This window comes from Ictidomys tridecemlineatus, chromosome X, assembly GCF_052094955.1.
Source record: "Ictidomys tridecemlineatus isolate mIctTri1 chromosome X, mIctTri1.hap1, whole genome shotgun sequence".
Lineage (NCBI taxonomy): Eukaryota > Metazoa > Chordata > Mammalia > Rodentia > Sciuridae > Ictidomys > Ictidomys tridecemlineatus.
In genome coordinates, this window is record NC_135493.1 from 87481231 (window position 1) to 87553319 (window position 72089).

General features: G+C 41.6%; 1 long non-coding RNA gene and 1 pseudogene across 1 annotated transcript; one reads left to right on the top strand and one right to left on the bottom strand.

Annotated features, from left to right (window-relative positions):
- The first annotated feature begins 16239 nt into the window (after positions 1 to 16239).
- Positions 16240 to 17614, top strand: LOC101975487 (prothymosin alpha pseudogene; annotated as a pseudogene).
- An 11402-nt stretch (positions 17615 to 29016) lies between these two features.
- On the bottom strand, positions 29017 to 57431 carry LOC144371764 (uncharacterized). Its single transcript, XR_013431867.1, has 2 exons — positions 56796 to 57431; positions 29017 to 29315 (listed from the first exon to the last, which is right to left on the bottom strand). It is a non-coding gene; the product is annotated as an uncharacterized LOC144371764 (long non-coding RNA).
- Between the last annotated feature and the right edge of the window lie 14658 nt (positions 57432 to 72089).

The window sequence follows — 72089 nt, forward strand, 5'->3', positions numbered from 1 at the left end:
AGTGTGATGTGGATATCAAAAAGCAGTGAGAACATATCTGTGTGATCAGAAGTTTGTTACCCATAGCAGGTAATATGGTGGTATTGCTCAGACATGACGTTATGACCACACTGGATACTGAAATACTGAAATCAGCTGGGCATGGTGATGCATGCCTGAAATTCCAGCTACTCAGGAGGCTGAGGCAGGAGGATTACAAATTCAAGGCCAGCCTGGACAACTTTGAGACTCTATTTCAAAATAAAACATGGCTGGTGAGGGGCTGGGGTTGTGGCTCAGTAGTAGAGTGCTTGCCTAGCACAGTGGGGCACTGGGTTCGATTCTCCGCACCACATTAAAATAAAGATATTGTGTCTGCTTACAACTAAAAAATTAATATTTTTTTAAATGGCTGTTGATTTTAAAAAATGGCTGCTGATGAAGCTCAGTCATAGAGTACCCCTGTTTTGAATCTCTGGCAAAAATTATTGAAATTGGGCTGGGGATGTGGCTCAAGCAGTAGCGCACTCACCTGGCATGCATGCAGCCCAGGTTCGATACTCAGCACCACATACAAACAAAGATGTTGTGTCCACCAAAAACTAAAAAATAAATATTAAAAAATTTTTTTTAATTATTGAAATTATTTCATACTGATTGACATGTAGCACCATCCCAGTATCCTCCAAGGGCCTCCTTTGGTATCCCAATGACCCCCTGGACCCTGGGTCTCTCCACCATTCAGAAATAAGAGGGTCAGTTTCAGCCCTGATAGAAAACGTATAGCTTCTACTTCAGTATTCAGCCCATACTGATGGGTAATGTCCGTGCTTTAATAGGTTATTAAGTATGCTGATATGCTAAATACTTGCATCGTCACCCCTCTATTCCATCCTGATGAGACAGAACACACCAGTGGAAGCTGAGAGCAATAATCAGGAAAATCGCTTTACAAAAAGCAGCAATAAAAGCAAACCCTGTATTAAGTGCTTTATATGCATTATATCATTTAAGCCTCATTATGACTCTATGAGGCAGAAATCAATATTGCTTCTTTTTATGCTGGAGAAATTGAATCAAATTGAAGTGAAGTGACTTGCTCAAAGTTTCACAGAGTGGGATTCAGACCCATGATACCCAATCTTCCAGCATAAAAAAAAATCAATAGAGACATGAAATAGATAAATGGCTACCCAGGATCTGGGTGCTAGGGAGCAATGGCTTACAAAGAGGTATAGGATTTCTTTAGAGTTGGAGTGAGGACAGTTTTCTAAAATTGACTGTAATAAGTGTTGCCCAACTCTGTGAATGGACTAAAAGCATTGGATTGTACCCTTTGAATGAGTGAAGTGGATGGTGTGTGGATAATGTATCAATGGGGGGGTCTGGCTGGGGAGTAGGAATGGCAGAGTGAGCTGTGTTCATCTAAGTGGAGGATGCTGCCAGGAAGAAGGAGCATCCTGTCTGGATGGGGGTCCTGAGGGCAAAATTTAGGTGAGTAGGAGGAAATCATAAGGGCAGGCCTGGCTCACCAGCAGGAAGAACGTTCCAGCACGTGAGTTTCTGTGCCGGCAGAGGCAGGGAGCCTGCAGGTGCAGCCCAGTTTACTTGGGAGCTGGGTGGGGAGTGCTTGGCAGGAAGGCTGGGGAGGGGAGTTCCACGGCAAGTGGAGAAGGGAGGAAGGGGTGATCTGAGGGATCTTCTACCTGTGTCTGCTGAGGGCCTGGAGGGAGAAGGACTGCAAAGTGGGAGAGGTGGCCTCTCCAGCCCTTTGCATCTGACACTGGTGCTCTGAGTGGGCCCTGTCTGCCAGGTTGCAGTCCTACCTATTATCCAGGTGGCCAGGAGGAGCCTGTGGGGCTGAAGATGGGAGTTTGGAACCTGTCTCCCTAAGACATGGGGTACTTCTTCAGCAGCAGTTAGAGTCCCAGTTCCCATGCTGGCCCCTTCCCCTGCACACTGTCATAATTCTGAGGTCCAGTCCTGAGAGCAGAATGGGCTCAGTAAGGCGAGGACTTTGGCTCTTGGTGTTATTGCCTCTGATTAAATCTGGGAAATCCTGTTCACTTCGTGGGGCTCTTCTCTGGGTTCTTCTGGAGTGTGCTGTGTTGTTGTGGATGTGGGAGAGGCGAGCAAGAGGGGGAATGTCCTTCAAGAGTCTGGGTGCCTGATCCTATTCAGTGGCATCTCAGGCCATCCCGCCTGGACATTCCTAGTCCCTCCCTGCCTGGGGTATGACCAGTCAGCATCATGTCCCCATATGTGTAGAAGATAGGCACCACTGTGCCGTGACACACTATAGCTGAGTGGTCCTTGTTGATGCCCCTCGATTGGGAGTGGCAGCTGATTCAGAACTGGCATTGAGGGTGGGGAAGGGAAGGTGTGAGCTTCCTGTTATAGCCATTCAGAACCCTGGAAACAGACTCCAACCCCTGTTTGTATGCAAACCCACAGGACATTTTGCCTCATAGTCTGGCCTGTGAGTCACATGTGGCAGAATCACTTATGTTCCTTGTGAGAAATGCACTTGTCCAGGCCCCATCATAAATCAAATAAACCCAAATCTCTGGGAATGTGCATGCATAACAGGTTCTCTAGGTATTCTGAAAGAATGAGGAAGCATGGGAAACACTTCTGTAGGTACCTAAAGCTGAAATGAACTTTAAAGATCTTCTTACTTCTATTCCCTGTCTCCCATTGTTGCTGAGAGAAAACAGAACCCAGAGAAAATAAGTGAATTATCCAAGGTCACATATCCAAGGTCACATAATCCAGAGAATTAATGTTGGTTGTTTTCTGGCTCACATCTACTCTCTTATCAATAGAGTATCTATCCATTTAGCCAAACCTTTGTTTGATCAAAGAGCAAAAGTATCTTGAATAGGGGTCAGGTGTTACACTACATGAGAATTATGGATCTGGAACAGACTGTGCTTATTCTAGCCTCTGAGCTTTTGCTCAAGCTCTTCTCTTGATTGCACTGTTCTCTTCCTTGACTCTCCTCCTCCTCTGACTTTCCCCTTTTCTATCTTCTCACATCTAACTCTACTTCAAGGTTCAGCAACCCAGTCCTCTCTGCCTTCCCGGAGTCCCTGAGCCCACTCATCTAGTTCTCCAGCATAGTTTGCATTGGAACCCAAGGGTTTGTTTTATATTTTCCTAATTAGAAATGACTAGGGCTCTCAGCCTCTTGGTAGCTACCATAATTGCCTTCTCCAAAGGCTAGGCCCTGATTAGGGGCTTAGGAAATCCAGATTGAAATCCAGATGATGAGCAGTGACTGCAGTACAGGCCAGTCAAGCAGCTAGCCACGTGGCTCTAGCAGGACAGCTTTGCTACAATCACATCAACATCACGTGTGACATGTAGCGCCTTTCTTACATCCAGTCTGTGGTCTCCTAGGTTTTCCAAACTGCACCAAGGCCTCTCCCAGCAACCCACTGGATCATTTGTGAGGCCCTAAATGTCCCTCTTCTAGTCGCTGTGGGCATACACAAAACAAGAAAATAATGTAGAAGTTCTGCTCTAGCTTTGCAGCCTGCAGGCACTTTTGTCTTCTGCCAGCCCAGGTGGTGCGCGATTTTATACTCCATGCAGCCTTCATTAGATCAGTCCCTCAGTCTGGTGGGTGCGTCACGGTCTCCCGAAGTTCCCTGCCTCCTTCATAGCCTCCCTCTCAAACCTTCTTCAGCAGTTTCAGCAGTAAGGGGCTCTGAGAACCCAAGTGGGAATTTTCCAGATAATTCATATTTTCCTTACTGTTAAAATAAATCATTTTGCACACTTGAACTCATTGGAGTCCTCTTGCCCTCAGTGAGGCTGGGTGCATGAGGCACTTTTCCTAAGACGTCAAAGGGGGTCCACCGCCTGGGCAATATTTAGCCACTCTCGCCTCTGGAAAGCCCAGTTTGCATAAACTGTAATCTCTCAGGCACTTTCTATTGCGGTAACGCAGGACGTTTTGAGCTCTGTGTGGTTATTTCCCTCCCCTTCTTCAGGGAGCCAGAGTTGCTAGGCTTCTCTTTGACTCCTTGTCTCTATCTCTCTTTGCCTCTCAACACCCCTCCCCCATAGAGTGCCAGGTCCTCATTTGTTCCATTCCTTGGTCACTTAGTGGAGACCTCAGGTGCCCTGCACAGAACCTTTTCCCAAGGCTTCACAGGTTCTATATCCTCGTCATGTTCCTTGATGTAATCTGCTCTTTGTATGCCCAAGGACTCTTCCAGCCATGTCCTGACCACCCCCTGGCCTCTTATACGGTAAGTGCCAGATAACCAGCAGACTTGGGGGCCCACAGACAACACGAAGGAAGGCATCTATTTACAGAACACAGTGCTCACACATATTCAGGAGTTGTAGGCCCCTTAGACATCCAAGACCAACCTAGTGGCCTTTTCCACACTTTGGGGGCAGGGGAGGGATGCAGTTCTGCTCATTATGATTTTGAAGCTGACCTACACTGAACTTAAACTTCAGGGCCCGAACAATGAGTTAGGATATTTGCTAAGTTAAGTTTTAGCATCTACTCTGTGCTGGTCAGGTAACAGGGCATTTCCATACTTGTTGTCTTGTTGGATTCCCGTCTGTGATAGCCTGGGGAGATGATATTCTTAGCCCTATTGGTATATGTGAAAATGTTAAAATACAATAATAACATTAATGACTAACATTCATTAAAACACTCACAATGTACCAGTGTTCTAAGAACTATGTATGTATTAACTCATGTTTCTTGTAACAACCCATGACTTAGTTATTACAATTATTCTAATTTTATATTATTTTAATAGACTTTATGGTGGATTTACCCAGGGGTGCTTTGCCACAGAGATGTATGCCTGGTCCTTTTAATTAATTTACTTATTTTTTATTTTGAGACAGAGTCTCACCAAGTTGCTAAGGGCCTCAATGATTTACTGAGGCTGATCTCACACTTGCCATCCTCTTGCCTCAGCCTTCTGATTTGCTGGTATTACAAGCTTGCACCACTATGCCTGTAAATTATCCTAATTTTAAAGGGCACTAAACTTGAAAGGGTAAAGTTTCTAAGCTGCAAAGCCTGAGTTAAAATGTAAAGGACTAGGTATTGTAAAGTTTCTGAACTGCACACAGAACCTGAAATTCCTGAGGCAGTTAAGACAATGCCCGGTACTGACCATTTAGTTGTTAAATAACCTGGACCCTGTGCAGTTTGGCACATAGGCATTCAGGGCCCAAACCAATCAGTTTGAATGTATCCCCTCCTTAGGACTGACTCCCACCTGACCTGTTCCCGCCAATGAATGTACTAATCATGTTTAAGAATTGTTGTTTGATTTTCCCGCGGTGTATGATGATTTGTTAAAGGGGACCATGACGTATGTAAAGTTCCTGCCCTCTCTAAAAAAGTGTACTTAAGCACTGCTCAACCCATGCTCGGGGCTTTTTGGCCGCTCTCCCTTCTTGAGTGAGCCTGGAGCCCCAGTGCACTGGATTGGATCCTCAATAAATCCCCTTTTGCTGTTGCATGAGCCGGTCTCTTGGTGGTCTGACCCTTACAAACTGAGGCCCAGAAAAGATAAGACATGGCCCAAGGTCACCCAGTCATTGACTTATTAATCAGGTAGTGCCTTATTTTGAAAAGAGGCAGCCCAGGCCCCAGTATTTGTAAATACTATAATATTTGGATATAAAATGTTGAAATGTTAATTCACGCAAAGCCACAATAATCATTAGATGGCAGATACTAGGCTGGACACTAGGATTTCTTTCTTGCTTTCCTTCTTTTAATGAAGTTTAATTGGTACATTATACTTATACATGTTAGTGGAATTAATTGTTACATATTCATTCATGTGCACAACATACCTTGGTCAATTTCATTCCTCAGTAGCCCCCCTTTCCCTTCTTTTCTTTCTCATGCTGGTCCCCTTCCTCTGCCCTCCTGGTCTCCTTACAAATTTTATGAGATCCCTTTTTTTTTTCTCTATAATTTCCACATGGCAGAAAACATAGGACCCTTGAAATTCTGAGTTTGATTTACTTTACTTAACACAAGGCTCTCAAGTTCCATCCATCCTTCTGCAAATAACATAATTTTTAGTATTTCTGACTCTGAATTCTGTGCTCTTTATGTGTTCATTTATTCATAAGCAATGAACATTTGTTAAACACTACTATGTGCCAAGCACTACACTATGTATGCATTGGGCATAAAATTGCTGCTCTAAAACAACTTGATCTCTAGAGAGATGTTGAGAGCCACAGCCGAGTTGGAATGGACCCTGGCATTTTGCCAGAAGTAATGGTTGAGAGGCGAGCCATTAAGATGATGCTGGATTGATTCAATTTTATATAGACCCCTGCTGTCCGCCTTGGGCAACGGCTACTTTGGCGTTCTCACAGGGATTTCCTGGGGAGTTCGCTTTGGTTGGGGAAGTGGAGTTCCTGGTGGTGTGCCGGAGAGGAGCCGCGTGGGTGGCATTAGGGAGAGTTCCGGGGGAGTGTGTGTGGAGTGCTGTTGGAGTTCAGGCAATAAAGTTTCCGGTTTGAACATACAAGTGCTTTGTGGTGGCTCGGTGATTTGTGCCCAGCCAGACTGTGGCAGAGAAGGAAATAGGTCAAAGAACACAAATCAAGCTGTAGCATGGCTTTCATTCTCAGGATACCTATGTTCAAATCCAACATCCATAGAATGGCCATGGTGATACAAGTTCATTCTTTTTAAAATTGTTTTTGTAGCTGTAGATGGAAAGGATGCCTTTATTTTATTTGTTTATTTTTATGTGCTGCTGAGGATCAACCCAGGGCCTCACACATGCTAGGCAAGTGCTCTGCCACTGAGCTTCAGCCCCAGCCCTCAGTTCATTCTTGATGAGACTGTTGTAAGGAGTACTGAATGGATTTATGGGTGCTATGAACCTAAAGTGATGTCCAGAAGTATTAGATGCAGTTACGACAGGTTTCTCTGTTCTATGACAGAGTGCCAATGGCCAAGGGAAGGCCCCCAAAGTAGTGTTTGAGGAACAGCCAGAGGACACCTGGATGGAGGAAGAGATAGGCAGGGTCCAGAGCATGCAGGGCCTTGAATTCCATGCATTAGGCCAAGATATATAGCAGAATGGGCTTGCACCAGGGGCTCTGAAGAGATAGTTGATCAGCACCTACATTTCTGCCACTTTTAAGGAAGACCAAGCTGGATGATCAACCTGTATACAGTCTAGTGCCCCCAGCTTGCAGCAAATGTTTTCTCTCTAGCTCAGGTTCACAAAACTGAGTAGCCACAGGGGGCCATCTGAACTCCTGGTCTGTTTTGAAATAAACTCAACCCTCCCTCAGTTGTCAGCAGCCTTCGGCTCCACCTGGCAACAGCTGCAGGTCTTCATGTCCCCAGGTAACCCCATGGCCTCAGGCAGTGGCCCAGGAGGAATGAGGGTATTGGACTTTTGGAGCTGACTTCTGTAGTTTGGAGAAGAGGTGGGTGGGGAGAGAGGGGGTGAGGGAGGCATGGCACCAGACTGCTGGGTAGTCTGAGACCAAAGGAGTCAGACCCAGGATCTGATGACAGTGTCTTTCAAACAGCTTGAGATGTTTCAGTCTGCCTCCAGGGATTGTTTTGTTCTCTATCTTGTTTTTTCCAAGGTCACCTGCTTTAGTCACAGGACCTGGGGACTCCAGGAAGAAAAGGAACAATCATTCCTCACATTGTTATAACAATCTGATTTAAAAACAACCCTCATATTCACTGGATTCTGAAGAATTCTTGGAAGGTGGGCAGGGCAAGCAATTGTAGGGTCATCATTTCTGATTTTACAGATGAGCAGGTCAAGGCAAAGACCTGGGAAGGCACGTGCCCAGAGTCACACAGCTGGGAAACTAGGACTCTGTATTAGTTTTTATGCTGGATAACAAATCACCACAACATGACTCATTTAAAACAGCACTTACTCATTATCTCATAGTTTCTTTGACCAGAAATCCAGGCCTGGCTTAGCTGAATCCTCTGCATAGGGTCTTCCAAAGTCAAAATCAAGGTGTTAGCCATGACTGGGATCTCATCTGGAGACTAGACTAAGGGACAACGTGCTTCCTGGTTCACGTGGCTGTCGGCAGAGCTCAGTTCCTCACAGTTGTGGGATCCACGGCAGTTTGCCTCTTCAGAGTCAGCAAGGGGAGAGAGAGTGTTCTCTAGCAAAATGGTGTTTTATATGCTATCAGGAAATCACAAAAGTGACCTCTTGTCCCCTTTGTAATATTCTATTGGTTAGAAGTAAGTCACAGGTCCCACCCACATTCAAGGAGAAGGGACATGTACACAGGGGCATGAACGCCAAAAGGTGGAGATTATGTTGCCATTTAAAGTGGGTTTGCCCTAGATTCCAATCCAGCACTGTCTGATTCCAAATGCAGTGATCTTTCCCCTAGATCACCCTATTGCCCCTAGGGAGGTGTGGCATCCATTCCCACTACTCTCAAATGTAAGCACAGCATTCAAAGGTGTATTTGTGGAGCAGAAAGTACAGTAAATCTAAGGAGACTGCTCTGATTTGAAACCTAGGTCCTGGGTCACACAGCCTTGGTTCCTTACCACCTAACTATGGACACACTCTCACTCTCTTAACTGATAGAAAACAATTCACGGGGCTCAGCAGTAGGTGGGACCGGGGTTTGATCCTCAGCACCACATAAAAATAAAGGTATTGTGTTGTGTCCATCTACACCTAAAAAATAAATATTTAAAAAAATTTACCACTTCTTTTTTTTTTTTTTTGCTTTGACAAACAGGACTTTATTTAATCAACATGCACCACTTCTTAAGATGGAATGTTGTTTTCAGACAGTTTCCTCCAACGCCCCCACCCACCCCCCAGCTTGTTATCTCAAAAAAAATGTAAAAGAAAAGAATGCAAGTCTTTCCAGTTTAGAAGAGTTCAGCTCTTATCCTGACACCTATTGACTATCGGGAAGATGTGGCCTTAGAGGAAATGGGTTAAAGAGAGCTCTTTACATTTCCCAGCCAGGGCCAGAAGCTCTCTAGTACAGCTTCTTCAGCTTAGGCTTGCCTGCCCAGAAGCCCTGTAGCTCTTTGTGGAGACCTGTTCTGCACTGACAATGGGGGCGACCTCACTATTCATTCCATTCATTCATTCATTTAGTCAGTTGGTCAGATAACAAGTATTTATTGAGCATTTCTTTGTGTAAGGGACCATCCTAGCTATTAGCCACACTGAGATCAACCTCCCTATAGCAAGAGGATCACAGTGAAGACTCACACAAGAAAACAATCACAAGCTGCAATAATATGTTTTCTTGTTATTTGTAGTTTTTTGTTGTTGTCACAAAATAAATTTGTGATTGACACACAGTGGATGTTGGGAGTAGAATTGTGACCAGCAGAGACAGGGAAGATTTGGAGCCACAGGAATGGGGAGAGGTTGGTTAATGCAGAATTGTTTTAATCGAGGTATACTCTGAGCCTGGGAGACTGTCTGATGGAAAGAGATGTGTTTGCTCAGGATTGCAAATCCAAAGCTTCTAGGACCAGGTAAGTGAATCATACAGGTAGATGCAAGGAACAGCAGAACTTATGCCATACGGGGAATTGTAATAAAGAAAAATAAAACACCATGTGGTCCTAATAAACATGGCCCGAAAGCTGCCAATCTGTGACCCCAGCTTAGACAAAGGAGGTAGTGTTTATTCTAAGATGGAAATAATAATAGCAAATGCTTGGATAGAGATTACTGTGTACCAGGTACTCTTGTAAGCAATTTAAATGTATTAACTCATTTAATGTCCATAACAAGCCTATTAGATAGGCACATTTATTAACACTATTTTATAAATTAATTAACAGAGGCCCAGAGAAGTTAGATAATTTGTCTGTGGTCACACAGCTAATAACCACAACTGGAATTTAAATTTAGGCAGCCTGGGTTCAGAGAACATGATCCAAACTACCATGTTCTCAGCATCTGCTAAAACATGACTATTTGAAAGGTGGTCAGATAGTGGGAAAGTATGTCATGCAGAGGTGGAAGCATGTGCAAAGATGGAGGCCTGAAAAGTCTAAGGGACAGGATTTCTGAAAGTGCAAGTACATGTTTTGAGGTAATGATTAGGGGGATGGGTGGAGAAAGATAAGAAGACAGAAGGTGAGAAATTAGTCCAGAAATAAAGACCAACAATACAACTCATATGCCATGCAAAGAATATGTTCATAGAAGGGACATTTTGAAGCACTTGGTATATGCCAGTCATGTATTGTATTAAGGACAGAGATAGACCTGGGTGCAAGGGCTAGGGGTGTAACTCTGTTGTAGAGCACTTACCTTGCATGCTCAAGGCTGTGGGTTCCATACCCAGCAATGCAAAACTTTAAAAAAAAAAGACCTAGGCACAAAGCGTTTGAGGGTTCAGAGAAGCGGCATCAAACTCCTCAGCATGAGGAGTCTGGAAACAGAAAACTTCCCACAAAGTGATAGGATTGACCTAAGGGTTAAATGATGAGCGGAAGTTGGCTGTGCAAGGAGAATGGAGAGACCATTACAAAAAAGAGGCATCAGGGCAGGCAAAGGCATTTCTCAACTCCTGATAAAAATGGCCTTCCTCCTGGTCTCAAGTTTTCCTGTTCCTTTCTCTCCTTCCTTCCTTCCTTCCCTCCTTCCTTCCTTCCTTCTCTAACTCTCTCTCCCCCCTTCCCTGCCTCCCTCTCTCTCTCTTTTTGAGATGGGGTCTTGCTATGTTGCTCAGTGTCACAGTGGTTCTGAACGCTTAGGCTCAAAAGATAGGTACATGCAGGACTGCACTGTGCTGCTACACTGTGTACAACTAGAGAAATGAAAAGTTGTGCTGCAATTGTGTACAATGAATCAAAATGCATTTTGCTGTCATATAGACCTAATTAAAATAAATTTTAAAATTTTAAAAAGAAAATAAATCAATAAGAATTAGTTATGAGAGGGCTGGGGATGTGGCTCAAGTGGTAGCACACTTGCCTGGCATGTGTGCGGCCCAGGTTCGATCCTCAGCACCACATACAAAAAAACCAAAGATGTTGTGTCCCCCGAAAACTAAAATAAATAAATAAATAAATATTTTAAAATTCTCTCTCTCTAAAAAAAAGAATTAGTTATGAGAAATAAAGAAGAACCTTCTCAAGCTAATATCTGACATTACCCAGATTACGGTCACTGAAACTGGAGTAAAAAGAAATAAAAAGAAAAAAATTTCCTTCTTCCTCAGCCTCCCTGGTAGCTGGACTGCAGGTGCATGCGATCCTGCTCTCTTGCCTGGCTTCACCCTCCCTTTATCCTCTCACCTATTCACATATCACAGCGGAGACTTTGAAAAATGCCAGAGAAGAATCTGACAAGAGTTGCTGCACAGGACTTCTACTTTTTGTAAACCTCACAGAGGCACGGGGGCAGGGAGATAAAATTGGGGGTTAGAATAACTGAGTTAGGCTCAGGCACTTTATCAATGTTAACTTCATTTAACTCCAATTATCACTTCAACATTGCCAACTTTTCTTTCCAATTCCTTTACCCTATTTTATAGATGAGGAAATGGAGGTTCACAGAAGCAATATTATACACTTGAAATACAGTTAGTAGGTGGCATGTTGTGGCATTTAAACCTGGGACTATCTGGACCAAACCTGTGCTCTTGTGTTCTCAGCCTCCAAGAAACTTCTTTGAACTGAGAGTTTACTAACTCTTCATAATGATAGCTAAAAGTCATTTATTGCAATCTTGATCAATAATTCTAAACTGCTTCCCTCAACATGTCACTCTTCTCAGCTACACAGCAAGGCAGTGGTGGAAATGACTATTGTTCACCAATATCCACTTCCTTTCTACTGTAATTCAAGGGTCTTGTACTTCTGTGCTCCCTTGGAGTTAGATGTGGCCTTAGGTCTTGCTGCCATCTCTAATGAAATATGAGTGATAATGATGTGTATCATTTTAGGATGGAAGCATTGAAAAGATAATGCTATTCTCTCTTTTCTTTTCCATATAATTGGACAACATTCCAAATGGTAGTACCACCACTGATCTGGGTTTCTGAGTGAAGATGATATGTTCCAGAGTCATCTACTGGCCAGCAATGGGCATGTAGAATTAAAATACATAGATATGCTGGGCACTGTGTAATCCCACCTGCAATCTCAATGGCTTAGGAGGCAGAAGAAGGAGGATGGCAAGTTCAAAGTCAGCCTCAGAAACTTAGCAAGGCCCTAAACAACTCAATAAGACCCTATCTATAAATAAAATACAAAAAAAGCCTGGGGATGTGGCTCAGTGATAAAGTGCCCCTGAGTTCAATCCCTGATACCAAAATTAAATAAATAAAATAACACATAATATATACGTATATATCTTCATTGTCTCTCTCTATATATACACACGTACACTCACACACTCTCACACACACACACACACACACACACACACACATCCACTAACACACATATTTTCATTAGTTGAAGTCATTGAAATTCTGAGGTTGCTATTATAGTCCGAGCAGTACAGAAGCTAATGCTCTCTATCTCATGGAATTGTTGTGAGGATCAATGAAATAACAGAAGTGGAAGTGCTTTATACATTCTGATTCTGTGTGCCCATGCAATGTATTATTATTTGCCCATATATTCCATGGAATATACTGAGCTACATTCTATGCAATATCCCTATACAAAAAGGATATTTCTAGAAACTTGTATTTTGTTACATCATAGGCAGATATTTACTTGTTCGCATAGCATTCTTGTGTGGGAGACTTCCCTTTTATAGAGAAGGAGGGAACCAACCCTGACAACTGAAGGTGGTTTCTCAGCTGACAATCAGCCACTCTGATCAAACAAGTTGTGAGGTCCAATTTTTTTTCTATCTAGGCTCAATGACTCAGTTAGGTGAACCCAACCCTGCTCCTCCCAGATAGCAACTCTGTATTCTGCCTCTCGCAGTAAAGGAGAGTAAAGCTGCTGATCATAGGGCTGATAGTTTCAATCCAATAACCCCTCCAGAAGTTGAGATGCAAGCATTGGCCTGCAAGGGCTAGTCATGACATTATCATGTGAGGGGGCTTGGATGGTTTATAATCATGGGAAGAAAACCAGCCCTTCCTCTGGCCTAGTAATTTGACCTGGTAAACCCACTCCTGAAAGTTGATCCTAAGGAAAAATGATCAATGGAAAAAAGAAGATATATATATATATATATAATGATAATTCACAAACAGAGATACCTAAAGTCAACAACATGGTTATAGAGAATCAGATGTGACTGCATTACTATTACTGTCCTTGATGGAGTCTGCCTGCAAACGGGATATTCTGTCAAGGTATAGATAGGTAACAGTGGACATGCTTGAAAACGAGGTGTCTGCTGTCCTTGGGAGGACTTGCCTGCAAACGGGATGTTCTGCCAAGTGGGCTAGGAGGGCGCTGAGAAAAATTTTATTATCTGTTCCTAACAAAGAGCAGAGCTCAACATACTCCAGGCTGAGAATAGATTAGCCATGAGAAGCGGATCACTTCTGATTAGAAAGTAAAACTTCTGTATGTTATGTTTAATTAGCTGAAAGACCTGATTTATTGATGTTGGAAAGCTGCCTTCTTTGTTCAGAATACTATAAAAAGATTGCTTGTACACAATAAAGGACTTTTTTTCTGCTGTTGCTTAGCTTGCTCTGCTTCTTCTTTCTTTTCCCATGCTGACCTACAAGTGAATTACTGCAACAATGGTGAAGACTATGTCAATTTAAAGTATTAGGAAAACTATGCAGAAAATGTGAAATTATATATTAGAGGTGAGAACACAGATGTGCTGGAAAGTCAAATCAGTAATCTGAGTTCACTTGATCCATAAGTAATAAAGCTGAAGTTCAAGTTCAAGCAATGCAGCATCAGAATTTGCAGCTGCTCTAGTCTGCTGGGGCTGTCATAAAATACCATAGATTAGGGAGAGCATGCTTAAATAGCAGATACTTATTTTTTCATAGTTCTGGAGGCTCAAAATCCAAGATGAGGGTTTGGGCAGGGTTTAGTTTCTGGTAAGACTCTTCAAAAATGTTTTCATTGGTGCATTATAACTATACATAATAGTAGAATTCATTGGGACATATTCATACATGCACATTACATAATTTGGTCAATTTTGTTCCCCACAACATTCCCTTACCCTCCTCTCCCCCATCTCTTGATCCTCTTCCCCTCAGGAAGACTCTTTTTATATATTTACTTTTTAGTTGTAGTTGGACACAATACCTTTTATTTATTTATTTTTATGTGGTGCTAAAGATCAAATCCAGGGTCTCGCACATGTGAGGTGAGCGCTCTACCACTGAGCCACAACCCCAGCCCTCAGGAAGACTCTTTCTTGTTGGATTGCAGATGGCTACCTTCTTGCTGTGTCCACACATAGTGGGGTGAGTAAGAGATCTGGTGTCTCCTTCTCTTAAAATGACACAAGTTATCAGATTAGGGCTCCACCCTGATCATCTCATTTAACCCTGATCATCTCCTTAAAGGCATCAATACAGAACATGGGGTTTAGTGATTTAATAGGGGGGGCACAATTCATTGTTTTGCCCCTAAGATTCATGTCTTTATAGCATGAACAATGTATTCATTCCATCTCAGCCACAGGAAAACTCTTAACTTATTCAAGTATCCACTCTAAATTCTAAGGTCCAAAGTCTCATCTAAATATCACTTAAGTCAGAGATGGGCTAGACTTGCGATATGATTGATCCTGAGGAAAAATTCCCTCCTACTGGAAACCTGTCAAGGCAGACAAGATCTGCACTTCCAAAATGTAATGGCAGGACAGTAATATGATAGATATTTTCATTTTAAAAGGAAGAAATAGTAGAGAAGGAAAGGGATAAAGGATCCCAAGTGAATCTCAAAACTAGCAAGGTAAATTTCATTATTTCTTAAAGCTCAAGAATAATCCTCTGGGTGGGAGTATAGCTCAGTGGTAAAGCACATCCTTAGCAAACACAAAGCCCTTGGTTAGAAAGAAAGAGGGCTAGGGAGGAGGTAAGGAAGAAAGGGAGGAAGAGAGAGAAAGAGAAAATCCTCCTCTTTGGATTGATACCACTGGGGTGGTGGGTGCTTCTACCCCCATGGTTCTGGTCAGAGGCTGCCTGAACTGTTAAAACTGAGGCGATGACCCCACCCTTTGAAACCAAGGAGGCACACCTATGATCTCTGTGTTGCCTTTGGGGTCATTCTTCCCTATTCTTGAAGAACAGCGCACATTGATAGCCAAATAGCTCTATGGTCTGGTTCTGTGGTGTGTAAAAGGTCTGGCCTTCAGGAACAGGTTCCGTTCTCTTCAGTCTCAGCTGACAGTGTTTCTGCTGGTCTAATACCATCTCTGATCCTGATGTCTGCTAAAGTCATTGATTAAACCCATGAATTGCACTCATGATCTCTATATCAAATGGTCGTTCAGGCACACACTTAGTGTTTTTCTTCAGAACAATCTTTCTCATTTCTTGCAATATGGATAGGTAGAGAATTTTCCAAGTCTCCAAGTTATGGTAACTTTTACCTAACAATGTCTTCTTCAATTCATCTCTGTCCTCTCACAGTTTACAGTAAAGAATAAAGAGAACCCGAGGTATACCTTCAATATCTTGCTTAGAAACCTTCTCTTCTAATTATCCAATTTCATCAATCACAAGTTGTACCTTACACCAAACATTAGAACACAATTCAACTGCAGTGGTGCACACCTATAATCCTAGCTACTCTAGAGGCTGAGGCAGGAAAATTGCCAATGTGAGGCCAGCCTCAGGAACTTATTCAGACCCTGTCTCAAATAAAAAGAAAAAAGACTGGATGTAGCTCAGTGATAGAATGCATCTGGGTTCTGGGTTCAATCCCCAGTGCTTCAAACATAACCAAACAACCTCCCACCATCACAGAATAAACAAACAAGAACAACTAAGTCTAGTTCTTTGCCACTTTATAGGGATTAATTTTCTTCCACTTTCCAATAGCTTATTTCCATCTGGGACGTCACCAGAATCACCTATAATGTCCAGTTTACTAGGATGCACTTCTACTACCCAGTTCCAAAGCTGCTTCCCCATTTTTAGGTATTAGTAACAGCAGCACTCTAGTTCTTGGTATGAAAATCTTTAGAATTCTCTAGAAAAATAGAACCACTAGGAGATACATCTGTATCTGTATCTATGGCTATATCTATACCTGTATCTCTATCATCAGTTTGGTTTATATGATTATGGAGGCTAAGAAGTCTCATGCTCTGACATCTACAAACTGGAGACCCAGAGAATCGGTGCAGTTCTGATTCTTCGGTCCGAATCCAAAGACCTGAGAACCAAGAGAGTCAATGGTGTAAGTTCCAGTCCAAGAAATGGCAGACTCGAGATCCATGAAGAGCAGATGTTTTAGGTTGAATCAAAAGGCAGGAAGGACAGATGTCCCAGCTCAGGAAGGCAGGCAGGAGGAGTGCCCTGTAGCTCACAGAAGGTCAGCCTTTTGGTTGTATTCAAGGTCTTCAAATGATTGGATGAGGCCCACCAACATTAGTGAGGGAAAGATGCTTTCCTAAGTCTATTTATCCAAATGTTAACTCACCACAAATCCCCTCACAGACATACCCAGTATGTTTGACCAAATGTATGAGCACTCTGTGGCCCAGTCAAGTGGACACAAATTAACATCAGGATGGGTTTAGCCACGGGGTATTTTCTCATGCCTGCCTTCCTTGACCTTGATTAAATGACCTTTTGTACGACTTTGTTAATGGTTTTAGTGTTTACTTTTATTTGTCAGGATTCTAAAAATAATTTTTAAATTCCTATTGGGAAATGCCTTCCTTCAATTCAATGTCCACCACTACTGCCACAGAAGACTTTTTCAAGTACAAATAAAATCTATGGACTGGCTGCTCTGAAAAGCCATCTTTGCATTGTTCCTGGGTCCAGCTCCCCACTTGCTGCAACCACCTCCACTGTGGGCCTCCTCCACTGCTGTGGACTTGGGCAGCTTTATTGACAGAGTTCTTGAACTCTAGTCTCCCTTTTAACCCACTGCATCGGATCACAGCATGCCCACCATGTCAGACATGGCAGTAGACAGTAGCTCTGAAATCACTACCAAGGACTTAAAGGAGAAGAAGGAAGTTGTGGAGGAGGCAGAGAATGGAAGAGACGCCCCTGATAATGGGAATGCTAATGAGGAAAATGGGGAACAGGAGGCTGACAATGAGATAGATGAGGAAGAGGAAGAGGGTGGTGAGGAAGAGGAAGAGGATGAGGAAGGTGATGGCAAGGAAGACGATGGAGATGAAGATGAGGAAGCTGAGGCAGCTACGGGCAAATGAGCAGCTGAAGATGATGAGGAAGATGATATTGATACCAAAAAGCAGAAGACCGATGAGAATGACTAGACAGCAAAAAAAGGAAAAGTTAAACTAAAAAAAAAAAAAGGCCACCATGACCTATTCACCCTCCACTTCCCGTCTCAGAATCTAAACGTGGTCACCTTAGAGTAGAGAGGCCCTCCCGCCTGCCCACCCAAGGCAGTGCCACCTGCAGATGACACACGCGATCTTCACCATCCAACCAAAACCACAACGTGAATTTGCAACAGGGGAGGAAAAAAGAACCAAAACTTCCAAGGCCTTGATTTTTTCTTAAAAGCACTTTTAAAAAAGGAAAATTTGTTTGTATTTTTTATTTACATTTTATAATTTTGTACATATTGTTAGGGGTCGGCCATTTTTAATGATCTCAGATGACCAAACCAGCCTTTGGAGCGTTCTCAGTCCTACTTCTGACTTTACTTGTGCTGTGACCATGTTCATTATAATCTCAAAGGAGAAAATAAACCTTGTAAAAAAAAAGCAAAAACAAAAACAAAAAAAAAACCATTCTTATTCTGAGCATTCCAGTAACTTTTTTTGTGTATGTACTTTAGCTGTACTATAAGTAGTTTGTTTGTATGAGATGGTTAAAAAGGCCAAAGATAAAAAGGTTTCTTTTTTTTACCTTTTTTTTGTCTATGAAGTTGCTGTTTATTTTTTTGGCCTGTTTGATGTATGTATAAAACAATGTTGTCCAACAATAAACTGGAATTTTATTTTGCTGTGTTGTTCTAACAAAAAAATAAAAAATAAAAAAATGATAAAATCTGTGCTTTCATGATTAAAATATTTTGATGTTTTCCTACATTCTTGGAAACTTCTCAGCAGGGATACTAGACCTTTTATGATCATATCCCTGTCAACCTCTTTAGCTATCCCTGACCCACTTCTGCTATACTCTAGTCATCACTAAAACTTGCATTTCTCCAAATGGGGTGCATGCCATCTCTGTCTCTTATGATTTTTCTCATGTTTATCTCTCTGCTTGGAATATCCTCTTGATCCTTGTGTACCAGATGATGTCCTGCATTTATTGGAATCATCTTCTCTGTGAAATTCTCCATCTTTCACTCTGGGTTGAGGGGCTGTCACTCTGTGTGACCATAGTTTGTTGAATTTGTATATATCATCACACTTTTCTACATATTTTTTTATTATTTTCTTTTTAGTCATCAACCTTCCCTTTCAGACTGAATGTTTCTTGAGACAAGAAAGATTCATATAAACACAGGGAAAACACCCTATATATTGACTCAAATGAAGAAATGAATTGATTTTTGCAATAATAAATCATATAAAGAAGTTATTGTTGGGCATGGTGGCACACACATATAATCCCAGCAACTCAGGAGGCTGAGGGAGGAGGATCACAAGTTCAAAGTCAGCCTCAACAAAAGTCAGACACTAAGCAACTCAGAGAGACCCTGTCTCTAAATAAAATACAAAATAGGGCTGGGGATGGGGCTCAGTGGTCCAGTGCCCCTGAGTTCAATCCCTGGTTACCCCTACCCTGCCCCCTAAAAGAGAAGGTATTGTCATTATTTTGGGAAAAAATAATGAGAACCACACTTAAAGTGATGACAGTTGGAGAGGTAGAATCAACAGAAGAGTAAGGAGAGAGAGGAGTCAAGGGTGACTGGGTTCTTGACTGAGAACATGGGCGGGGCAATAATGTAAGGGAGTAAGGGAGTGCAGGGTGGGGAACTTACTTGGGGAGATAGACATGTGTGCTTAGTACAGAAGTAGAAGAGACTAGTAAGTTGAGTTAGGAATGTCCAGCTTGCATTTGGGAACACTAACCGGAGCTTGAGTCTGAGCTAAGGAGACCAAAATTAGAGAAGATGGTTACTGTTGGGAGGATGAGAATGGAAAGAAAGTCTGCAGAGAGACAATTATTGGAGAAAGAATCATAAGGAAAACCTGCACTGAGTGGGGGGCCAGAGAGGAAATGGAGTCTTGACAGGTGAAAAAGCAGCTGTCAGCACCAAACAAAGAGAGCCTGACATGTGCTGGCCCATGGAAGCTCACGGAGGGGGTAAGAGTTGTAATGGGGAAGAAATCAGCAACATTATAGAACCAAGGAGGCAGACAGAGATTTCAACCACTTGTATGCCATTGAGACCTGTGAAATAATAGTCTAGGTTGACTGGAAGGAGCAGGAGTTAGTGAACAAGTCATTATGAAGCCAGACATTTAATGCTGAAAGGAAACAAAAGAGAAATATGTCTCAAAGACTGGGAATATTGAGAGAAAGCATGTTAGGATGGTGACTTTCAGAGTTCCTTACAACTTACCAAGTTGAGCAATTTAAATATCACCCATGGTAAATATTATTTTCCAGTCCTCCCAGCTCTACTCATACCATAAAATCCTTACCAATCCTATAAACAATCCATGCCATTCAATATAAACGCGTGTTCTTAATATCTACCTTAGGTGCCTAAGGCAACTGGACAAGTCAACAAAAATTCCAACCCCCACGAAGCAAAGGTTATAAGTTCTAGTTTCAAATCCCACAAGATACATGGTGAACCTCACCCCTTTTTATGAAACGCACCTTTCCAATGTTCCTTGTTCAGCCAATGACACCCTGTCTATCACTCTCTCAACCTTAACCTTCCTTTCCCTTTCTCCAGAGAGCACCCAGAGCTCCATAGTTCATAAATAGTCATCTTTGCAACACTTTCATTGCATAGTGGAAGTAGGAAGAGGAAGGTAAGGAAAGTGGTTAGATTGGGGAAATTCCCCTTTTCTTTGCACTGAGTGAGTAGTTGGCCTTCCCAACACCCTCCTTCCAAGAAGTTCTACCTCTCCTTGGGCCCAGAGCAAGGGAGTAACTCAAATTGGCTATGGGCTGAATTTATGAAACCATGATCCAAATTAAAATTTTCCTTCTCTAAGTGGTTCTTATCACATTTTATGGTCACAGTGACAAAAAGCTAACACTCCTGATTGTATATCACCCTCTAAACTCAGCTTATCCATAGAGAAGGTATGCAGACAATAGTTCCATTGTTTCTTATCATTCTTTTTTTTTCTTGTAGACTCCTCTTCTGAGAGGATATTGTTTCTCATCATTCTTGATATGCATCCCATGTATAAGATCTGAGTACTTACCCAAACTCTTTCTGCTTACCTCAAACGTCAGAATTTCAAAATCCTTGTCCTTCCAGACAGGATTCACCTAGCAGCACCCCATCATTTCTCACAAGTTGGGGAAATTAATTAGCATTGATTGATTACAACCTCAGTGTCAGGCATTTAATCCTAATATGGGTGAAGTTGGCACTTTTAACTCCATTTTACAGTCAGGAGAATTAACGTTCAGCAAGGGTCATTTCCTAGGTAATGTAGCTGATAAGCCAGAAAATATGGAATCTGAATGAAATGAGTTCAAGGTCCATATTCCTTCCACTACCCTTCAACAACTTTGAGGGGATCTGATCATTCAAACAAGCCCATATAGCTATTTATAGTCTATGATTTAGAGATGTGTCTCATATCCAGTCCTCCAATTTCCCATTTCCATGAAGAATTGATCAAATTGGCCAGTGGAAGTTAGGGATGCTTACTAGATAACAGGGAGCAGTGTATCAGAGGGAAAGTGTAATGGGATTTGGCTTTTCTACTCTCTATCTCCTGTTGTGCTTGGCACAGTGGTGCACACCTGTAATCCCAGCGACTCAGGAGGATGACGCAGGAGGATCACAAGTTCAAGGCCAGCCTCAGCAACTTTGTGTGACCCTCTCTCAAAATAAAAATGGGCTGGGAATGTAACTCAGTGGTAAAGTGCCCTAATTCAATCCCCAGTAACATACAAAGAAAGCAAGAAAAGCCCTATCTCCTGTTGTAACACAGGCTCTTGTAGGAGAATGGGAGTCTTGACCTGGTACTAGAATTCTGGAAACACCAATCCTAGTCATCCCAGAAAATCCCAGATGATTGAGCGAGTTAGACATCTTTCTTGGTAGGCCTGAACATGGCCAGAGATGGAAGATTCTTTGCTGGTTTACCAGGTTTGTGAAATCTGTGAGGCAGGCCTCTCCCTCCCCCTCCATAGGAACTGAAAATCCTGGGATTTTCTGAACTTGGCTTTTTAAAATCCACCTACCTATGTTCATGTTAAACTCAAAGGGCTGTTCTGGAAGTAACCTACTTCTGTAAATGGCCTGACTCCTCCTCCTCCTTCTAATTAATTCTCTAACTTGGGCATGTGGGACGGGGAGTACAAGTGATTTTAATTGAATTTTAGCTCAAAATTAGGGTAGTTAAAATTGCCCAAAGCACATTTTAGGTTCCAAATCACCAAGTGCAGGGAAAACCTCTATTTGGTTATATGCTAGATTGGCTTAATTTTGCACATGTGTGATCACAAGATGAGTTTTGAGCAAACTGGCACTGGTAGCTCTTTCCCATCAACTACCTCCACTTCTAGTTTCTCTGCCTGGACCCCCTCTTTCCTTTGTAGCCCTCATCCCTCCCTCAGGGACTTACAGTAACACCAACCCTTTGTTCAGAAAGTGAAACTCTCATGGGATAAGGGGCAGAGACAGGCTGACAGGCGTGATCATTCAATGAAGGAAGGAACTCAGAGATTCCCTTAAACCTCACCACTTAAATGTTTCCCAGCTTCCCCAGATAAATGTCTCATTCATTACTATGCATATTACCAATGCCAAAGTCAATGCTTGGCACCAGAATCACGAGGCACTCACAGCTTTGTAGGTTCAAACAGCAATTCTTTATTCCAGCTCTCACACCACCTCCACACAGGTCCAGGGGCAAACGCGTTCTCCTGTCTGCCTCACAACCACCTACTCCACGAGGCTATCTCCAAATCCCATTTTAATCTCACGAGAACTCAACGGGAACAAGCAGCAGGAACACCCTAATCCCAGCAATAATCTTCAACTTCCAACTTCCCTAAAACCCATTATCTTAAACTGGCAACGCCTTAAACTCAAGGAGCCGGTTACTTCCTCAAACCTGATCAGCTCTAAACCTGGATCCGCCTTGGTCCTTGAGCAAGGTCACCTTATTAAAGCATGCATGCAATGTCCCATCAAATGTCCTCTAAGCAGCATGGGGTACGCTTGGCAAGGAAATTTCGATGCGTCATTCCTACTTGGTAATGGCCCTCAGCAACCAAAGTGCCAATGAAACAGGCAAACTCATTCTTTCATTAACAAATTTTTGTTGAGCACCTCAGCTGAAGGTATACAGGCAAGACAAACAGCCTAGAAACAGCAGAGGGTATTAAAGGAGAACTTGGCTGGAACAAAGAAGAGTTGGTACTTTTGCTCCAGTGGAGCGTAGGATGCACATGTGGGTGTGAACATGGATGAGGCCTGTGAGACAGTTATGGGTCACATCAGGAAGAGCTTTGTTTGTCATTTGGGGGCTCCTGGGACTTTATCTTGAAAGTAGTGGAGAACAATTGAAATACATTAAGCAGGACAGTGACATGATCAGATGTGTTTTAGCAAGTCTACGCGAGTAGTCACAATGTGAACCATGTTCAGCAAAACTAAGGACATCATTAAGATAAGATTCGAATAAAATAAAACAATCATAAGTTCTGCACTCATGCGAAACTTGCCTTCTTTGGATTTCTTTAGGATACTCAGGACTTTTTATCCCCCACTAGAGTTGTATACTGCTGTATCATCCTGTGGGAGTTTTATTTCCCCAAATCTTTACCTGGTGAACTCCTACTTAGCCTTTATGTCTCAGCTTAAATATCACTTTGTTGGGCCAACCTTTCTGGACTCATCTCAGTAAATTGGGTCTTCCATATCACCTTTATCCCCTGTCAGACTATGTTCCCATGGTGGCCTGTAATTTTCTTTCACTACACTCATAACTGGTGTGTGGTGCTTGGAATGGAAGCAGGCCCTTGCACATACTAAGCTTCACCACAGAGCCAAATGCCCAGACCCTCTTATCATTTTTTAAAAAATATTAATTCATTCATTTATAGCTTAGCTGAAACATAACAAGTAATTTTACATATTATTTGTGAGATTGTTTATATATTTTCTGTCTTCCCTTGACCCTTATTTCCACAAGAATAGGCACACTATTTGTTCTGTACTTGTCTGTGTCCTCAACACACAGAATTGACACAGAGCAGACAGTTAATAAATATTCATTCAGTGAATATATGTAGGAATGAATGAGTACACACTTTTCTCAAAAGGCATATAGTCCTCTATTAAAGAGGAAGGGCATTTTGCATCTGGGAGCCTTCGGCAGGATCTAATCTGAAAGACTGAAAAATCCCTTTGAGAACTTGGTGGGGTTCTCAACAGCATTCCTAACCATTTTCATCCTCCAGGTTATAGCTGAGTTAGTAGAGTTCCTGGTTCTTTTTTGGTGAGGGGGGTTACTAGGGATTGAACCCAGAGGCTCTTCACCAGTAAACCACATCCCTGCCCTTTTTTATATTTTATTTAGAGACAGGGTCTTGCTGAGTTGCTGAGAGCCTCCCTCTGTAAGTTACTGAGGCTGGCTTTGAACTTACAAGTGAAAGCAATGTGACCACTACACTCGAGCAACCAAGAGATTTTTATTGCAGCAGTGAGAAAGAGGAGGAAAGTTAGAGAGAGAGAAAGAAGAAAGAGAGAGCAAGAACCAGAGGGTGAAAGGGAGAGAGAGAGAAAGAGAGGGGGGCCTGGCAGGAGAGAGTTCTTATAGCCAAAATCTAATGGGGTCTCTGAGTCTGCAAGCTGCCTTGCTGGCATACAATGATTGGATCATACAGTAGTTGCTAAGGGTGTCATCTTCTGCCTTCAGGCAGATGGGGCAAGGGACTGATGTGAATTTTCCATTGCACCAGGTGTGTGGGGGTTCAGCCTTGAGTGGGGTTGAGTGTTCAGACTTGTTGCAAACAGGTGATAAAGGACCAGACAGAGGGGGGTGATTACCCGGGTTATCCTGCAGCTAACTTTCATTCAGCCCACCCTGCAGACAACTTAGTTCAGCCTGCCCTGCACCTAACAATGATCCTCCTGATTCAGCCTCTCACTCAGGCTGCTGGGATTCCAGGTATGTGCTACTGTACCTGGCTGATTTTCTGGTTCTCTTTTGGCCGCCAGACCTCTCACTGAGGTTTCTCTAGCTTTTCTTTAACCTGAGAATGAAGAAACAAACAAACAAAACTATACACAATAAAATTTCATCTTCTGAGAATTAAAAACATTTGAGGACTACTTCAGGATTGATCTGAAGTTTCAGATTGTCTACAAGTTAGGCAAAGGGTTGGTTTATATGGGATCAATTTAGCCATTCCCAATCTCCTCTTCTTCTTCACATTTAAGTTTCAATATGACAGGGGGGAGTTGGACTTTCATTATGGCTCAAAAGCAGCATTAAACCTCAAGGTTCAAGACAGAAAAGTGGTGATAAGAAATCTGTGCTCCCAAACCTCATGACCCAGTGGATATGTCCCAGATTCTGTCTTCCAGTAAACACTGCTCTTTCCAGATGTCTTGACATAATAGTAGTGAAAGGAAATCAATCTCTCTCTCCTTCTCTCTCTCTCTCTCTCTCTCTCTCTCTCTCTCTCTCTCTCTCTCTCTCTCTCTCTCTCTTAATCTTCTCTCTTTATTTTTTATGTATTTATTTACTTACTTACTTACTTATTTTTTACCAGGATTGAACCCATGGGTGCTTAAACTCTGAGTCACATCCCAAGGCATTTTTAGTTTTTATTCTGAGACAGGGCCTCACTAAGTTGATGAGGCTAGTTTTGAACTTACCATCCTCTTACCTCAGCCTCCCAACCTGCTAGGATCACAAGCTGGCCCCATAGCATCCAACCTATTTTGTGTGTGTGCGCATGAGTATATGTGCATGTGTGCGTGTGTGTGTGTGTGTGTGTGTGTGTGTGTGTGTGTGTGTTACTGGAGATTAAACCCATGTTTTGTGCATACTAGGAAAGTGCTCTGCTACTGAGCTGCATCCCTGGAACACTTCTATGGACAGTAAAAAAAAAAAACAACAACAACAGTCTGCCCACTTATTCCAGGCATCAGAAGTCAAAAGTGAGAAAGAGGCATTCCTAGTCTTATCTGACTGAGTAGGATATTGTCAAGGATTTGTTTAGAGAGAGAAAGTGAGTATTCTTTTTTTTCAAAGTTCCATATGCCACCCACTATTGGTCTCAAGGGTTTGGCTTAGGTCCAAGTTCTAGGTATTTTCCTTTTTAACATCAAACTGGACACTGGCTTTGAGAGGAACACAGGGCCTACAGACCTACAGAGCAGAACAGCTGCTGAGTCCTTGAAGGAGCCTTTTTGTGTGTGTGGTATGCAGTGCTGGGAATGGGACCTAGAGCCTTCCACATACTAAACAAGTGCTCTATTACTGACCTATATACCCCACTCCTTCTTTTACTTCTTAATTTTTAAATTATCTTTAAGTTTTAAAAATATTTGTCAATTTTAAATTATTTTTACATTTTTAAAAAGATTTATTTGTTTCTAGTTTTCATTGACACATAATAATTGTACATATGTATGGGTTGCAGGGTAATAATTAGATACATGTGTAAAGATCAAATCAAGGCAATTAGCATTTCTATCTCCTTAAACATTAATCATGCCTTTGTGTTAGGAAGCTTTGAACTCTTCTCTTCTAGTTTTTTGGTGTTTAGTTGTCAATGGACTTTTAAAATTTTGTTTATTTATATGTGGTGCTGAGAATCAAACCCAATGCCTCACACATGCTAGGCAAGCACTGTACCACTGAGCCATAACACCAGCCATCTTCTATTATTTTTGTAATATACTTGCAACCTCTTTCTCCTCTATCCCAAGTATCCACAATATCTTCCCTGTACTGAGTTGAGTTCTTCTGGACCAGGTTCTGTTAATATTCAGCCTTGCCCATTGCCTGGGGAGCTGACACATACTAGAACATGGAGTGGAAATGACGCATCCAAACTCTAGGACTTAGGGGGAAAGTCTAGCTTCCCTGTATCTAAGGCAAGAAGTCAGTTATCCAGTCATTTCCTTTAGTATAAAAATTGAAAATGACATAAATGACTACTAGGACCAGAAAGTGAGTGTCAGAAATATGGTTAATTGTTTACTAATGATTTGATTATCCAGAGATGACCCAAAACTCCAATGGCTACACAAGCTAATGCTGTTCACGAGAAGGTCAAAAGGCTCTTCAGAGAGTATCATGCTTAGCTCTTGGTTGTTTACTTGGCTAAATGTAGGCAAGCTCTTTTGATTGCTCTGTGAGTGATTATGGTTTCTAAGCAATGATGAGAATTAAAATTTCACACTCTCATGCTAAAGTTTTCAAGCTTCCATTTCCAGATCACTGTTTTCATAGATCATCCAGCCCAAGGATCCCAGGAATGCTATTGGAAACTTTTGTAGGGATGGTTTGGATTAAAATTTCTCTATTCTTACATGGAAAACTAAATCCTAGAGACCCAGGATGGAAAGCCAAGCCTAAAGCATATTGTGAAAGACAAGCAAAGACTCCCCCAAGGCATGAGAAAAACCCTGGATGTAGAGTTAGGAGACCAGAGTGCACATGGACAGACAGTCCATTATAGTTGTTTGACTCAGTTTAAATCAATTAACTAATTTTAACTCCAGTTCCCATTCTACAAAACAGCAATACCAATAACTACTAGTTGTAATTAATCAAGTAACATGTGCAAAGGATCCAGTATTCGGCAGCTGATAAGAATGAGTTGTTGAATCTGAATGTGCTCCTTAAAACTGCTGTCCAACTCTTATTTAAGAGTCCTGGAGAGCCTTTCAAGGTCTCTTAATCCATCTTTAAAATTTTTAGGAAAGGGACTTGAGGATGTAGCTCAGGGGTAGAACATTTGCCTTGCATGTACCAGGCCCTGGGTTCAACCCCCAGCAAAAACAAACAGACAAATAAATAATTCAGGGCAATATTTTGAATTTTCTGAATGGAACCATTAATGGCATATTATCCTTTCTCCACCTATCAAAAACCTACTCATAATTGAGAACCCAATTCAAGTATCAACTTTATTGCAAATCTTCTTTAGATCTAATGTGAGGACTTAAGGAAGGCTTCCTGCAGAAAGTGATGCTTGAGCTGAGATATAAAAGCTGAGTGGAAATACCCTGTGGGAAAGGAGGGGAGAGTGTATTGGGAATAGAAGAGACAGTATACAATAAATTTCATGACATTATATTATACAAAGATATCTACATTACCTTGCAATAGGTAGTTTTGTAATTCAGGCTACTAGGACAGTTAAGGCAGGAGAATTGCAAGTTCAAGGCCAGCCTGTGCAAACTTAGGCCCTATCTCAAAAAAATAAAAAAATTAAGGGTTCAGGATATAGCGATTACCCATGGGTTCAACCCCTAGTACAAAAACCAAAACCAAAACAAACAAACCAAAAACAAAAAAAACCCACACCCCCAAAAGCAAACAGGAAATGCAGTTTATTAGGACAACCAGAAGGCCAGTATGATTAGGGCAGAGAAGGACAAAAACTTGACAAATAGGGCAGTAGCAAATGGTATACTGTCATGCAGTTGGTGCCATACACAAAGATCCTCATGAAGGGGGCCAGCCTGCATCTGACTGCTAAACCACATACACATGGAGCTGTGTCCACCCAGAAGTGGTAGTTTTTCTAATTTGTCCACCTTGCTTGAATTTTCAGAAAGAGACCAAAGGCTAACAGCATCCTTTATAAGGCCACACATGTTCCAACTCCCACTTACCATACTGTCCTCATCTGGAACCTTCTCCCATTCTCTTCTTTGTGCTCCAGCCACACAGGCCTTCTGCATCTTCAGGACCTTTGTCCATTTTTACTTGTTATATTGGGTTTCACTATCATGAACCCAGCTCAATGTTTGGCATACCACTGAGGCTTGAGGAGTGTGCTCTAGTGTCCAATCAATGAGGTAAGGCTGATTTGACTTCCTTTAAGTCAAATTGGGTTAGGCCTGCCCTGGTCTTCAGCTAGGGAGGCTGGCACAATGCCCATTTTCAAGTGCTGGGAGCAGTGAACCTTGATATCTCTTCATGGCAGAGAGGGGACACTTTCTCTCTCTGGGGCCTCTAGAATCTATAGGGATTGACAAGGTCACAGGACTTTTTCATATAGGCAATACTGATAGTGTTCTAAAACAGAGTTGAAAGCAGAGAGGAATGTGATTATTTCAGATCTTCCTCTACCTCAAAATCCAGGAGAGCTTTCTCTGAGGCCATATCACAGCTCCAACAAGAGTTAGCCCATCGAAGGGGAATAATAGAAATCCACTGGCTTAGACAAAGGGAAACGAGGGAGGGGAATAGGAAAGACTGTAGAATTCATCAGTCATAACTTTCCTAACTTTGTATTTGTATACATGACCAGGGTAAGTCCACATCATGTACAACCAAAAAAGTGGTATCCTAAAGAGAATAAGTTATACTAAAAGAAGAAGTTATACTCTATGTATGTGTATTAATATGCATACATGCATACTGACATATATTCTATGCATTCATATTCATACATAGAATATATATATATATATATACACACACACATATACACTCTACTGTCATTAGTAACTAAAAAGAACAAAAACAGAAAAGCCCATCAGCCTGAATTTTTGCAAAAAATGATAAATTCTATTGCAACCACTTGTTTCACAGATATTTATTGAACACCTACAAAAAATGAATAAGACAGGAATGATATCAGATTCTGTAAAGCCTATGCTTCAGCGCCACATTTAGAAATCTTCCTGGTGCCATCTTATGGGGGAACTGTGCCTTTTAAATGGGCTAAATTCTCATTGTCAGCTTCTATAGCAACCTCCACGGTCCAAGGAGAGGGACTCTGAGGTCAGCTTTCCATGGGTCCAGATTTCAGTGTAGTCCACCATTCATGAGCTGTGTAACCTTGGGCCAGATACCTTTTCTGATTTTCAATTTTCTCACCTGTAAATAAAAATAACAACACTTACAGATTTGATATGAAGACTGAGAGATAACATATGACATGATGTAGCCCAATCAGTGCCAAGTCAATAAATATTTTCATAAAATATACCCTACTATCTTAGCCACCTTTTTTGCTGCTGTGAACAAAAGACCTGGCAAGAACAATGTTAGGAGGAAATGTGTTTTTGTGGGCTCACAGTTTCAGAGTTCTCACTCCGTTCTTCAGGACTCAAGGTAAGGCAGGGCATCATGGTGGAAGAGTTGCACCAGAAGAGAGAGGGAGGGGAAGAGAAGGGAAAGAGCCCCCTCACCAAGGACAAAATATAAACCCCAAATCCATGCCTCCAATGACCCATCTCTTCCAGCCACACCCAATTTGTCTATAGTTACCACACCTACCAGAGGGTTGATGCACTGATGAGGTTAAGACTCTCATAACCCAATCACTTCACCTCTCAACTTTCTTGCTCTGGTTCACACATGAGCTTTTGAGGGACATCTCACATCTAAACTGTAACACCTACTCTTTTGTTTTATGGGAAAGGAATTTAAAAAATAAAACATGACTAAGAAATAGGCTCATTTTTCAGGAACTGAGAATAGTAATCAGAGGAAATGTCATGGTTATGGAAAATGTTTCCTATCTATCATGGCCCTATTCAGGTTTGCTCTCTTCTTCAGATAGTGACTATTTTATCTTGGTGTTCCCCAGTTGACCCCAGTTCCTAGCATAATGCCTGGGAGTGCTGCAGACACAGGAAAATTGTCTTATTAAATTCCGTACATCCAGGGTTGGGCAGAGTACCTAGAACTCAGCATTCTTATTACATGCATGAACTCATTTCATCCTCACAACAGCCCTCTTACTCGGTGCTATTATCATCCTTGATATTAGATGAAGAGGCTGAGGCACAGAGAATCGCCAAGCTAGTTAAACGGTAGAGTGAGTATCTGAACCCAGGCTGTCTGGATCAGGGCCTGCATCCTGAACACCTGTTGAGTGAATATAGTTACAAGAAAACATAAATTATAATAATGTAAAAGAAGGATTCCATTATGTACTTGTACTTAATATGATAGCCTCCATCTCCAAAATTAAATACAATTCTATTCTTTGTAAATTTAATACAAAATCCCAGTTTGCCCAGCACGTTTGGTTTGAAAGGGGGAAAGGACAAATTAACTCATACTGTGCATTACGGGTTCTTGCTGCTCTGAGCATCTTGTGGTGACTGACCCATTTTGTTGTGCCAGGAACCCCTTTTGTTGTGCCAATAACCATCTCCTAAATTGTGATATATATACTTTTAGGTTTCTCTCATGCTATCTTTTTTATAAACCATGGAGGGCTGGAATATAGTAGATCCCATCCTACCCACCTACAACTCACCCCTGCATTTCCACCCCCAACCCCAATAACAAGGTCATAAAGAAACTTGGTGCCCTCTTCTGGGGAGTGGACACAGTAGCATACTTTGGGAGGACCAGGGAGCCATTTCCAGGAAATAATCATGTCAATTCTGGTGATAAGAATGGGGTTGGGATGGGGGTCTTTTCTGAATATAAGAAACTAGACCTATTTATCCAGGAGAGTCTCCTGAAGGCTTGAGGTGTGAAGAGATGGAATAAAGTTTCTGGTGAACTTTAGAAGGGGGCTCAGCACAGATATTTCCTTCCTTCATGCAGTTACATTTTACATAAAATTTAGAATTGCAGGTTATTAATGACAAGAATTTGCCCTTTGTTATGATTTGGATCTGAAATGTCCTCTAAAAGCTCATGTGTTGAAGGCGTGGTCACCAGTGCAGCAATGTGCAGAGGTGGAGCTCTTGGAAGTGCTTGGATCATGAGAGCTCTGATCAGTGGATTACTCTATTGATAGCTGAATAGACTACTGTGAGGGGGTAGAATCTGCATGCAGGTGGGCATAGTCGGAAAAGGAGGTCACTGGGGACATGGCCTTGGGAACTATAGTTTGTCTCTTTCCCCGTCCTCCTTCTGTCTTTCCTGAACAGCCTTCCTCTGCCATTCTCTTCTGCCTAGATGTTCAATTTCACCTTAGGCCCACAGCAATGGAATTGGCTGAAATGTCTGAAACTATGAGTCAAAATAAATCTCTTCTTTAAGTTGTTTTTGACAGGTGTTTTGGTTACAGTGATGAAAGCTAACACCACTCATTGAGGATTATCTAGATCCGAGACACATTATATACATTACCTCATTTGGATATCATCATAATCCTGGAAAGTAAGGAACATACCCAATTCATAGTTAAGAAAATGGAGATATAAAAAAGTTAAGCAACAGTCTCAAAATGATAGAACCAGGAATTAGAACCCAAATCAACAGTCCCAAAATGGTAATGAGGCTGGGGCCAAAGAACAGTCAGTGTAGATTGGGTCAGGAAGATGGGGGCTGATTCAAAGGAAATAAAATGCTAATACTTCCAGAGCGCTTCCCCCTCCTCCAATCTGTAGCCAAAGTTACCTGCCTCCAGGGAATTGTTCCTCCCAGCAAGGGGTTGTTAATGAGTAGCCCCTAGGTGGTCCCTTCCTGCCTGTACCCCTTAGTGGATACCTTTGGTCCTTGGATCACTCCACCTTTGGGGTCCCATGGCAGGATGCAGAGGAGAATGAGAATAAAGGAAATCTAAAATCTATAAAAGGGCCAGGACACCTCCATTCCCTCAGGCACCAATTTGGACCTTCACCTCTGCAGAGGATGTTCTATCCTTTAAATAAAACTTTTTACTCTTGGCTCAGCATTTCTCAGGTGCTCAATCTTCCACACCAGGGAATGGGATCCGGATGTGATTTTCAACACCAGTATCATCTCTGGTCTCAGTAGAACCAGGAATTAAACCCCAAATCCTGCTCTTTTCTGTGTGATATGTTTTATTTCTGTACTTGCTTTGATCCTGTTTTAGATGCCTGCTACTTAAAGACATGGCTACTTAAAGGGAAATATTCCTGACAGACGCAACCCCTATTCAAAACCACTGAAATGGACAAAAACCATGCTCCAAACCCTACAGACCGACCCCTCATTAGTTGTCCTGACAACCTATTATTTTATCATTTATGTTGAATAGAAAGATGGGATGCTTAAGTGGGTAAAAGGCAGAGGTCAAATGACAAAGGAATGTCAGAGAGTCAGAGAAGGGGTTCAGAGGGAAAGGAGGAATGGTGTGGATACTGAGGACAGAAGAGCCTCTTGGCTGCCCCTCCACAGCTCACAAGGCTGCAACTGTCGCATCAGGCTGAGGCTTGGCTTTGTGGAGTGTGCAGCTTGGATCAAATGTAATCATAACTAACTACATCTAGTACCTACGTTATGCCAGGTACTCTTTTGAGTGCTGTATATTAATTAACTCAGTTAATCCCCATAAAAATCTCATTTTACCTGTTAGAAAATTGAAGCAGAATTAGGCTATGATTTCTACTTTACTGATGAAGAAACTGGAGCACAAAAAAATTGAGTGAATTGCCCAAGGTCAAGCTAACAAATGGTGGAGCTGGAATTTAAACTTAGGATTTTAGCTCCAGAGCTATATTGTCACACATCATCATATATTGTCTCTCCTAATATGTTATCAGTATTTTTTCAGGAAATATTTACTTTAGGTATATATGTGTGTGCACATGCTTCTGTTTGTTCTGAGATGCAATGGAAAATGTATTCATTTTGGTGAGTCACTGATAAAAACATCTAAAAACTGTTACTCTACAAATAGCTTTGCTGAATTGAACACTTTCAACCCTTCCAGAGACAATGCAAAATTTGTTCTTTAACACAATTGTTCCAAATTACATTCCTGCCAGCAGTATAAGACAATTACAGATGTTCTCTCTCACTTTAAATTTAATACAGTCAGACTTTTATTATACTGCCAATCCAGTAGATGTGGAATCATATCGTATGATTTTCAATTGCATTTTTCTGATTTTTATTATATATTTATACGATTTTTGCTATTCAGGGTTTGCCCACTGTAAATCATCTGATCTTATTCCTTACTTGTGTGTGTGTGTGTGTGTGTGTATGTATATATGTAATTTTATATAATAATAATGTGTACAGTACAACCTTCACAACAACTCTCTGAAGAAGCCAGCTATATAGGTGAAGAAGGCTGGGAGAAACCTTGCTGCAAGTCACCCAGCTAATGGTTCGTTGAGCTAGTGTTTGAGTCCAGATCTAGAGGCACCCTAAGCCCCTGGCTATTGTTTTACAATAAATGTTGTAAGGAACGGTGGAAAAGCTCTGTAAACTCAACAAGCCAAAACAACCGTTTACCTATCTGAGATTTTATTAGCAAGACCGAAGCGGCCAGTCGCAGAAGAGAAGGGAGTCGAGCTAGAGAGAGAGAGAGAGAGAGAGAGAGAGAGAGAGAGAGAAGAGAGAGGGGGACAGAGAGAGGAGAGGAAGAGAGAGAGACGAGGGGGGGAGAGAGAGAGGAGAGGGGGAGAGTAAGAGAGTAAAAGAGAGAGCATGAACAGGGTGTTGATATTTATGGACTCAACGCAGGATGAGGAGGAGCAAGGCGAGTGAGCTATTACTTCTTCATGGCCTAGAGTTCACGCCACTTCAGGGATTGAAGGTGCACCATTCAAAGTTTGCTCCATTCACAGGGATTGGAGGTGACCGTTAGCGCCATTCAATGAATCATGGACCTGAGCTCCCGGAAGAAAAGCACTCTGGGCGCCATCTTTACCAACAAATGTGAGGGCCTAAGATCAATTTAGAAAAAAGTGAAAGGAAAAACTAGTTTCAAACATGTAACCATAAGTCATGTGGCTAATTAGGCTTTATACAATTAGCATACAGTATTTCCTTATGTCCTCACAACCATCTGTGAGGTAAAATGCATTCTCTCCATTTTATAGGTAAGGAGACTCACTCCCCAAAGAAGAATTGCCTTAGAAAGTTGAATTTCTGCCAATTAGAGGCAGGCTTACAGCCAAGCTCAGATCTATGGAATTACAGACTCTGCTGCAGGATCCAAGATGGTGGAACAGAGGGGGCAGCATTCTGTGACTTGGGACTCAAGAAGTGAGAATACTGCTTCTCTGCAAGGGATACTCCTGCTCCTGCAGTCCCCATGCCTGTCCAGGGCCCCAGGCCTCAGCTCAGAGTAGGTCTCCCAGCTACTCGCCCAAGCAGGACTACGGGTGCCTGAGCAGGACCATTGGGAGCAGCACAAGCACAGAACTTTCAGCCACCACCCAAGCAGAAATCAAGGATGCTGCTCCCACACAGGACACTAGGCAGCTTCCCACACGCAGGAACTCCAGCTGCCACTCCCGTGTGGACCCCCATCTACCAACATGGGGCTCCACGGTCACCGCCATCTTGGGACTCTGTAGCAACGCAGATAGGCCCCTACACATAGTCACCTGCCTGCACCTGAGAACGTCACGCAGGCTCTGAAGTCAGCCAGCAGCCACACACACTTGTCTCTGAACTCATCGTCCAACACCATCGCCGGGCTCCCCCCACTCGACCCAACACCCCACTACTGAAAGCAGGCACCTTCAACTTGGGCTACCTTCATCACCATCTTCAGTGGGGGCAACTCCAAGTTTAGAACTCCGGCTGGCCAGGTACTCAGTTTCTAACTCCCCCGTCTCCCCAGCAGCCACTAGCCCAGCACAGTGACACCCTGGTTACCTTCACCATCCTAAGGGTGGAGATACAGCTAACAACAGATGACCCCACCTATTGGATGAGAAGGGAAGCAGGAAAGTTACTGATCTCCAACCAAATCAATCCCTGTCTCTGCACTAAGAGTTTTTTTTCTTCTCCCTCTATTCTCCCAACCTCACTTCCCCAACATGTGTGAAACCAAGTACTTTGCATGAATTAGGATTCTGAGGACAGGGACATCTGAATAGTATATTACAGTTGTGTTGTATGTTCTTTTTTGTTTGTTTGTTGTCTCTTTTTTCTTTTTTCCACCAATTTCTACTAATTTAGTCTTTTTATTTTTCTTAATATATATGTGTGTTTGTTTTCCATACTCTACTGTCTTCCCACATACTTCTCTACCCAAAGTTACTTCCTCTCTCTTCTCCTGCTACTAATCTTCCTCTTTAGATTTCTCTTTCACTCTTCCTAAGATATAATAACTCTATATCCTCACCTCCTATTTGCTCAGCAGATCATCCTACTCCTCACCCCCTGGTTCTTTGTCCACCATCAGAAACTGTAAACCCTTTTACAAACCTTCTGAGCATACTGTAGATACTAATTGAATTCACCATTTCTGTACGTTGTAACCAAACTGTAAAAGTCTTAATAGCAAACGTTTGTTTTTAAGGTGTTTATATTGTGATATATTAACATTGTCTTTCACCTCAAAGGAGAGGTATTGAAACCCTACAGGGGACTATAATCCTATAGGGTAAAAACGGTGACACCTCAGATCCACAGTGATAGAAGGGAAGACACATAAGCAATATGAAAAGACAAGGGAAGAAAGTGCCCAAACAAACCAAGATACCACATTATTAGAGTCCATGGCCAGCACAGCAGAAGAAATGACAGAGAAGGAGTTCAGGATGTACATAATAAAATGTTCTGTGAATTAAAGATGATATAAAAGAGCTAATACAGAGAGCAAAAGATCATTTTGACAAAGAGCTACATAAATAAATACAGGAAGCAAAATAGGGAGATAGAGATTCTAAAAAGAAAAAAAGAAATCCTTGAAATTAAAGAAACAATAAACCAAATTAAAAGCTCTGTTGAAAGCATTATAAACAGATTAGATCACTTGGAAGATAAGACCTCAGACAATGAAGACAAAATATTTAATCTTGAAAAGAACATAGACCACACAGTGTAAATGATGTGAAACCATGAGCAGAACATTCAAGAAATATGACAAATTTAAGAGTTATCGGGATAGAGGAAGGCATAGAATTCCAAACCAAAGGAATGAGTAATATATTCAATGAAATAATATTAGAAAATTTTCCAAACATGAAGAATGAATTGGAAAACCAAATTCAAGAGGCTTACAGGACAACAAATGTACAAAATTACAACAGATCCATACCACATCACATTATAATGAAAATGTCTAATATACAGAATAAGGAGAGAATATTAAAAGCCATGAGAGAAAGGAATCAGATTACATACAGGGGGAAACCAATTATATCATGTGCATATTTTTCAACCCAGACTCTGAAATCTAGAACATCCTACAACAACATATATCAAGCTCTGAAAGAAAATGAATGCCAACCAAGAATCTTATATCCAGCGAAATTAAGCTTTATATCTAATGATGAAACAAAAACCTTCCATAATAAACAAAAGTTAAAAGATTTACAACTCAAAAGCCTGCACTACAAAATATTCCATGAAGAGGAATTGAAAAACAATAACGAAAATCAGCAGAGGGAGGTATTAGACTAAAGGAAAAGCTAATCAAAGGAGAAACCAAGTCAAGTTAAATACCAAAAATAAACAAAAATGGCTGGGAATACAAATCATTTTCAATAATAACCCTGAATGTTAATGGCCTAAACTCATCAATCAAAAGACATAGACTGGCAGATTAGATTTTTTTAAAAAGACCCAACAATATGCTAACTCCAAGAGACTCCTCTTACAGGGAAGTACATCCACACATTCAAGGTAAAAGGTTGGGAAAAATCATACCACTCACATGGACTGTGGAAGCAAGCAGGGGTTTCTCTCCTCATATCAAACAAAGTAGACTTCAAATCAAAGATAATCAAAAGGGATAAAGAAGGACATTTCATACTGCTTACAGGAATCATTCATCAACAAGACATAACAATAATAAATTAATATTCCCCAAACAATGGAGCGTCTACACTCATCAAACAAACTCTTCTCAAGTTCAAGAGTCAAATAGACAACACAATAATTCTGGGTGACTTTAACACACCTCTTTCACCACTAGATAGATCTTCCAAACAAAATCTAAAAAAAGAAACTATAGAGCTCAATAGAACAATCAATAACTTAGACTTAATTGACATATATAAAGTATTTCATTCTTCAATGAATGAATACACTTTCTTCTCAGCATCACATGGATCCTTCTCTAAAATACATCATATATTATGCCACAAAGTAACCTTACCAAATATAAAAAGTAGAAATACTACCCTGCATTCTACCAGGTGATATGGAATGAAATTAGAAACCAATGATAAAATAAAAAATAAAAGCTCTTCCAACAACTGGAGACTAAATAATACACTAGTGAATTAACAGTGGGTTGCAAAAGACATCAAGGAGGTGATTAAAAATTCTTAGAGGTGAATGAGAACACAGATACAATGTATCAAAGTCTCTGGGACACTATGATGGCAGTACTAAGAGGAAAGTTCATTGCATGAAGTTTATTCCTTAAAAGAAGAAAAAGTCAACAAATAAATGACTTAATGTTACATCTTAAAGCCCTAGAAAAAGAAGAAAAAATCAGAAACAAAAGCAATAGAAGACAGGAAATAATTACAATCAGAGCTGAAATCAATGAGACTGAAACAAAAGAAACAATTGAAAAAAATTGACAAAACAAAAAGTTGGTTCTTTAAAAAAAATAAATAAAATTGACAAAACTTTAGCCACGCTAATGAAGAGAAGGAGACATAAAAACTCAAATTACTAACATATGTGATGAAAAAGGAAATATCACAATGGACACTACAAAAATACAGAACATAATTAGCAATTAATTTGAAAACTTGTACTCCAATAAAATAGAAAACATCAAAGGCATTGACAAATTTCTAGAGTCATATGATTTGCCTAAATTGAATCACAATGGTATACATAATTGAAATAGATCAATTTCAAGAAATTAAATACAAGATGCCATCAGATCCTACCAAGAAAAGCCCAGGACTGGATGAGTTCTACAAGATGGTTAAAGAAGAACTAATACCAATACTCTTCAATTTATTTCAGGAAATAGAAAAAGAGGGAGCACTTCCAAACTCATTCTATGAGGCCAATATCACCCTGATTTCAAAACCATCAAAGAAAGAAAACTTCAGACCAATGTCTCTAATGAACATAGATGCAAAAATTCTCAATAAAATTCTGGCAAGTTGAAAAGTTTGAGTACAAAAACATATCAAAAAGATGGTGCACCACAATCAAGTGGGGTTCATCCCAGGGATGCAAGATTGGTTCAACATACAGAAATCAATAAATGTAATTCATCACATCAATGGGCTTAAAGATAAGAACCATATGATCATCTCAATAGATGCAGAAAAAGCATTCGACAAAATACAGCACCCCTTCAACACTTCTCATGGTAAACCAGAAAATTCAAAGTTGGAGTTCTCAAATCACCTGCAAATTTAGAAAACAATCCAAAATCCCCGGTAACACCTTGGGCCCATTATGTCAGGATGGCTTGGGATGATACCAAACATCCAGAATAGTTGAAGCTCCCCTGGTGATTCCAGTTTACAGTCAGGATTGAGAACCCCTGGGAAGTCATCTTCTTTAAGCCCCAGCAGCCGTACTCACAGTGATTTCCACATTGGAGTAGCCCTAGAAAATCCTCAGAAAACTCACTCAACCTACTCCCGCTAGAGTGTCCACATTTGAGTCTGGACCCAGGAGTGTGCATTCTTAACAGTCATCTCAGATATTTTCTCTTTGAGTCAGCAGAGGGCACTTTTGGGAAATGTTGCCTTTAGAGGCATGGGAGTGAGAGGGAAGCAGGAGGACTCTGGCCCTTTAAGGTCTGATTGAGGGATGGCCTTTACCACAGCTGTGAGGCACAGCAGGTCCCTTTTCCTTTCTTTCTCCTTCTGGATGGGTGAGGGAGGCCGTCCTGCTCCTTGACTTTGGCCTCTTAAAAAGAGAGTGGGATGGGCATGCTGCCTTGCCCCACCTCCTCTTTCTGCTCATTTTGATGCTGAGAGGTCAAGTTAGGAGACTGACTTTGGCCTAGGAGGTCGTCTTGGGAAGCAATATAGGGCCTGCCTTTCTTTTAATCCTTGTCCCATCCTTGGTCCTGGAGCCTGGATGTGGTTCCTTGAGTGAAACAAAGGGATCAAATCCAACATGGCAGCGGGTGGACAGGCAGCGCTTTCAATACCCCCTCAGTGATGGGGTCGGAAAGACGCATAGATTCTACCAGCAGAGAATCTCCTAGCAAAATTCCACTGAAGAGAGACCAGCCGGGAGCTACTAGGATTTTTGGAAGTGACAGTTTGCCCCAGACGAGTGAGTCCCCACCACAAGATGCAGAGGTCCAGATCCGCCAGCCACGGTCAGCTCGGCCGCCCATCCGCCCGCCCACAGCTAACATGACTGGGTGGCTAGCCTCCGAGACGCAGCTTGGCAGGAAGAGGTCTTTAGTCAAGCCTTCATGAAATAGCGAGCCGGGAGCTGAGGCCAACCGGGAGGGACCAGTCCCACCCCTCCCTTCAGACACTCTGGCAAGGAGCCTGGGGCCTGCCATGGCAGAGGTGACGTCATCGGAGTTCGGCCAACAGAATTCCTTCCCAGCAGAATCCACTTTAGCAGGTATGTGACTCCCACCCCATCCAGATACAAACAGCCAGGAAATCTCAGGGATCTCTTAGGGGGCATGTCTGTAGGGAAGCAGAGGGGATTCCCGACCCCCAACCCCCCATATCACTAGCGGCGACTCCCAAGGTCTTAGCCACCAGTTTAACACAGCACTGGGGCTTAAATTGGACACGCAGTGGGGCTGCAAGTGTAACTAGATCTCTGGAGAATTGCTTCTGGTGAACAGGACCTGGCTGGCTGGCTGACAGGAGGAAGGGGAGGAGGGGCCGGAGAAGCGAAAGGGCTCTGGACTGACAAGACTGAGAGACTCCCAGGAGCCGCCTTAGAGGGATTGCTATCGGCACATAGAGGGCAGAAGCTCCACTCGGAGGGCACAGCTCTGCCTACTGGAAGAGAAGAAAATGGATCTCTAAGACTTCAATTTTTTTTCTTCTTCTCTCTCTGTTCCTTTCTCCCCTTTTCCTTCTTTCTTTCTTTCCCATTTCAAGTTTTATTGTTCTGTTCATTCTCCTCTAATCTATCTCTCTCTCCTTCTTTCTTTTTAAGAGCACCTTCCTTCCCCTACCCCCCAACTTTCATCCCAAGCATTACATCTTCCATTACTTGTAATTGTCTAAATGCAAATAGGTGAGTGTCTCAAGGCTGTCTATAGGGCTCCTAAATACCTAGCTACTACCAACACCCTGATCCAATCGCCTGTTAGTATCCCCCTTCAGTAGAGCATCTTCTAAAGTAGCCAAGACATACTAACCCTCATACCATCATAGCACCTAACTTAAACATAAAGTCCTAAGAACAAACAACAAATCACTATATGCATACAGAACCCGGAAGCCTTTTATGAATTGAATGAATCAGCTTTAAAGTACAATAAAGCCCAACATTTCTAGGCATAATCTCCCACCACAAAGGAGAGACAACAGAGATATACAAAGCCAAAACAAATTTATAGGAGAAAGCAGTTACACAGCAGTCAAACAGAGCTGGAAAGTAACGTGAACAACATGAAAAAACAAGGGAAAAAAGGATTACAAACAATGCAGGACAACTTAAATCTACAGGAGGACCTAGAAGCATCAGAAATATGGACAGGGAAAGAACTCAAGGCATACCTAACTCAGATGGAACGGAATATTAGAGAAGAAATGAGACAGCAAGTCCAAGCAATGAAAGTATATTTTGAAAACGAATTAAACAAGCAAATTCAAACTGCAAAGAACGAGCTTTACCAGGAGATAGAGATTTCAAAAAAAAAAAACAGTAATCCTAGAAATGCAGGAAACCATAAACCAAATTAAAAACTCTAACAAGAATATTACAAATATCAAGTAGAAGTCAGAACATCAGATAATGAAGACAAAGTTTATCAACTTGAAAAGAATATAGTCAACACAGAAAAGATGCTTAAATCTCACGAGAAATCTATCCAAGTGATATGGGATCTCATAAAAAACCAAAATTGAGAGTCATTGGGATAGAAGAAGGCATAGAGATTCAAACCAAAGGAATGGACAACCTATTAAATGAAATAATCCTAGAAAACTTCCCAGAGATGAAAGATGGAATGGATTGCCAAATCCTGGAAGCCTACAGGACCCCAAACATCCAAAACCGCTTATGGACCAACTCCAAGACATATAATTATGAAGATAGCCAACATACAGAACAAGGAGAGAATATTAAAAGCTTTGAGAGAAAGGAGGCAGATTACATTCAGGGGTAAACCAATTAGGTTAACGACTGATTTTTCATCACAGACTTTGAAAGCGAGAAGATCCTGGAACAACGTATTTCAAACGCTGAAAAATAATGGATTCCAACCAAGAATACTGTATCCCACAAAATTAAGCTTCAGATTTGACAATGAAATTAAAATATTTCACGATAAACAAAAGCTAAAAGAATTCGCAGCCAGAAAACCAGCACTGCAAAGCATTTTGAGAAAAATACTACAAGAAGAGGAATTAAAAAATAGCGCCCAAAATTAACAGTGGGAGGTATCTCAGTAAAGGGGGAGAAAAATAACCAAAGAGGAAAAACTAGCCAAACTAAAATAAATAAATAAATAAACATGACTGGAAGTACAAACCATATTTCAATTGTAACCTTAAATGTTAATGGCTTAATTTCGCCAATCAATAGACATAGGCTAGTAACCTGGATTAAAAAAACAAATCCAACAATATTCTGCCTTCAGGAGACTCATATGATAGGAAAAGACATACACAGGCTGAAGGTGAAAGGTTGGGAAAAATCATACCACTCACATGGCCCTCGGAAGCAAGCAGGAGTGGCCATACTCATATCGAATAAAATCAACTTCAAAACTAAGTTAATCAAAAAGGATAAAGAAGGACTCTATATACTGTTAAAAGGAACCATCCACCATCAAGACATAACAATTATCAATTTGTATGCACCAAACAATGGTGCTGCAACATTCATTAAAAAAAAAAATCTCCTCAAGTTCAAGAGTCAAATAGACCACAACACAATAATTATGGGTGACTTCAACACACCACTCTTGCCATTAGAGAGATCCTCTAGACAAAAGCTGAATAAAGAAACTATAGAACTCAATAACACAATCAATAACCTAGACTTAACCAACATATATAGAAACTGGAAATCAATGATAAAAGAAGGAAGGAAAAATCCTGCATCACCTGGAAAATGAATAATATGTTACTGAATGATGAATGGGTTACAGAAGACATAAAGGAGGAAATAAAAAAAATTCATAAATGACAATACAGACACAACATACTGGAATCTATGGGACACAATGAAAGCAGTTTTAAGAGGGAAATTCATTTCCTGGAGTTCATTCCTCAAAAAAAGAAAAAACCAACAAATAAATGAACTCACACTACATCTTAAAATCCTAGAAAAGGAAGAGCAAAACAACAGCAAATGTGGTAGAAGACAAGAAATAATTAAAATCAGAGCAGAAATCAACAAAATTGAAACAAAAAAAAAAACATTGAAAAAATTGATAAAACTAAAAGTTGGTTCTTTGAAAAAATAAATAAGATCGACAGACCCTTAGCCATGCTAATGAAGAGAAGAAGAGAGAGAACTCAAATTACTAACATATGGGATGAAAAAGGTAATATCACAACAGACACTATAGAAATACAGAAGATAATTAGAAAGTATTTTGAAACACCATATTCCAATAAAATAGAAGATAGTGAAGATATCGATAAATTTCTTAAGTCATATGATCTGCCCAGGTTGAGTCAGGAGGATATACACAATTTAAACAGACCAATTACAAAGGAAGAAATAGAAGAGGCCATCAAAAGACTACCAACCAAGAAAAGCCCTGGACCAGATGGGTATACAGCAGAGTTTTACAAAACCTTCAAAGAAGAATTAATACCAATACTTTTCAAGCTATTTCAAGAAATAGAAAAAGAAGCTCTTCCAAATTCATTCTATGAGGCCAACATCACCCTGATCCCGAAACCAGACAAAGACACTTTAAAGAAAGAAAACTACAGACCAATATCTCTAATGAACTTAGATGCAAAAATTCTCAATAAAATCCTGGTGAATTGAATACAAAAGCATATCAAAAAAATTGTACACCATGATCAAGTAGGATTCATCCCTGGGATTCAAGGATGGTTCAATATACGGAAATCAATAAATGTTATTCACCACATCAATAGACTTAAAGATAAGAACCATATGATCATCTCGATAGATGCAGAAAAAGCATTCGACAAAGTACAGCATCCCTTTATGTTCAAAACACTAGAAAAACTAGGGATAACAGGAACTTCCCTCAACATTGTAAAAGCTGTATATGCTAAGCCTCAGGCTAGCATCATTCTAAACGGAGAAAAACTGAAGGCATTCCTTCTAAAATCTGGAACTAGACAGGGATGCCCTCTCTCACCACTTCTATTCAATTTAGTTCTTGAAATACTAGCCAGAGCAATTAGACAGACAAAAGAAATTAAAGGCATAAAAATAGGAAAAGAAGAACTTAAATTATCACTATTTGTGGATATGATAATATATCTAACAGACCCAAAAGGGTCTACAAAGAAACTGCTAGAGTTAATAAATGAATTCAGCAAAGTGGCAGGATATAAAATCAACACGCATAAATCAAAGGCATTCCTGTATATCAGCAACAAAAACTTCTGAAATGGAAATGAGGAAAACCACTCCATTCACAATATCCCCCCAAAAAATAAAATACTTGGGAATCAACCTAACAAAGGAGGTGAAAGATTTATACAATGAAAACTACAGAACCCTAAAGAGAGAGATAGAAGAAGATCTTAGAAGATGGAAAAATGTACCCTGTTCATGGATAGGCAGAACTAACATCATCAAAATGGCGATATTACCCTAAGTTCTCTACACGTTTAATGTGATGCCAATCAAAATCCCAACGGAATTTCTTGTAGAAATAGATAAAGCAATCATGAAATTCATATGGAAAAACAAAAGACCCAGAATAGCAAAAGCAATTCTAAGCAGGAAGTGTGAATCTGGAGGTATAGCGATACCAGATTTCAAACTGTACTACAGAGCAATAGTAACAAAATCAGCACGGTACTGGTACCAAAACAGGAAGGTGAACCAATGGTACAGAATAGAGGACACAGAGACCAATCCACAAAATTACAACTTTCTTATATTTGATAAAGGGGCTAAAAGCATGCATTGGAGGAAGGATAGCATCTTCAACAAATGGTGTTGGGAAAACTGGAAATCCATATGCAACAAAATGAAACTGAATCCCTTCCTCTCGACATGCACAAAAGTTAACTCTAAATGGATCAAGGAGCTTGATATCAAATCAGAGACTCTGCGTCTGATAGAAGAAAAAGTTGGCTCCGATCTACATATTGTGGGGTCGGGCTCCAAATTCCTTAATAGGACACCCATAGCACAAGAGTTAATAACAAGAATCAACAAATGGGACTTACTTAAACTAAAAAGTTTTTTCTCAGCAAAAGAAACAATAAGAGAGGTAAATAGGGAGCCTACATCCTGGAAACAAATTTCTACTCCTCACACTTCAGATAGAGCCTTAATATCCAGAGTATACAAAGAACTCAAAAAATTAGACAATAAGATAACAAATAACCCAATCAACAAATGGGCCAAGGACCTGAACAGACACTTCTCAGAGGAGGACATACAATCAATCAACAAGTACATGAAAAAATGCTCACCATCTCTAGCAGTCAGAGAAATGCAAATCAAAACCACCCTAAGATACCATCTCACTCCAGTAAGATTGGCAGCCATTATGAAGTCAAACAACAACAAGTGCTGGCGAGGATGTGGAGAAAAGGGTACACTTGTACATTGCTGGTGGGACTGCAAATTGGTGCGGCCAATTTGGAAAGCAGTTTGGAGATTCCTGGGAAAGCTGGGAATAGAACCACCATTTGACCCAGCTATCGCCCTTCTCGGACTATTCCCTGAAGACCTTAAAAGAGCATACTATAGGGATACTGCCACATCAATGATCATAGCAGCACAATTCACAATAGCAAGACTGTGAAACCAACCTAGATGCCCTTCAATAGATGAATGGATAAAAAAATGTGGCATTTATACACAATGGAGTATTTCACAGCACTAAAAAATGACAAAATCATGGAATTTGCAGGGAAATGGATGGCATTAGAGCAGATTATGCTAAGTGAAGCTAGCCAATCCTTAAAAAACAAATGCCAAATGTCTTCTTTGATTTAAGGAGAGCAACTAAGAACTGAGCAGGGAGGAAGAGCATGAGGAAAAGATTAACATTAAACAGAGACGAGTGGTGGGAGGGAAAGGGAGAGAGAAGGGAAATTGCATGGAAACGGAAGGAAATCCTCAACGTTATTTGAAATCACATATAAGAGGTTGTGAGGGGAAAGGGGGGGGAACAAGGGAGAGAACTGAACAACAGATGAGGTAGAGAGGGAAGATGGGAGGGGAGGGGAGGGGGATAGTAGGGGATAGGAAAGGCAGCAGAATACAACAGTCACTAATATGGCATTATGTAAAAATGTGAATGTGTAACTGATGTGATTCTGCAATTTATGTTTGGGGTAAAAATGGGAGTTCATAACTCACTTGACTCAAATGTATGAAAGATGATATGTCATGAGCTTTGTAATGTTTTGAACAACCAATAAAAAAAAAGAAACAAAGGGATCAGAGTGACATTCTTCAGGGTTGGGTTAGACCTCTTGGCTGAACAACAAGCCTTTGAAGATGGTCCTCCCCAGCACTCTTAGAATACTTCTTTGGGGACTGGTGCTTTCAGTGGAGCATGGGGTCCAATGGAAAAGGGAGACCATCCCTCTGTCACCCCCCTGCCCACAGAAACCCCTACCTTGCCACTGTTTCAGGAGCTGATAGAAGAAGCACAAGGCAAGCAGCAGAGGCAGCCACAGCTCCAAGGGCATGGGCTACAGTACATGCTGGAGTTGGACCAGTGTTCAGCTGACCCCCATGGACAGCCTAGGAAGATGACACCATCGAGCCACCATGGTGAGGCTGGTGAGGCCTAGAAGGGGTAGTTCTCATGTCCCTATTCCACCCAGAGTTAGGAAAAGGGCAAAAGACTGTAGAGAACAAGAAATCTGTGAGTTTAATGTCAGGCCTCATTGCCTGATGCACATAGGCATGGCTTCATTTCTTATTCTTTCTTTCTTTTCTTTTCTTTTTTTTTTTTTTTTTTGTGTGTGTGTGTGCTTGAGATTGAATCCCAGGGTGTTTTACAGCCAAATCAGTCTGCAGCCCTTTAGGGGGGGTTGGTGTGTACCAGGGATTGAACTCAGGGGCACTCAACCACTGAGCCACATCCCCAGCCCTATTTTGTATTTTATTTAGAGACAGGGTCTCATGAGTTGCTTAGCATCTTGCCATTGCTGGCTTTGAACTTTACATCCTCCTGCTTCAGCCTCCCTAACTGCTGGGTTTACAAGCATGCACCACCATGCCTAGCCCCAGCCCTTTTTATTTATTTTAAAATTAATTAATTAATTAATTTTTTGGTACTGGGGATTGATCCTAGGGGTGTCTAACCACTGACCACATCCCCAGCCCTTTTTCATACTTTATTTAGGGCGGGGTCTCACTGAGTTCCTTAGGGCCTTGCTAAGTTGCTGAAGCTGGCTTTGAACTTGCAGTTCTCCAGCCCCAGGCTCTGGAGCTGCTGCAATGATAGGCATGCACTACCACACCTGGCTTATTTTTAAAATTTTGAGACTAGGTTTCACTAATTTGCTGAGGATCTTGCTAAGTGGCTGGGGCTGGCCTCAAACTTGTGATCCTCCTGCCTCTGCCTCTTGAGTCACTGGGATTCCAGATATGTACCACCCTGCCCTGGTTTTGAAAGGACGGCAAGCTCAGGAAAGCTGGCTCCGAGCCTATTTTCCTTTAGGGCCCCAGCTTCAGAACAGATTAGCTTGGGGCCTTCTGAAAAATCTTTCCATTCCCCACAACAACTGAGTAATGTGTTAGCCACTTTCCTTCATAATAATCTTATTGTTTGTTATCTCTGAAGACTGTAATTGAGCTGCATTTTTGTGGAGGGCTGTTTATGTGGTGGCTTGCTCTTAGAAGGCAAATAGTACAGGATGCTGTGTTGGGGAGACTTATAAGCCCTCAGAAAGGTTGAGAAAAGCTAACACCTGAGGATAGGCGAGCATCTGTGACAGTATTTAATTAATGACAGCCAGTACCACTTGTAGTTGTGGGGCAATTGACCATTTTAGAGAGAAGAGAACTATGGCATGGAGAGAGAAAGCAACTGGCAAATGTCACACAGTGGGTGGCAGAGACGGAATTTGAGCTCAAGTCTGATCCTAAAATCTGTCTATAACTTTTTAAATCTATAAATGCAGTATCCCAAGTGGCCAGGAAATTCTCCTATTTGGGCCATGGTGCTACTTTGAGATTTTGGCATTAAATATGCTTTGAGATTTTCTTTGTCCCCATCATGCTTAATTCTGCTTTGAACATCTGCATTAGACACTCTTCCAGGACAGCAGCAGGTGTGCAGGGTTCTCCAGGGAATGTAGGCAGCCATCAACTTCAAGGAACTCTTGAGAACCTGATGAGATTAATCTGGGGTTTTTCACTAGTCTCCAATGACAATGGACAGGATTCCCACTCTCCTCCCAAGCAAAACAACCAATACTCTCCTAGTTATCTCTTACCATGGGCTTTTTGTGTGTCAGGCATTGCAGAAGATGCTGTACAAAACTATCACCCTTAATCCTTGCCATTACCAGATGAGGTTGGTACTTATTAACATAAACATTTTATAGATGAAGAAACTGAGGCTCAGTGACTTCACCAATGTCACACAGCTAGTAATTGTTACAGTCAGGGGTCAAACCTAGGCTCTCAGGCCCCAGAGCCTGTGCCTTGAATCGCCATGCTGTGCTGAATTCCCAACAGATTTTAACTGAGCACTACGCATTATATCTGGGTTGAGTATATGCAGGCAAATAACTACTTCCCTGATTTCTAGGAGGTCCTGGTAAAATAGTATTGATAGTTTAAAAAAATCACATGATGTTACAAGCACTTAGAAGAGGATAAGCAATTGAGATCCCAGGACTCCAGAGAAGAAATGGCTCAGGGCTGGGGATATAGTGCTGTTAGTAGAGTGCTTGCCTCACATGCACAATGCCCTGGGTTCAATAACCAGCTACACACACACACACAAATGGCTCACTGTTTGGAGCAGGGAAAGGGAAGCAGAGAGAATGTTGGAAGGCCTCATTGAGAAGGTAATATTTAAGCTGGAACTTAGGAAAGGAGAAGTAAGAAGATTACATTGGCAGAGAAGTTCATCCTGATTTAGGAAAGAGAAAATAACTTGGTGTGGGAGGAAATTCATTCAACAAATTTTTTTAATATTTATTTTTTAGTTTAGTTGGACACAATAACTTTATTTCACTTAATTATTTTTATGTGGTGCTGAGGATCGAACCCAGGGTCCCACACTTGTGAGGTGAGTGCTCTACCGCTGAGCCACAACCCCAGCCCCATTCAACAAATATTTATTCAACACCTACTGAGGGTTGAGCACACAAATGTGATTAAGACAGGCAAAGCTACTGTCTTGGAGCATGTGTTCTGGTGGGGAGATAAACGTGCAAACAATTAAGTTACAAATTGTGGCAAATGCTGTCAAATGATGAAATAGGTTATGATTGAGAATAGCAACGAAGTCATCTATTTCCGTGGGGTTATGCGAAGGTATCTTTGAACATGTAACATTTGAGCTGAGGCCTATTAAGAAGGGAGACATGAGAAGAGTGGAGAGACACCTGACTTAGGTTTAAGGAACAACGTGTGCAAAGGCCTAGAGGGAGGAATGTCCTATTTGTGGCTGAGTCTAGAGAGCTCTGCAGGGAATGGCAGGATATGAGGCTGGTGAGAGGTGGGGTCGGAGGCCCTGAGGAGGCGCCAGATTCCTTTCCTATCTGCAGCACAAAGCAGACCAAGTCAAGTTCCCACTGATGACATGAGGCTGAAAAGGAGGATGCCTACAATTAGGCACATATCCCAGGCCGACTAGGAAGCATACTGGTGTCTTAGGGACTCTGGAAAGGATCCAGAAGCAGATGACAGGTTCAGTCACACAGGATGTATGAGTCATTCCTTTCCCTGAAAAGTTCTGAGCCGACCCTTCCTGGCTCTGAGCCTCAGCAACCCCACGCTGCTTCAGGAAACTTGTGAGGTCAAGGTCTGAAAGGAAAGGGCAGTCCCTCACTAGACAGCCTGCCAGAGTTTGGGTTGGGTCCCTTTTCAGGCAGGGTGGAGCAGGTGTATGGGTGGGCCTCTTGGAAAGATTATTGTAAGATGGGAGTGTGGAATAACTTAAGAAAGCAAATACACGCCTGGCTAGCGAGTGCCCCAATCCTGAGGGTGTGTTAAGCATGAGTTAGAATGCAAAGTTTTAAAAGTATTCTGGAACATCAAAATATTAAAGAGTTATGTTAAATCCCCAGCACTATTACAACCCCAGACTTGTGGATTCAGTGGAGGAGGAAGGTTAGATGAATAATATGTAAATTAACATGGAAATACTTACTCAGATGTTTGTAAAGGAGAGAGAAGACCTTTTCCTGAGATGACTGGTTTTGTAGTCTTTGCTCTTGACCTTTACCAGGAGGGGGAGCGCAAGTTGGGAACTCTTCCTACCCTTTGGCCACTGGGTGTCAGCACAACAGTTTGGATTAAATCTCTCAATTGCTAAGGGGCATGTGGTTTTTAATAGACTTTCCAGCAAACAAAATATTGGTGATCAAGGCCTCGTTGAGATGGTATTTAAACAAGTGATGATAAAATGAGTGGGTTGGGGCTGGGGATGTGGCTCAAGCCTTAGGGGTTAACTGAATGACAACCATAGGCTGGTAGGCGGTGCCAGAGGAGGTGGGTCCCTGGGGCATGCCTTTGGGATATCTATTTGGTCCTTGATGAGCAGAGCTCACTCTCCTCTGCTTTCTGGTGTGATGTCTTGAGCCGCCTCATTCTGCCACACTTTCATGGTGATATTCAGCTGTCCTTGAGCTCTGAGGAACACAGCTGGAACACAGCTGGCTCTCTGTAGATCAAGGCCTCTGAAACCGGGAGCCCCCAAATAAACTTTTCCTCCTCTAAAATTGTTCTTGTCGGGTCTTTTAGTGATAGTGGTGAAGCAGCTCACTGCAACACTGGAATGTTGAATGGGGTAAGTTGTGACTGAAGTGATGGATTCTCTTTTCCTTTTGAAATACGGCTTTAGCTCAGCGTTGTTTCTCAGATCTGAAGAGATCTCTACTTTAAACCTTCCTCTGAGAGGAAGGAGACATACATGGTAATAGAGGAAAGAGAGAGAAAGAGAGAGAGAAAGTATAGAAGACAGTAGTGCTAGGGTTTTGGTCAGATAATCATTCCAAACTTGCAGATGCCTCAGTTCTAAAGCAATATTTCCCAGCCAGATTTGCAGCAAATGAATTCATAAAGTAAATCTCCATTTCGTCCCTATTTTAGTGTGGTGAGGATATCACCACTGGCTGTGAAATCACACTTGCAAGCTTAACAATGCTTTTGAAAAGGTCATACTTGAAAGGTCACACTTGTGTTGCAGTAATTCACTTGCAGGTCAGCATGGGAAAAGAAAGAAAAAGAAGAAGCAGAGCAAGCGAAGCAGCAGCAGAAAAAAAAGTCCTTTATTGTGTACAAGCAATCTTTTTATAGTATTCTGAACAAAGAAGGCAGCCTTCCAACATCAATAAATCAGGTCTTTCAGCTAATTAAACATAGCACACAGAAGTTTTACTTTCTAATCAGAAGTGACCCGCTTCTTATGGCTAATCCATTCTCAGCCTGGAGTATGTTGAGCTCTGCTCTTTGTTAGGAACAGATAATAAAATTTTTCTCAGCGCCCTCCTAGCCCACTTGGCAGAACATCCCATTTGCAGGCAAGTCCTCCCAAGGACAGCAGACACCTCGTTTTCAAGCATGTCCACTGTTACCTATCTATACCTTGACAGAATATCCCGTTTGCAGGCAGACTCCATCAAGGACAGTAATAGTAACACAGTCACATCTGATTCTCTACACACTTGTTTTTAGTTCTCTCAAGGACTGTCCTAAAAGAGTGAAAGTGTCTTTGTTCTGTGTGATTCCAAAAGGTGAAGCTTGGACCATGAATGACAGACAGAGAGAAAATGGCTTCAGTTCAATCTAAGGATGTCACCCACAGCCAAGGCTTTCCAACAACGAAATGGACATGCTTAGAAGGGAGCAAGTTCCCCTATGACCACTGGAGAACAGGCTTCGAACACTATAGCACAGGTTCCAGAAACAGTCTTAAACTAGGTAACCCTGGAAAAGCTCTCCTCACTCTGAGATTCTCCACCAAGAATAGCACGAGTGTGAGTTAGGTGTGTCCTTTGGCATTTGGGGGTGAAGGGCAGGCACTGAGAACAGCCCTTTCATGGAATTTCTGTGGTTCTTTATTAACTTTCAGATATGGGTCAGCATCTTTTCCCCTGTGGTTCTGAAGAAGCCAAACTATAAAAACCATGATGTTCCCTCCAGTCAATCACTCCAGAGCTACCAATCTCAAGTTCAAGTGTCTCCTTTCTCTTTAAAAAAAATCCTGGGGAAGGGGTTGGAAAGAGGAAGAAGAGAAATCATTTTAATTATTTTAAGGGACAATGCTCAAGTGTCTTCCATTTGGAGTTGAATTATTTTCTTTGTCCTAGGTTTTGGAGAGGGAAAACCAACCTTGACCTCTTTCACTTCAGGGAGAAAATTGGGGATCTCAACAGGGTGCCAGGTGCATTATGCATAACAGGTCAATGGGGCCTAAAGTGGTAGGTACCTAAGGGTTAGCCAAACATACCACCCACTGTTCTGACATTCTATGTCTCTCTGAATGGATTTCTATCCCATGCCCCCATGCTCTCTACTTTCTAGGAGAAGGCAACAATTGAGGAACTGAAGCAGTTGACATCTTTTCTGATTCTAGAGGCAAAGATGATGAGGGGATTCATCTACCAGGCTGGATTAAGCTTCTGAGAAGTACATCCCATGAAGTTCCCTTTGTGAGTGTCAGGCCCTGGTCTGGGGCTGTGCCTGGTCTGTTACACAGCTAAGAAGGTCTCAAAGGCACAATCACTGCTCACAGAATACCATCTCTGAATCCAACAAGAATGTGAAATCGCCACCAAATGTACTACTAGCCACGAGGCAGTCTCAATCTGATAGTTCAGGTTCTCTTCTGAAGCCTCTTTGGGAACTTCTAGAAATAAGGTCAGAGTGGGGAAGGGAACAGGGCTTAAAAACAGCTTAAAGAACATGGCCTGCCATTGTCCTGGGCTAAGGGCAGCAAAAAATATTAGGGTTTGCCTAATTCGTTTTCACATCATCTGTGATAATAAAGATGGTGAAGATATGCTCACCATCACTCTGCAAACAGAAACTTGGATGTTGAGTATGTAAAATGATACAGCAACTTCAGGGACATCAGTGCATATTCGGTGGAGGGAGGTGAATCTTTTTTCCCCTCCTGGCTACTCCCCTACCCACCCAATTTTGTTCCAGGGCAATAACTAGCTCCCACTTGCTTCACTGTGCCAGGTGGAGACACCTACCAAAAATGGGCCAGGACAATGACAAATGTGGAGGGTGGGCCCTTCTTCTGTCCTCCCCAATTCTCCTCCTTGTCTTTTCCCTGCATCCCCATCCTGGTTTCTACACTTTCTTTTCACCACCCTCAGTCAACCTCAGGACACATTCCTAAGAACTTGAAATGAATATTGGGACCCCATACTACAATTCAGCTACTCTGTCCATCCATCCATCCATCCATCCATCCATCCGTCTGTCTGTCTCTCATTCACACTCACATACATACACACACCACCGGAGGATACTACCTGAGGCCTCAGAGAGGTCCTATATGATGTAGAACCATTGGTTTCAGAACCTTGCAAAGTTCAGCCATCCTCCAAGGAGTATCTTTATTCCAATGCAGGGAGTCAACTTCATGGATGACTGTCTACCCTGTAGAGGAGGAACCCTGGGTAACAAAAACATGATTAGTAGAGTATCTCTATTTCATCCAGACAGGCTCCCTGAGTTAATGAGGTAGTATATAATACTAACCAAATGAATTATTAATGCCCAGGGCATGGGCCCAATTCCTTTGTGTGTCATATTTCTCATACTCATTAGCATGATCTCACTAGAAATGCAACACATGGAAAATTCATAATGCCAACCCTTAACACTTAGGATAATCACTATTATACTTTTAACATTTCATTTCTTTGTATCTTGATTTTTCAGGAGACTATACAAGTCTCCATAAATCAGGCAGCAGAATGCCCCACATTTAGGGAAATCATAGGAGCTAGTGGGAACTGATGATTCCCCCAACATGATCATTTCCTGGTCCAAAAGTTCTTCCATGACAAATATGAGTACGCACACCCCATGCCTTCTCTAACTAATCACCTTTTCTCAAATCCCTACTCCCCAGATGTCTCTATCTCAAGGATGACACGCTGTGCCAGACCCAAATCATTTTGTATTTTTCCTCATACACCAAAGTAGATTTGCTGACATTTTCCACCATGGTTCTTGCATCATCTGTCTCTGTATGACCCAAGTGATATGGAGTCACCAAAATAGTCCTCTCCTCTCCCCTGAGCCCAGACTCCATCATGGTATACCCACATCTCAGTCCTCACCTAGGAAGACATGGAAAGCATCACTGGGCTGGGAGGCTGATGGGATGGATGTAACCCTGAATGTTTTTACCCCAAGCTCCCTCATATACTTCAGTCCTACCAGAAGAATCAAGAGACTCTCTGAGGTGAAGAAAACAAATGGACTTGGAGCCTGCCATTGATTCACTGAGTCATAGATCTAGGCAGCCTCAATCCCTGACTCTCTACACTGTGGCTCTAAGAGACCAAGGAAACAAGGACCTGGAATCAGATTGCAAATAGTAACACTGTATGCAAATGAAACAAGTCATCTTCCTCACTCCTGGGAAGTACTTCTGGGGAAAAGAGGACCAGAGCTAGCATAATAAGTTTGGCTATTAGACTATGGGGGTATCATTTAAGGCCACCCATTTGAATTTCACTTTAGACCTGGGGCTGCTTAGGCCCAGGATTTCAGAATTATAGAGCGACAGAGCAAGGATTAGAAGTCAAGTTTTCAATCTGCCAATCCATTTCTATTTGTATTCCCTTCCAGTCCATTCCCATCAGTATGTGCAGACTAAGAAGGCTATTTTCAGGGAGAAAGCTATATTGTTCTGGAGCATAAAGGAGAACAAAACTAAAGTGGAAAATGGAAATGGGATTCATGAAATATGCCACAGAGTGTCTTGCCAAGAAAAATTTACAGGCAACCATTGCACTGAAAAAATACTTTACCCTTTTCTATAATTCTAGGGCCAGTTACAGCTAGCTCTTACTTATAGTAAAAGCTTTTACTTACAAAAGTCAGGTTATTTTGGGAAGAATGGGAGAAATGATTTTACCTCCTGGATATACTAATCCATGTAATAATGAGTCTTCACATAATAGGGGTCAACCCTACATTCAGCAGAAAGCAATCATTAAAAATACCCTGTGTCTCAACATATGAGGCACTTCCTCAACAGCTTGGCCAAGAAAACCCTCATCTATCCTCAAATAATCCCCCAGCCAGATCACACACTTAGGCTGCCCCTCAGGTTGGGTCAGCCCTGGGAAGAACGGAAAAATGACCTTTCCAAGACAGGTAGTCTGTGGAAATTCTGTGGGTAGAGGGAGGAGGAAAGAAAGGGAGGAACTGCCAGCCTAGAGAGGGCTGCATATCCCATTGTGCCCTTGGTGGAAAGAGAGGGGAGACTAGTGATTAGAAGAAATTCCTGAAGGCTAGGATTCCCCTCTCCTAAGTGGGTTCTTTGAGACGTGTGTGTTATTTTTTTTTAAACTGTCTTACTTCAAAGAAGGATGGAAGGAGAATGAAAGAGCATGATGGTTGGTGACAAAGGCATTTCAGGCTGGTTAGAAATACATGACAATTATGAAGGAATGGGGATGAAGATCTGGGCTAGTTTGGGGAAGCTAAAGATCCCAGGGGTCCTTGTCCATGCTCCAGAATGTTGTCTCAGCATACCTCAGACTGCTCAAGCTGACTGGTACCACCTAGAGCAAACTCCAGGGTTGCCCCAAGGCCTGAAGGACCCCCACATCACAAGTTAGCCAGCAGCTCCATGGAAGGCTACAACAGTGGACATGGTATATAGGTGTGCATGTGTGTTGGGGAGTCCTATTCACCAAACCCCTGCTGAGAAAACAACATGAAAAAGCCCTCCCCCACAAAAAAATCTTTAGCTACACTGATCCCCGCTGAGAAGCCACATCTACAATCTCAATTGTAATGTGAGTGGTTTGGAAGGAGGAGAGCTATTTGAGTATTTAAGAGATTTGAATATTTAACAGAAACCAAAACAACAACAAGAATCAGATCAAGTTCCTGAGGTTCCTTCACTTGACAATCTAGTGCCTCAGGGCGAGTGGTCCTACAAGTTACTGTTCCCAGTAACAGCCCCCGCTGCTCCCACCCACTACCCTCACTCCTACTCGGGGCGGCTTGCTTTGGGGTTCCTCAAGCACTCAGGAGAGCTACTCTCTCCTGTCCTCCGCTGCAACTTGGCTTCCAGCAGATCACTGCCTCCTAAAACAAACAAACCCTGGCGGCAGCGGCGGCAGCAGCTCCAGCACAGCTGCGCTCCATGGCGCAAAAGTTTCCTCCACACTTCTCAACGTGCAGGAAATCTCGCCGGCGCTGGGACAGGACTCTGGAGTGAGGGACAGGCCGAGCCCAAGCGGCGGCAGCAACGCCCCAAGAGCTGAATGGATCTGCGCGTCCGGCTGTGGGAAGTGAAGCTGACGAAAGCCACCCATGCCTCATCTCCGTTGCCACACCGGACGCCTGGCCCTGCAACCTGCCTTGGTGGGGCGGCCGGCGAGGGAGCCAAGAGAGCTGCCAAGCTGCACTGTCTGTGCCTGCAGCCCCTCGCTGTCCCGCAGGGGCAAAAGGGCCTCCAAGAAGAAACCCCCAACAGCCTCCACTTCCTCCAGCCCAAACCGGGGGAGTAACCTCCCCGACGTTTGCTGGAGAGCAAAAGCTGCTCCAGCGCCCCCGGAGTGTGTCTGTGCGCAAGCCTCTAGCTCCAGGCCACCAGTGCTCTCCTCCTTGCTCTGGCCACTCTTAGGGGATGTCTGCGCCTGGGCCGCTGGCACGACTCCTCCGTGCTGCTCACGCCCCTCGGATGGGCTTTCACCCGGACTCGGGGCCAAGTCTCACAGCAGATCGGAGGGCCCATCCCGCGGAGCTGCGCATCCACTTGCCCATTCAAAGTTGGACGCCATTCGGGCAGAGCCGCAGCCTTACCTTAGACACCGTGAGCGGCTCGCAGTGTTCCAGACCCCCCTTAAGGGTGAAGCCCCAGGGCGCGCCCCCTTGCAGCTGCACAGGGACGTACTGGAAGGACCCAGGCCGGTTCTCCATCCTCGGCTCGCCTCAGGCGCCGCCGGGCTCCTTTTCCGCGGGGGCTACTTGGTCTCCGCCCCCAGCAGCTCCGCCACCATCGCCCTCCAGCGCTGCGCCACCCCGCACCGCCCCGCTCCGCCTACTCTCCCGGCTGGAGACGCTCGCTCGCTGCCCGAGCGCAAGGAGGAAATGACACGGAGCTGGAGAAAGGGGGAGAGAGGGGGAAAAAGGAGAAGGGGAAAAAAGAAAGAAAAGAAAAGAAAGAAGGAGAGGCGGAGGGATAGCGCATAATGGACCAGAAAACGGGGCGATGGGGCGGGGCGGTCACTGGGACCTCGCCTATAGGATCGCCGGGGAGGGGGGGCGAGGCGAGGCCTCACATCAATTGTTACATTGTTTCATTCAAGCAGCCCCCTCTTCGGTCCTCCTCTTCACTGCCGGCTCCCCGCCCTCCAGCCCGCCGGGGCAGGGGAGCTGAACGTCCTTAGTGTGGATGGCCCGCGCGACCGAGTGGGCTGGAACTCGGGTTTCCTGATGTGCGTGTTCCTGCCTTTTTCTTCTGAAGGTCCCAAGAACTGAGTCCTGGGAGGGTTAACAAGGCTGCTAATTTGCCTAGAGCGATGGAAAGGAAAGTAAGCAGGCCATGAACACAGTGGGGCTGTGTGTGTAGGCTGCACTGTGTGTACGCGCTAGGTGTGTGGGGACATTAGGAAACACTGCCCTGGAGCATAGTCTAAATAAAGGAGCACTTTGAGGATGCCCCCTGCCCGGGCTCACCCGCACCCTGGCTCAGCGCTGGCGTCTATGGGTGGCACTGTGCTTGTGCATGTCCCAGTCTCTGGAGGTCCTGGCACAGCCTTGCACTCGCCCCACTGAATGTCCAAGCCAGGAATCGGCAAACTTTATGACTAGCAGCATTGTCTCTAAACAAACCTACAGGAAAGAGCATCCATTGATAGGCTGGCCAATTAATAATGTTGTGCCTTTGGGAAGAATCAGCCTTTAGATAGGGTCCCAAATGTATCTGTTCGTGCTAGAGCCTGTTGTGTCTCAGCTGGGCTTCAGATCAGACCAAACAAAACAGCCACAATAACAGCCTCCAGAAGAGAATTTCTTACTGAATCTGATGCTAATTTCTCAACCTTGACCTGGGCAGGTCAATCTCCCCGTGTTCTCTCTATGGCCACACGTGGGTGGTGAGTTTTTAAAGGACCTCACCCTAGCAGGAAAAGTGTTGACAATCAGTTGCGACTCAACGGGACGTTCTCACTCTCTCTTGCTTGTTTAGTGTCTTTCTGGGTTCTTGTGCAGCTTCTTCCTTGTGGCCAGCAAACACACAGTGGCCCCTTCCTTCCACAGCCGGCTTTCTGCTTTATATTTTAATTTTGATTCTTTTGGTGCTGGGAATTTAAACAGCTTGTTGATTCTTAATTGTAGGCTAATTGTATGCTCACTTGTGACACAGCATTTGCTCTGACCTAGCTTGAAACCAAACTTTTTTTTCTTTCTGGGATAAGATCTCTGTGATGCCATTCAGTAGAACTCAGCATGTTTCAGCCCTAACATATTCAAAAGAATTTTTCTTAATCTGAGAGTTGTCTATATCAATTGTTTCTACAATCAAATCAGAAAGTGACAAATTCTCAAGGTCTCTTGTGGGAGAAGCTTTATGAAATGCCAAAGATGACAGAGATCCATTTGATGTTAATTCTGATATTCCAGATCCAGCTTATGTTAATTCTGATATTCCAGTAGAAGACTGACAGTGATTTGCTAGCTATGACAGGGGAAAGAATCCCAAACTTAGAACCCTAAACTGGCAGATGACTGGTTACAAAGATCAGATAAAGTAAACTATTGGCTTGGATGGTTTTCTTTGTGTTCCTGAAAGAGTTCAGCTTTTACATTGGGAAAACTGCAAACTGTCATTTTTTAAAATGCAATTCTTGGCACTCTGTTCAACTAAAGAAACATTTCCAATTTCAGTCATTTTACTAGGATTTAGATTATCACCAATTATATTTTCCAATGAGCTAGTTAAGTGCAAAGGATTATTTAAACTTCCCAAGATGTTTTGTACTGGAATGTTTTGGAAATCAGATAGCGAACTGTTTTGAATAAATAAAGAATTATTAACTGTTGTGCACTCTATCATTAAGGTCTTTAAATCTGGTATTCCTTTGAAAGCAAAATCATCCTTGGAAACATATTCAGATGCATGAGTTCTTAACAAATCACCATCTAGATTCTTGGAAAGGAGACTTTTCAAACCATTTGTGGATGATGATCTGCCTTTTGGCTGACATTTATAAGAATCTCTTGGCATATCATGAATTAGGTCAGCTAATGAAACCTCTTTTGTTAACTTACACGATTCTAGTTTCTTTTCATTTTAAGTCTGTCAAGTTTCTTTTTCCTGTGAAATAAATAGTGTCCTGCCCTGCGGCAACTGCAACCTCTCCTAAGGACCCTTTTGAGATTCTAAAGAAAGTTACCAGCTCTCTTGCTCAAAGGCCACAGCTAAATACATAGAGGCCCTGGGGCTACAGAGCTCAGTGGCAGAATATTCAGTTGCCCCGCAGGCATGAGGTGCTGGTTCCATCCCTGGCACAATAAAAAAGGGGCCCTTCCCCACCAAAAGAAAAACACCACCAACAAAAACCCCACTACATAGTGTTCTGGGCTGGGACTTGGAGAACTAGCTGCAAATCTTGACTTTAGTAAAAGGCAAGGTATATTCGTGTGTGTGTGTGTGTGTGTGTGTGTGTGTGTGTGTGTGGTGAAAAACAGCATGATGTCTACCCTCATACACTTGTTAAGTATACAGTATGGAATATAAGCTATACACACATTGGCATGCAGAGCAGGGCTCTAGAACTTTCCATCTTGCCTGATGGAAACTCTACTCACTGCACAGCACCTCTCTGTGTCCACCTCCCTCAGCTACTGGAACCAGCACTGTAGATTCTGCTTCTGTGATTATAATTACTTTAGATACCTTGTGAAAGTGAGGTCATGTGCTCTTTCTGCACCTGGCTTATTTCACTTAACATCGTCCAGGTTCATCCATGTTGTTGCAGATAACAAGAGTTTCTTTTCTAAAGCTCTGTGCATGTGCGACCTTTTCTTTATCTAATTGTCTTAACGATAGGCACTTAGGGTTTTCCAGCTTTACTGGTGTGTAATCAGCAAATAAAAAATAGACATTTACACTATACATTATGATGATACATATATGTGCACATTGTGAAATGATACTGCAATCAAGCTAATTAAAATCCATCACCTCACATGGTTATGTGTGTGTGTGTGGGGGTGATAACACATAAGATCTATTTTCTTAGCCAATTTCAAGTACATAATATGGCTTATTGACCATAGTCACCATGCTGTACATATATCTTCAGAACTTACTTATTTTATAACTGATAGTTTGTACACTTTAAGGCAGGCATGGTGGCACATGTGGGTAATTCCAGTGACTTGAGAGGCTGAGGCAGGTGGATCACAACTTAATGTTACTCATGGGGAAAAAGGTGGGGATATAGCTTCATTGGTAGAATGTCCCTGAATTTAATCCCCAGTACTGAAAAAATGTATCTTTCACCCATTGCTCCCCATTCCCCTGCAGAGCACCCAGCTCCTAGCAACCATTATATTTTTCCTTTTGGGAACTGGATTATTTTAGTTTCCACATATAAGTAAGATCATATAGGGTTTGTCTATTTGTGCCTGGTGTATTCCACTTAGCATAAAATTCCCTGGATTCATCCATGTTGTCATATAAGTTCTATATGTTTGTCTTTGTGCCAATACCATACTGTTTTGATTACTGTAGCTTTGTAATATGTTTTGAAGTCAGGATGTGTAAGGCCTCTAGTTCAATTTTGGAGTCCTTTATATTTTTAGAATTTTTTTTCTTCTGCCCAAAATGCCATTGTGATTTTAATAGTGATTGCATTAAAACTGCAGAATGCTCTGGGGATACATTGAAATAACACTTATTCTTTTAAAGAGCTTTCACATTTACTGAAAAAATGGCTTTGTTACAAAATGTAACAGTAGCTAGCTGTAGTGGTACTAGCCTCTAATCCCAGCTATTCTGGAAGCTGAGGCAGAACAACAGAGTTCAGAGTTCGAGGCCAGCCCGCATAACATATGCTACATAGTAAGACCCTGTCTTTTACCCAGGGATGCTGAACCACTGAGCCACATCCTCAGCCCTTTTTAATAGTTAGAGACAGGATCTTGCTGAGTTGCTTAGGGCATCACTAAGTTGCTGAGGCTGGCTTTGAACTCACAATTCTCCTGCCTCATCCTCTGAGCTGCTGAGATTACAGGCATGCACCACTGCACCCACCACAAGACTCTGTCTTGAAGAGAAAGAGGGAAAAGAAAAATAGGGAGGGAAGGATGGAGAGAAAAGAAAAGAATAACAGTATTCAATCAGTGAGTTCAATTTGCTCTACTTGTCTATAGCTCAGTGCTATAGCACTTGCCTAGCATACACAAGGCCCTGGGTTCAATCCCCACCACTAAAAAAAATTGCCCTAGATTCTGAGAACACTTGCTTAGAGCTATGCTCAGTTCAAGACATTTTTCATAAGTTAGTGACAAAGTAAGTTTTATTAAGTTTGTTTTCCAAGTGAAGGGACTGACCTAGGAAGCAGTAGAACCAGGGTTACAAAGCTGGGAGGCTAAGTAACATTCTGTGGTAACTTGATTATTCATGTCTCTGTCATACTCTCCTCTTTTGCAGGTGAAGCAGGGAGCTGAGGTCCTCCACTTTGCCTACCTCACATTTCCATCTTTGAGGACTTTTGCTAGAATAACTCTCCTGGTCTCTCTCCCATCCTCTCCCTTCACGTGGCAAATGAGTTGGCAAATTGGTGTAGCTAAGTGGAAGACTACTAGGAGTACATTATGGCTATCTTTCTTTCTTTCTTCTTTTTTTTTTATGGTTGTTGTTGGTGCTGAGGATTGAACCCAGGAGCACTTAACCACTGAGCTACATCCCTAGCCCCCTTCCCTTGTTTAAATTTTATTTAGAGACAGGGCCTTGCTAAATTGCTTAGGGCCTCACTAAGTTGCTGAGGTTGGCTTTGAACTTGTGATCCTCCTGCCCCAATCTCCTGAGCCACTGGGATTACAGGCATGTACCACCACACCTAGCTATGCCTATTTTCTGTTCTCGACACTAAAAGGCTCAGGGGTCACTGTAGTTAAACTGGGCTAACTGGGCTGCATGAAATAACCACACAAGAGACACAAGTACCTTTTTCTTTGGGGTCGCTGTGACGGCTCCTCTGACCTTAAGGGTCACAAGAAGAGAGAGAGCAAGAGCATGCGCTGACCCCTTTTATTGAGGAGAAGCTATTCAAATGAGGCAAGGGGTCAGGTTTCAGGGGGCTGAGTCTATCTTCATGATGTCCACTGTCAGCAGGTTGACTGACACCTGGGTAGGCCACACCCAAGGGCACAGTAAGAGAAGGGGACACACACAAGGCACTTATATGGAAGATTCTATCCTAAACAGGGCAAGGGGTTAGATTACAAAGGAACAGGTGAGCATAGCTTCACCCATGGGGCTGCAGCAAGACACACCCACGCACGAGACACCAACCCTCGGACCCAAGAAGGGTGAGGAAAGCTCTGCCACATTTCAGTGACTGAGCGCCTCAGCACCCAGCCAGGGAGTGTGACTCAGTCATGTGCAAGGTTGGTCTCCCACATATTCCCCCTTTCTTAATATGTAAAAAAAAAATGCAACTGGGAAATTCTATCTTTCAGTCACTGGACTCTTGGTCCAAGGTCATCACGATCTGCTATTGAAACACAAAAAGAATTAGTAGAAAACATATCATCTTCATAACACAATCAACTTGGAAGATCCAGATTATTATTATTACTCTGCCAAACACTCATCAGAAGATTTTTAATCTTTTCCCAATTTTATTGGGAAGCATTGCGTTGGCCATAGAAACACAGACATTTTCATTGGCATGGCATTTAGGCCTCTCCATAAACCACAGAGCAGAGGGCTCCTTCACATTATTTATTACATTGTCTTCTAGAGCATTAATACTTAGTTCTCATCCTTTCATCAGCACTGATCTGACCATGAAGGATTTTGGAAGTAATTTAAGTCAAACATTAAGAAAATCCATATGTTGTAAGTTTTAAGATATAGTCCCAAAGGCTGCAATTGAATAAGAAAGGAATAATATTTAAATTAGTCACTTCAGAGATTATGAGACCAGCAGTTTGCCTAGGTCTGGTTAATTGACATACATCTGTTTGAAAGCCTGAATATTAACCTCAGCATATTATAGCTCTGAAATATTAGCTGGCAATAACTAATGACACAATAAGTTGTATTCTTACAGGCTACAGGGTATTTATCATCTTTTCTCTTAATTCTCACATTTAAGGAGTTTATTAAGTTTGTCAGTAATGTAAATACTCTTGGAAAAATCTATTTTAATAATCTTTCCAACAATTGTCCATATAGGTAAATGTAGTCTTAGTCACTAAAGTCCAGCATAATTGGCTGGCTTAGATTTCTCATCTGCTGTCTTGCATACATTCCTGTCACTGGTGTGCTCAATTAGTTGCTCGGCTACCTCAGTTGGGAGGTGGGGGTAGAGATGCAGAATCAACATAAAGACTCCGGGAGCTAGTGAGAACTGGCTGGTGACAAACCTCAAGTCGACATCCAGTAGCTCAGTTTCTTTTTGGAATGCACACAATTGTTAAAGGGTTCGAATGGGGCATGCCTGTCAATCACACATAAGCAAAATAATATCCATAAGACAATCATCTTCTGCCTAATGTAACCACACTGTGAGGAAACTCTAAATATTGCTGTCATGGTGGAAAGCAATCTGGAAGGGTTTTTGTCCCTAAGGGAAGGTGTTTGCTGAGTCTGGGATTTCACATCCTGAAGCCCCTAAAGCAGAGAGACACAGATAGATGAAGAGGAGAGTAGTGCTAAGACTCAGGGCATGATCCCTCATAGAGAACTTGGTCCTTAGTTGGTGTTACTTACATCTGGTCCTTAGCCGACATCCATACAGATGTGGGAGAATCTGTTATTCCAACACTGTCTTTTTCTCAAAAGATACTTCCAGACAGTCTGTTTACCATAGAATCAATATATAGGTATAACTGACCATTACAGTCAGGACAAGTAATCTAGTTTCATAGGTAGACTTTCCAGTCCACACTGCAAGACACATTAAAAGTGGACCTGGGAAATGGGTCCATACAAGTCTTTTCATAATTTTTACTTACCTGACAAGCTTGTGAAGCTGCATGGCTATAAACTCTGTAGCTGGAAATTGACCTTCCTTTGCCAGATTTTTCAGTCATTATCAATGATGACTGGTTTAAACTCTCCTTTGAAATCTAATATAATTTAATGAAGCATGTTCAGAACATTAATACTCTAAATATTACAATTTAAGAAAAAATTTTAAAAATATTTGTAAAATCTATTGTCTCTCTAGGGTCCTGTATTCCTCCTTTTCTTTATTTAATAAAATTGAGTAAAGACTTGGCATAAGTCATAGTATCATCAGTTTGAGTTATAGATTATAGTACAAGTATTTAAATAAGAATCGATTTACCTTTTATTATTATAATTTTTTAAATTTAGACTAGTTGATCCATCTTAACAATTTAGAAAGAACTCTCAATCTCTTTTTGAGAGAAGGTCTCAAAATATCTCTATATTTTAAAATATTATCTTTTAAATATCTCTTAAGTGTGTCTTAATAGTCTTTTAAAAATATGATTAAGGTTATTTCCCAGTGTAGGAAGCAGTATATAAATCTTACTGTATTTTTATAGATAATAGGTCTAGCCAGAGAACTTATATAATATCAATGAATTTTTAAAGTTTGTAACCTTTATTGCTTAAAAATTAACATATGACTTTAATTTGGAGAATCTCAGTCCTAATAAAATGTTCTCTTAAATCTCATATAATTATCTAACAAAAAATGTAAAAATCAACAGTGTCTCGGTGTCTTAGAATCAATCAAATTTAGTCTCAAAGGACAACTGTCAAAATTGGGATCTAAGTTAGTATTTTAAAAGGTTGGTCTCCCACAGCCTACCTTTCTATTCCCTATCTTCCAATACAGTTATACTTTGAAATATGTATATATGTGTGAGAGAGAAAGTGTACTGGGATTGAATCCAGGGCCGAGCATGCCAGGCAAGTGCTGTACCACTTACCTGTATCCCAGCTCTTCACTGATATTTTTATTCTCTATTTCTCTCCTTCTTGTGTCTATCAATTGGTTCTGAATTTGAGAGTGGAAGAGAGAGACATTATTACTCATCACTACCCCCACATACATCTGCCCAATCCATTTTTACTCAGACTTTGTGTCTTTCTGTCCACTTAATCTGTTCCCTATTATCTCCTGAGTGTCTATGTGGGACTGTTCCTGAATACACTCTGATTGCACCTCTGATTGCCTAGATGCCTCCTTTGTGTGTGCATGTCTGTATGACAGGAAGTGTATGTGGGTGTTAGGCCCAAGACTCCATGAGGTCCTAAGGGGAATTGATCTGAATATGGGTGGGAAGAAGAGGGAAAGAGAATGAAGGCATGTTCCTTGAACTTAGATTTAAGGGTCACTTTTCCATAATTATAATGATTTTTGTCCTTCTCTACCAGAAGCAGGCTCTACCTGGAAAGACTGCTCAGACCCATTTATTTTCCTTTTCTTTTAAGCTGGGGCCAAAGACTTCTGTCCTCCCATCTCTGTGTCAGCAGGGTCAGAAGCAGGAGAGTAGTTGCTATTTCAGAACCCCTTCTGGTTCAATGATTGTTTGCAGATTGTTCACTGAACAGGGAGGTCTCAGTTTTTCATAGGCAAATTATCATATTAGAGAAATTTAACCCTTGTTTTGCAGTTGTTATTTAGTATCCTATGACATACTTCTACAATACTTTGGTCAATTTTACCAAGTTATCTTAATCATATCCTTGGGGGAAAATAGGGTGACTCAGGATTACAGTCTCTATTTTATGGATGAAACCAAAGGTAGACTAGGTTCATTGCTTTGCTAATCATCCTTCCAATGCTTCCTTGGTAATTTGAGTGTTGGTGCATCCAGACTATTCCTAGGCCAGTTGACTCTTCAGGTAAGAGAAAACTCAGATCACTCTTTTGAGGGTTGGGGCTTAAAATCATTATATTTAAGAGGCTGGGATTTAGGTCAGTGGTTAGAGCACTCGTCTAGCTTGTGTGAGGCACTGGGATTGATTCTCAGCACCACATATAAATAAATAAATAAATAATCCATCAACAACTAAAAAAATTTAAAAATAATTATATTTAAGAAGCCCAGTTAATTATAAATGCTATCTTATAATTAATGATTATTAATATTGACATTACTCTGAAAGGTAAGCTGGAAGTAGTATTAAACTGATATATAAATATAAGCCAGGTATGGTGACACATGCTTTTCATCCCAGTGACTCAGGAGCCTGAGGTAGGAGGACTGCAAGTTCAAGGCCAGCCAGAGAAAATTAATGAAATTCTGTCTCAAAATAAAAAAATAAAAAGGACTTGGCATGTAACTCAGTGGTAAAGCACACCTTGGTTTATCTCCCAGTTCCAAAATAAATAAGTAATTATATAACAAATATTGCTAGCCCAGGAAAAGGTCAAAATTCCAAAGGGAATGACTTTCACTTTCACACCATTGTAAATTGGGGACTCTCTATATTCTACTTGGGTAAGACAGAAAATAAGCACTGAACATTGTGACTAGGTAAATTACATAGTGTATTGGAATAAAAGTAATAGGTGTATGGGAAAAAAATAGAGCAGGGCACAGAATGCATAAGTGTTTTTTTGGTGTTTCTTTACAATCTCAAGCAGTTTTCCAGGAGAGACCTAATTGAGAAGGTGGCATTTGAGGAATTATTTGAAGAAGGTACAAAGTCCCTCAGGCTAAGGATCAGTAAGGAAGACAGTAGGGCAGAAGCAGGTGAGCAAGGGGAAGAGTGGTTGGGAAATGAGATCGGAGACGTAAGAAGTTTGTAGATTAAGGATTTCTCCAAGTCTTTGTATAAGGACTTGACATCCCAAATTAGATGGGACCATGTAGCCTTGTAAGCAGAGAAGTGACATGATTTTGAAAGGTTCATTCCTGAAGCTAAATTGGGCCTAGATTTCAGGGCTCACAGGTGGAAAGCAGGGGCACAACAGTGGACCATTCCAGTAATATATCCAGACCACTCTGTTAGTGAAGCAGATCTCCTTAGAAATAATATCAAAACATGATCTTATGTTTTTTATTGATTTTGGTGCTGGGAATGAACACCAGGGCTTCACACATACTAAGTGCCCAACCACTGAGCTACATCCTACCCCCCAAAGTGTTAGTTTTTAGTCTCCTCAGTTGGATCTATCAGACTATTCTACTTGGATTTCTGGGGCTCCTGTTTCCTCCCCTTCTCCATTTATTTTACCTTGACCAACAATTATCTCGACTCATCTGGATATTTCTCACAGGGAGGAGATCTGGGGCAATGATAGTTGTTAGTGGAGAAGGAAATAAGAGCCTAACATTGCAGATTACATGAGAACAACAGCAAGCTCCTCCTTCCCAAATACCTATGTATCTCAGAGTGTGTTGCAGGTGGGGGTGCAGTAAAGTAGGGTGGTCTCTTTAGAACTGCCCTTTTCTAATCCCTTGGGAATTTTGCCTAGGGTTCAGAGAAGATTTATGGTGAAGGACAGTTTCTTTTTAGTTACACATGACAGTAGAATCCATTTTGATATATTTATACAAGAATGGAATATATCTTATTCTAATTAGGACTCTATTCTTATGGATGACTCCAATGACTCCAAAATTGTACTCCCAGTGGGGCTCCTTAAATACAAGTTAGAATAAAGAAATCTCTGTCCTAACAATCTGTGTGACCTGGTGATTCCTCAAGGATACTTCATCCCCCCAAGGACTGGCCAGATCCTGGAATGGAGGGGAGTAATGGCCTTGAGATAATTGGTGACTCAGTTCTCATGAGTGAGCCAAACCCATGGAGAAGTCAGCATTCTTTAGATGTTCCATTAAGGATGTGCAAAGGTCATGGCAGATACATGGCTGGGAAGATCTTTAATATTTTTCCTTAGCCATTTAGCTCCCCTGTGATAGTTTTAACATATAATTACAAACTCTTTGATGGCCCTCCATTCAGAAGATGGAATTTTATTTCATTCCCTTTTAGTGTGAGCAGGATTTTGACTTGCTTCCATTAAAAAGTATGGAAAGAAGGGTTGGGGGTTCTTGCCTACCACATGCCAAGTCCTGGGTTTGATCCCCAATACCACAAAAAATATATGTAAAGAGGAAAAATAATTGCTATGGTTTGGGTGAGGTAACCGTCAAAAGCTCCTCTGTTAATGCAAGAATGTTAGGAGGTGAATTGTTTGGATTGTTTGAGCTGGAACCTAATTAGCCCATTCTAGTTTGAATGGACTGACTGGGTGGTAACTGTAGATAAGTAGGGCATGGCTGAAGAAGTTGGGACACTGAGGCTGTGCCCTAGAAGGGTGCATTTTCCCTGTGGCCCTCTGTCCCACCCTCTGCTTCCTCACCACACCATGAACTGAGAACCTTTCCTATGAGGGCCCTTCTGCCATAATGCTGCCTCACCTTGGGCCCAGAGCAATGGAGTTGGCCATCTATGAGCAGAGACCTCTGAAACTGTGAGCCCCAAATAAACTTCTCCTGTAAGTTTTTCTTGTCAGGTATTTTGGTCACAGCAATGAAAAGCTGACTAAAACAGTAACTGTTCAGAGAAACTCAGGAAACACCAGCATAAAGTGATAAAGGTTAACATCACTAGTAATAAATCATGTTGATATCATCTATCATTTGAAATAATGCAATAAGAAGGGCATATGACCTCTATCATTTTCATTCTCCAAATCCATAACCTCAATCTGTTCATAATAGAACATCAGACAAACTCAAAGTGAGGGACGCTCTATAGTATACATGATTATTGTCAAGGTCATAAAAGATGAGCTACACAGATTAAAGAGACTAGGGAAACATGACAGCTAGATGCAATATGATATTCTGGATTGGATGCTGGAACAGAAAAAAGGTCAGAGTACAATAAAGGATCAACCGTACTCAATAAAGTTTTGGCCCATTTCCTTGGCTCCTAGGAGATAATCTCTAAGTCCTTGCAATGTCCTGTCTTGTGTCTTTGATTACCTAGGGACCTTAAGCCATGCAGTATCAGCTTAACCTCTGGAAGGGCTGGAGATTAAAGTCAACCATGCAGGCACTTGCCGCAGCCCAGCTGCAGCAAAATAATTGGGGGGTGACGAGCAACTTGTGTAGATTGATACAGCTGGAGTGGGGGCCGTTTATTGTAGGACAGGAGGGGTATATATACTTCCACACAGCTTATCTTAATTAACATAAACTAGATACAGCAGTCAACCAATAAGGAATCTCCACACTTAATGGTTTGCTGGCGTTACTTCACAAACCACTCCCCCTGGCAAAATGCCAGGCGCCATCTTGACTTGTTTACAGACCCTAATAGGGTCCATGTCTATGATCAACTCTTTAAAAACTCTGGACACCAAGAATCAGGTAAGATACCTGGTTGGTAGTATTCCATGTATGACAATGCATAATTGTTGGTAGAAATAAGTGCTATTTTCATGAGTCTGCTGGGAAAGTACATTTGGAAGCTTCATGCTTGGTCTCTCCTAGATGGCCCTATGTGTCTTGCTGCTTCCAGGTTGTCTATGCAGGAAGTGAGTGTAGAGTGGCTTTTCAAAATTCCATGAGTTCTAGTAACAGTGGTCTTAGGGGCCTCTGAAACTTGCAGTTAGTAATGAAAAAACTGGAAAGATCTCCATACAGCCTGTAATTTAGTTACAATACTTGTAAATTTTGATAAAATTGACCAGGTCTATGTGTAATGTTAAACTACAGGAAGATGAGTGATGGGTATATAGAAACATTGTTATCTTTATAAATTTTTTCAAAGTTTAAAATCATATATATATATGTGTGTGTGTGTGTGTGTGTGTGTGTGTGTGTGTGTGTATCTATCTATCTATCTATCTATATATATATATATATATAATGTGTATATGAATGTATATACTTGCTAAAACTGGTCAAAAGGAATATGCAGTGGCTATAATACATAAAAATTTTATTAGGACAAATCATTTCATAATGACAAACGTATGTACTCAACAAGAGGACATAATAATCCTAAATTCTTGTGTACCCAATAACAGAGCTTCAATATAGACAAAATATAAACTTGTGTAACTGAAGGGAGGAATAGACAAAAGCACAATTTTAGTTAGAGAATTCAGTACTTCTCCTTCAATAATTGATGGAATTAATATATCAATTGATATGTCTACCAAAGACTAGAATAATACTATCAAAGATCTTAATTCACAATTATATATCATGTCACACAACCATAGCAGAATATACATTATTTACAAGTACACATGAAACTTCATCAACACAGACCATATTCAGGCTGTAAAGTAAGTCCCAATTAATTTATAAGTATACAAGTCACACAAAGTGTTTCTTCTACAGTGGGATTAAATTAGAAATCATAAGGAAATACATGTAGAAGATTCTTAAATGTTTGGACATTGGATAAAACAGATATGAATAATTTATGGTACACAGAAGAAATCCCAAGTTAAGAAGTTTTTTCAAATGAATGAAATGTAAAAACAACAAATCAAAAGATATGTGATGCCACTAAAGATAGAGGATAATTTCTATCACTAAAGATTTGCACTACAAAAGAAGAAAAGTCTCAAATTAATGTCCTTAGTTTCAATCATAGAAATTGTAAAAAGAGCAGATTTAACCCAAAATAAGTAGAAAAATAAATAAGGGAAAAAAAGCATAAATCAATAAAAATCCAAACAGAAAATAGAGAAAAATCAGAAAACTCCAAACAGAAAAAAACAATAGAGAAAAATCAGTGGCAGCAAAAGTTGGTTATTTGAAAAAATAAACAAAATTGATAAAAATGCATATTTATTTACCAGGAGAAAATGATAGAAGATGCAAATTACCAATATCAAGAAAGAAAGCAGGGCTGGTCATGGTGGCACATGCCTATAATCCCAATAAAAACTCAGTACTAACATATCAATTCTTTTCATATAGGTATATGGATTTGGTTCAATCTAAATCAAAATCCCAGTTTTTCCATGGTAAAAATAAACAAATTGATTCTAAAATTTATATGGAAATCCAAAAGATCTTCAATAGCCAAAACAATTGTGCAAAAGAACAACATTGGGGGTTGGGGTTATGACTCAGCGGTAGAGCGCTTGCATGTATGGGGCCCTGGGTTCAATCCTCAGCACCACCTAAGACAACAAAATATTTTTTTAAAAAAAGAATAACATTGGAAGATTTACACTGTCTGACTTCATGTCTTAATAGAAAGCTACAGCAATCACTAATCCTATGGCAATACAGAGGCTACAGAAAAGTCAATTGAAGTGGTGGCATTACAATAGGCCAAAAAAAAAAAATCACAGAAATACTTCCAGATGTTTTATAGAAGTGCCAAGACAATTCAAAGTATTATCTTGTTTCAACAAATGGTACTGGAAAGACTGGGTTTGTTACTCAGTGATAGAGTGCTTGATTAGCATGTATAAGGCCCTGGATTCCATTGCCAGCACTGTAAAACAATCACACACACACACACACACACAAAAAAAAAAAACAATGGTGCCGAAACGACTGGACAGCCATATGGGGAAAAATGAACCTCTTTCAGAAAGGATTTATATCATATAAAAAATTAAATAAAAATGTATCAGAGAACCAAATATAAGAGCCAATATCATAAAACTTTTAGAAGAAAGTACAGTATAAATCTTACTGACATTTGATATTCAAAACTTTCTTGGCCAGGAAGCAAAAAGTACAAACCATAAAAGAAAACAGAAAATATACTAGTGGTCAAGTATATGGAAAAAAACCTCAATATCACTAATCATCAGGGAAATTTAAACGAAAAGCAAAATTAAATATTATTTCACCTCAGGTAAAATGACTATAATAAAAAAGACAAGAAATGACAAATGCTGATTAGAGAGTAGAGAAAAGGGAACTTTCATACACTATTAGGGG